At 41.3% G+C, this 72,089-nt stretch overlaps 1 long non-coding RNA gene across 3 annotated transcripts; it reads left to right on the forward strand.

Annotated features, from left to right (window-relative positions):
- Positions 1-7,773: 7,773 nt before the first annotated feature.
- Positions 7,774-35,475, forward strand: LOC104591060 (uncharacterized). 3 transcript variants are annotated; one of them, XR_016078857.1, is made up of 8 exons: positions 7,774-8,232; positions 8,427-8,658; positions 9,250-9,364; positions 10,928-11,147; positions 26,385-26,475; positions 26,951-27,066; positions 28,950-29,039; positions 29,516-35,475. It is a non-coding gene; the product is annotated as an uncharacterized LOC104591060 (long non-coding RNA). The 3 variants fall into 3 exon arrangements; XR_016078860.1 differs by lacking the exon at positions 26,385-26,475; XR_016078859.1 differs by lacking the exon at positions 9,250-9,364.
- Positions 35,476-72,089: the final 36,614 nt, after the last annotated feature.

Genomic DNA, 72,089 nt, shown 5'->3' on the forward strand with positions numbered 1-72,089 from the left:
CTGATGGCTGAGACAGGCCATCCCAACACTTGGTGGCACACCAGTATCAGCCTTGGCAGGATAAATCTCCCCAGACTTATCCAACGGCTGTGAACATTTAAAACTAACATGAGTCTCTACAAATGTCCAGTTTTAGGGTTTTACACAGAATTAAACCAAACAACATGAATCAAACATGCACTTTATTTATTTCCACTAAATAACAAAAGTACATCAAAATGATTGAAGCTAAGGGCATACAAAACTGTCTAACACTTTCCTAGGACCTTTTCTTAAAGGTAAAATAAAACATAATCACTTTACTAGTTTCTTGTGTATGTTAGAGAATATGGACATGGGCTTGACCATGCCAACCTGAATAGAGTAATAGTAATGAATCTGGGTTGACCATGCTGAATCTAGCCTGGATCTTTCTTGGACTTTGTTATAATAATTTTGGGATCTGCATTGGATTCTCTTGGATCCGAATGAGACATTGATACATTCAATAGTGCTGAGGCATGGTGTTTTGTGATTCAGGGATTCCTACCCGCATTTAATTTATGATTTTGGGCTGACTGGATGTTAGAAAATGTATACTCCTAGCTCCAATCAAATTGATGTACAAATACATTTATTGTAAATGAATAAAAGTACATTATTGTTTCATGTTGACTTTGTTATGTTTCTGTGAAATTACCCCTTAAACTGGACACTTATGAGACTCGTGTTAGTTTAGAATGTTCTCAGCCACTGGATAGACTTGGAGAGTTTATCCTGCCAAGGCTGACACTAATGTGCTGCCAAAGAAGTTGGAGCAGCTTGTCTCAGTTGCTAGGGTTAGACCCGAAGCACATGTAGTGTGTGTTCGATTGAAACATTGAACCCAGACCATTTTTCAGTGATGCCCTGGACCTTGAAGATTGATAGGCAAAACTGGAAAGTTACACTTAACCCCTATACTTGATTATGGTACTACACTGGGTGTCGGATCAAGCTATCTTTGATATGCCAATCAGTGAGATCCTTTGGGGGTCAAAACCTGGGTATGTTGGGGCAGTCTAAGAATTCACTTTGGGGGTCAAATACGTATAATTTTAACATAAAAAATCCTTTTGAAATATGAAGGTCACGGGGTTCTTGATCTCAACGTGCAAGGTAAAAGAAGAGTGAGATAGGAGCTCTACGAAATCAACCTACTTGTGAGGTTCACCAACAACAATCCTCGATCTCTACAAGTTGTGAACCCCAAGTTTGCATTCTTCATACTTTGCGATATCAACGACTACGTGAACTTGACCTTTTCAACTTGTGAGATCCATCAAACATGCAAGCTAGACCTTGCACATTTCTTCTATGAGATGGCAACATAATCTCAAGCATTCTCAACACATAAAAGAGGGAAAAATCCAACATTTTTTCGTTCCATATAGATATCATAAATGCATGAAACCTAACCCAATATTCTAATCCGGCCAAAGGCTATAATGTTTTAATACTAATCTAGTCTAATGACTATTATTGTCTTAGTGGATTAACCTATTCAGCAGGGGTGTAAATGGACTGGATCATGATCCAATCTGATCTGATGTCCGATCATATATTTTCAAATTTAGATGGCCCTATTTCAAATCTTCAGATTGGATCAAATAATAGGATCCAATCAGAAATCGAATCGAATTTGAATCACCCCCTATCCGATCTTATCTAATATATATATATATATATATATGTCATTTATTTATTTATATAATATATAATACATATTTTTTATGTTATTTATTTATTTATAAATTACATATAGGTATCCTGTACTTTGTGTGTCACTAGGTACCTGAACTTTCAATTGCAACACTTGGGCACCTTTTAACTCTTTAGAAATAGAGACCTAAGTCCATCTGTTAATATTGCGGTCAATTAAACATTTCATAATGCCAAAACTACCCTTCTCATGTTCAGACCGTTTTTCTCTTCTATATTCTCGTGAAATTCATACTCCTTCTTCGGCACCAGGTGAAGCTCTGCCTCTGTATCAGCCACGACCTTTGGCTGCTGCCTCAGTGTTAGCTACAATGGCTCCAGTAGAATCGCCATCCTTCGCATCAGGATACCGAACAATGACCACCTTGGTGGTTACTTGTCCATCAACAGCAAACATAGACGGTTCCTTGCGTCCACCTTCATCAAATTCCACCAGAACTCTGATTTTGAAACCATCTCTTTGTTTTAGAAGAACAAGGAAATCACATTGTAAATCAAAAACCGGTGTAAGGGTAATCTTAGACCCTTTTACTAAATAAAATGCGAAGTTAAGTTAATCTTATACAAGATTTTCAGCAAATTATCCAAAAAGTCACTCTCGTTGGAAAAAGAACAAGATACAGAGGGAGAAATTAATAGCGAAATGAATTGATTAGGAGGTTTACCAAGGATGAGCATGGCATCAAGAACAGCACCAAGGATAGGAAGGAAAAGGCCAGCAATGATACCGGGGCCATGGATCACGAGCAAAAGCTCACTTCCATCCAAAAGGTACAAAGCCGTCTGTGGAAGTCGATTTAAAGACAGAGAGCGGTCTCCAATGTCTCTGTTTTCATCTCCAGCAAAGAAGAGTTAATTTTAAAGTTGGCAAGGCCCAAAGCTGAACTTTTGAAGCACTGTTGTTATTGGGTCAAGCTATCAGAGACTGGTCGGAAACACCCAAGACTGGATGTTTATACCGTTGTTTCGCTGCGAGATTGCGGAAGCGCAGCAGAGAACTGTGTCATGAATGATGAATGGGGTACAGCACATCGTTTGGCAGTAAACGATGAGCAAAAAATGGTTGTAGTTTTGGCATTATGTAATGTTTAACTGATGGAATGTTAACGATGGACTTATGTGTCTATTTCTAAGAATTCAAGGTACTCAAGTATTGCAATTGAAAGTTCGGGGTACTTATTTATCACTATTCCTAGAAGTGTAAAACGGGATGTGCCATCCTCCCTTGGGATAACTTGGGGGGTCGGCCTGACATGACCCACAACCCAAGCCCGTGTGGGCCTATGCCGTGGGCCGAGCTGGTCTGTTTGCTGAGCATTGGGCCAAGTCAGGTTATACACTGAGCCAAAGTTATTTATTTTAAAAATTGAAAAAAATATTTATTTTATTAATATATTATATACTATATATTATTATATAATTATAATTTTATATAATATATACTATATTATATATAGTATATATAAAGTATATAAATATTATATATTTATATATAAAATATATAGATGGGCCATGCCGGGCCGAGCTGTGCTAGCTCGTGAGCCACGGGTGGCACGACATGATAATGCAGGCTATGGCGGCCCAGCCCGTTGACCTTAAACCCCAAGCCCAGCACGGCCTGAACCATCGTGTTAGGCTTGACACGACCTACGTACCATCGTGTTGGGCCGGGCCACGGACGATACAACCCAATTTACACCTCTAACTATCCCTAGAGTACAGTGTGCACATATGCAATCTACTCATATTATTTATATTGTATTTTTGTAAGTTTGTTATATTATTTATTTTTTATAAAAAAACATGCATATATATATGACGAAAATAGTTGAAAAGATACTTGTAGAATTTGTTTTTCTTTATTTAAATTGTTATATTTTATTTTTCTTTTAATAATTTATTAATTTTTAAAAAGAATCAAATCGGATCAGGTCAGATTTGAATATCTAATTTCTTTAGCGGATTTGAATTTAGATTCATATTTATTAGATCCATTCGGATTTGATCTGCAATTAACAGTGTCGGATCAAATTTGAATATACCCTAATTCGAATCCGATCCAATCCGTTTGCACCCCTACTATTCAGCCCAGATAGTTGGACCAATGAACCGTCACTTAGACAAACTACTGGGTCAACCTCCTATTTGACTTTTAAAATATTGATTTTTTTTGGTAGTTTAGACAATGAATTGAACATAATTGGAATTTGGCGATAGAGGTGATAGGGTCCCATCAAAATGATGGCTCGGATGGGATTAGGGGTGCTCATCAAAAACTGAAAACTGAAATCAGAATTGAACCAATGAAACTGAATCAAGAAATCCAATTAACCGAACTGACAAGTATATCTAATATTATTATAACCTAGAATAAAATATATTATATATATTTCTAATATTTATATTATATAATTATCTTATATATATATATATATAAGGTTTGATCATCCGGTTTTTGAGTCGACAATTTAACCGTTCGGTTCTAATGGATGGCCTGTTTTGACAATCGACAATTCGACCGTTTGGTTCGTACAATGGCCCGTTTTGACAACAAAAAATTTACAAGCGAAGAATTATAGAACTATTCTAATCATTGGTATTTGGTCGACGGTTCAAACGGACAGTCCGCTCTAACAACAAAAATTACAGGCAAAAAATTGAGTGTGTGAGGTCCATTAAGTAGTATCATACGTGATATGTCATTCAAGCGTGTGACTTGTACGACCTGAAAACGAAGTTGTTTTGGCCATCGGTTTTCAGGTCGACGATTCGACTGTCTGGTTGGAATGGACGGCCCGTTTTGACAACAAAAAATTACAAGCAAAAAATGATGGAACCATTTTGACCATCGGTTTCAGGTCGACGGTTCGACCGTCCGATTCGCATGGATGACTAGTTCATAACAAAAATCATGGTCGTTTTGACAACCGATGGTTCGACTGTCTGGTTTGAATGGATGACCTATTCTGACAACAAAAAATTACAAGCAAAAAATTATGGAACTTTTGACCATCGGTTTTCGGGTCAATGGTTCAATTGTCCGATTCGAACAGACGGCTCACTCTGACAACAAAAATTGCAGGCAAAAAATTGAGTGTGTGAGGTCCATTAAGTAGTATCATACATGATATGTCATTCAAGCGTGTGACTCATACAACCCGAAAATGAAATTGTTTTGGCCACCGGTTTGACTATCCGGTTCGAATGGATGGTCCGTTCTGACAACAAAAAATTATGGAACCATTCTAACCATCGGTTTTCGAGTCTACGGTTTGACCGTCCGATTCGAACGAACAACCAATTCCGACAACAAAAATTATAAGCAAAAAATTGAGTGTGTGAGGTCCATTAAGCAGTACCATACGTATTATGTCAATCAAACGTATGACTCATATGGCCCAAAAATGGAACCATTCTGGCCACCGGTTTTCGGATCAACGGTTCAACCATCCGGTTCGAATGAACGGCTCGTTTTGACAATAAAACTTTAAAAAATAAAAAAACGGCTAAAAACCATTGAACGGGTCAACGGGTTGACAGTTCAACCGCTCGGGTCAATGGGTCATTGATCAAATCAATAGTTTTTGGCTAGGGACTGGGATTGGGGTAAAACAGAACCGATTGCCTGGATGGTTCCCAATTAAAAAAAATAAAAAAAAATGGATGGCCCATTCTGACAATAAAAATTACAGGCAAAAAAATGGGTGTGTGAGGTCAATTAAGCAATATCATACGTGTTATGTCATTTGAGCGTGTAATTCATACGACCCGAAAATGGAACCGTTTTGGCCATCGACTTTCGGGTTGACAATTCGATTGTCCAGTTCGAACGGATGGCCCATTCTGACAGCAAAATTAAAAAATAAAAAAACAACCAAAAACCATTGAATGGGTCAATGGGTCAATGGTTCGACTACCTGGCCAATGGGTCATTGACTGATTCAACGGTTTTTGGCCAGGGACCCGGATTGGGATAAAACAGAACCAGTTGCTTGGACAGTTCCCAATTAAAAAAATTAAAAAACGGCCTAAAATCATTGAATGTGTCAACAGGTCGATGGTTCAACCTCTCGAGTCAATGGGTGGTTGACTGATTCAACGGTTTTTGGCCAGGGACTAGGATTGGGGTAAAATGGAATCGGTTGCCTGGACGGTTCCTGTGCCAAAATGCCCGACAGTTCGAGTGTGTGTGGTATGTTCCTTTTTTTTTCATTTTACTGCTTTTTTTTGTGTTTGGTCTTCTTCTTTAAGATCCTCCAAAGCAGTCTAGGGTTTACCACCATTTTATTTCTTTCCTTTAGTTTTTTCTTTAGGTTTTCTTTTGTAATGTTTTTTTTAGTTTTCGTACAAGACAATCTGCTTTATCTCTTTCTTTGATTGCATGTATGTTTAGCTCTGATTCAAAGCAGAACTTTGGACTTGATTTTCTAATTTTTTTCCCTTGGTTTTTTCAGTATTGTGGATTTACCGCCATTTTTTTTTTTTTTGTGTGTTTAAGGTCACTTTGGATTTGTGGAAAGGTTTTGGAATCCCTTGCAATGTCCACCCTTCCCATGACTATGACTACAAAGTTATTTTGTCTAATTATTGACATATAGAAAAAATGACCCGGAAACAGAATTGTTCTGGCCACTGGTTTCCAAGTCGATGGTTCGATTGTCTGGTTCAAATGGATGGCTCATTTTGACAACAAAAATTAAAAATAAAAATGGCCAAAAACCATTGAACGGGTCAATGGATTGATGGTTCGACCATATGCGTCAATTTGTCGTTGACTGATTCAACGATTTTTGGCCAAGGACTGGGTTTGGGGTAAAATGGAACTGGTTGGCTGGACGGTTCTCGGGCTGAACGGTCATACCGCCCAGGTCAACTGGGAGTTTTCGATGTGAAACAAAGGACAACTATGAAGTAGAACTCAAAACTATCATTGTATGATCGTATTCTTTTGTATGAGATGTTTTGTTGAAGCAATATTTAAAAAACGAGCACATGATAATCTCTTTTAAGTCTTTATATGAGTTTTAAGACTTAAGTGCCTATAATTGTAAGTTTCTTATTAAAAAACCATTGTCTTAATGGAATTATCTTTTTTAATGTATTCCAACCCTTGCAAAGTAGGGCCCCTCCGCTAGTATATTTAATTATAATATATTATAAATTCAAAAAACCAACAGGTAAAAAATACAAACCAATCAACCAGTTAACCCAATTAGAAAACCATTAATAAATTCATTAGTTTTTAACCTTTAAAAGTTACAACCTAATATCATACGGAAAAAACACCATAGCTTTATTACATGGTTTTCAAAATCAGACCGGACTGGAAAAACCAGGAACTGGTCACCTGACCGGTTCAGTTTTTCCCCAAAACCGTTGATTTTGGTCAGCAAACCGCTGAACCGGCCAGTTAACTATTCGAACCGTTTGAATGGTTTAGACTATTTTTCAATTTTTTTAATTTTTTTATTGTTTTGTCAAAATGGGCCAACTAGTTCGGTCATCGGGTAATTGGTTCCGTTTCACCCTAAAATCGTTTTTTAGCCAAAAACCATTGATTTATTCAGTGACCTACTCACCTGGGCAGTCAAACCATTGACATGAACGATGATTTTTTGGTCATTTTTTTTTAAATAAGAACTGGTCATCCATTCAAACTGGATGGTTGGACTGTTCGACCTGGGAACCAATCCCCTAGAACGATTCCCTATCTCGTCGAATTTTAAAAACCTTGATTGAATGCTATCAATTTTTTTAATTTTTATCTTATTAATATTTTGTATTATAAAGGATGTTCTTAGCCTTTTTTTTTTCTTTACATGAAGGGGGGGCAATTGGGTGGGTTTGGGTTGAGCTTTATCCCAACTCGTTCAACCCATCAACCCATTAATGTGACCCATTTAAAAAAAAAATATAAGTGGGCCGGTTGAACCCAAAGCCACCTTGACCCAATCCAATCGACCCAGCCAATTAATTTGTTAAATCATTAAAAACAAAATTGTAACCGAAACTAGGAACTGGCATGAGGAAAAATGTAACAGAACGAAGCAAAAAGGAAAAGAAAACAATTTGACCGTTAAGAGAGATCTATTCCATATCGTATTGGATTCGATCTTGATCTCATTTACCACGGACTGAAACGATGAAGAGCCGAGGTGAAATCGAAGGAAGATTGGGTCTGGTCTGGATTGTGACAAAATACGAAGGGAACAAGAAAACTGAGGAAGTACAGTCAAGGCAGCAGCAAATATTTGTTGCAACGAGCAACGGTTTTGGTCTTGAAGGCTTGAAGGAAAGGACATTTTGGTGTCTTAGAGCAGAAGAGAGGAAAAGATGGCGAAAGCTGCATCAGAAGTTGAAGAACTGCCGAAGGCTATCGTGCGCAGAGTTGTGAAGGATAAACTCACTGGTCCGTCCAATCAAGACGAAATCAATGCCACAAAGATGCTTTCCTCGCTTTCCGAGAGCGCCAGGATCTTCGTTCATTGCGACGTAAGACTTGCTTCCAAATCTTTTTCCGCCCTCCCTCTTTCTCTGTGTTTTTTTGGAGCTGGGATTCCAATTAAAATCAACGCTCGTCAAATAATATTACGTCGGGGAAATTGCCTTGTCTTGAATCTTTTTTAGGGTTTCCTGAATTAGCGGCATTTCTTTTCTGTCAACTTTCAATTGTATCTTTATTTCAGATGATTAGGAGCAGATTTCGTTATTGTGGATGGATTATGACCGTTATTTGGGAAATCATTTTGGTGTCTTAGAGGAGAAGAGAGGAAAAGAGCTGTCGAAGGCTATCGTGCGCAGAGTTGCGAAGGATAAACTCGCTCGTTCGTCCGATCAAGACGAAATCAATGTCCACAAAGATGCTCTCCTTGATTTGTCCGAGAGCTCCAGGATCTTCGTTCACTACCTCTCTGCTATGTAAGACTTACTTTCAAATCTTTTTCCGCCCTCCCTCTTTCTCTGTTTTTTTTTTATTTTATTTTATTTTATTTATTTTTGGGGCTGGAATTCCAATTAAAATCAACGCTTGTCAAATAATATTTGGTCGGGGAAATTGTCAAATAATCTTTTTCAGGGTTTCCTGAATTAGCTTTTACTTCGGGCTGCATTTCTTTTGTGTTAATTTTTAATAGTATCTTTATTTCAGATGATTAGGAGCAGATTTCGTTATTGTGGATGGATTATGACTGTTATTTGGGAAATCAGTAGCATAGTGTCACGGGGCTAACCGGCGAGGCCCCGTGACATTGTTGATTTCAGAACTTGAAGATCTTATAAGTGTGACCCATAAATGCTCTTGGACATATCCATAATATGTCTGGCAATGCTATTTGCGTACGAAAATGTGGAGACTTGAAGCCATTCTTTCTTCTTATACATTTTCCTTTCATTTATTTTTCCTTTTGCAGCTTTTCATATTGTTAAATTAGTTAGTTCTTGATATTTAACTGATTTCCCCTCTTTAGTTTGCAACAATGCTAACTTCCCTTGAATAATGTTCCCTTGCAGCGTAAATTAGATATGTAAAGAATCAAAGTGACAAACAATCAATGCTGATGATGTTTTCTAAACCCTTGAAGAAATTGAATTTCCTGAGTTCTTTCCCTGCAAGCCTCTTTAGATGGTTTGTCAATTTCTTTATCCTGACCATTCTTTTGGTTTATGCCATGTCCTTCTTGATTTTTATCATTTTTAAACTGTATATTATATGACTTGTATTTTCTAAACAAATAAATTCCTTTATTTTTACTTTCCAATGTAGTACACTAAAACCATGCTTAAGCAAATTTACTAACTGCTTTTTTTAAAAAATTTAAAAAGTGAAACAACGTGCAAATTAGTTATGTAGCAATTATTTCTTTTTAGTATACCACTTGTTTCTTAACTTCATTGCAAGCAACATGACAAGACTTGAACTCCTTGAAGAAATAGCTTTCTCAAGAATAGACCAAGAGATCCAGTTTTAACTTTTAAATACTGCAATTTAAAGTCACAGTGCTATCATATTCAAGTTCTGTTACAAGGTGACAAAATGTAGGAAGAGATTGGGTGAGTAAAATATTGTAGTGAATTTTAAGTCTATGCACTTTCATACACATCATGCTATACTGTATGGTCAAACAAATATAGTAAAAGTTGTTAGTTCTTACTAGTGTCATCAATGCAGTGAGGCGACAACATGTATTTTTAGCCAAGGTTCTAAATATTGATATAGCCAGATATGCTAGATGGGGCATATCCATCTTTACCCTGAGATGCTTTATATTTTATTTTGTTTTTTTATTTTTCAAACCTGTTCAGGGGGTTCGGTATAAGGCCTGTCTACCCCCTGAAATAGGTCAAACCCAAAACACTTGGTATTTTACATATCAATGGGTCACAAATACAATATGTATCAACCAATGTGGGCTGATATGCTGGGAAAAATTTGATCCTTGCTTTTGGCCTCTCTAGGCGATATAGTGATTTGTTACTTTGTTGGTGTCCAAAGACTTACAATTACAAATATTTGTATTCAATTTTAAAATCTTGATGCAACTTCATATTTAAGTTTATATAGAGGTTTGGTAGGTTGAAGATGTAGAGGGATGATTAGATGGATTGTATATACCTATAGAATGGAGCTTTTTGGGCAAGTGCTTGATTAGAGGAGTTGGTTTTTTAGGGGTGATTCATGATAGTAGAGGAAGGTGTGTGCTGCTTGTACCAGGACCAGGTCTCAGCATAGAGCTAACATTTTTGAGGCACTCAATGAAGGTCTTGACTGGAATCTAAGGTGTACAAACCTACAAAAAAAGAGGGACGTACAGCCAGAATAGTAGGGGAAGTATCTCAGTTTTCACCCTTAGAGTGACATTTTGTTTCATAAAAGCGTTTTCAAGGCCTGGTTCCTAAACTATTAGAGAAGCAGATTAACAAACTGTTAGGCCAATTCTTTATCACAAATGTGCTGGAATATGATTCTAGGGGATTTTGCTGTACATCTACTAAACACCTTTCCGCCAAGAATATTATTTGTTATTGAAGTTTCTGCGACTCAAAACTAATTGAGTGGTTACGCATGCTCTATTTAGTAGGCTTTTGCTTGTTATGGTAATGTATCAGAACCTATGTTGAAGTGTTTATTGTTTTTTACAATTTTAATGAATTACATATGCATTTGAAGCTTACTTTATTTTATTAACAGATAAGAAGGAAATCATCTCCAGTTCTGGGAGATGCAAAATCTTCAGTTGATGTGATTTTCTTCACCGTGATCTCATTGGGCTTTATTTCTGTTGCGTCATGCATTGAAGATGCTGCTCGAGCTATTATCTTTGCTTTAATGGACAAAAGTGATTCAGAACTGGGCGAGCCACTTACTCTGTTTCTATTTAGGCCTTGGCTTCCTATACCTTTGAAAACAGGTAAATGAATTTAATCCTTGGTTTCCTTTTTTAATTTTATGTTGTCCTTGGTTTCCTTTGATATAGGAAAGTTTAGAGGCACCAACTGTGGTATCCATGTACAATGAAGAAATCAGGAAATATTTTGAAGTGACCCTTCTTTCTTGGGCCTATGCTAGAACTAGGGAAAGTACTTAATATCTTGTTGACCGGGGTGAGACTCATCAAGGTCTTGTTGTTCTTCTTCTTGCATTGGTTGAAAGTTTTGAAGAATTGGCTCTTGGGACAGAGATAGGTGAAAGAATGGTAGGATCCATCTAATGGACGCCAATAAGGTTGCGGAATGGGTGGGCGAATTTCAAAATTTTTCCTACCTTCTTTCAACTGGGAATTATATTCCCTAAATTTAGAATACTATATTCAATGATCCTACTTGAACCATAATCGAACCAGATCTGAACCAAAAGGCAAAATGGAGGAATATACCTGATTCGGAGAAGCAGTATCTCCCAAAGAAGAAACCAAGATCCGCTCCTGCTGAAGATGACATAGCTGTGGATGGAACGGAACCAGCAGGGTGCGTCCTACACATTGGATCTTTCGCAAGAATCCTCTGGAAACTCTGAACACTGAATCTTTCTCAGTCTTTTTCGCAAAACTAATGTCAAGAACTGATTTCTTGACTCCCTATTGCTGCAAAGATCAAATCTTGCAAGAGGGAATGGCGGCGGCTAGAGGAGAACTCCTAGGACGAAGATGGCTGAACTGCTTCTCTTCTCTCTAGAGTCTGTATGAGATCTAATCTCTATTTGCAGGATAATTTCTTGCACCACAAACCCTTGATTCAAAATCTGATGATGTTTCTCTTGGGTTTCTCCTCCTTTTTCTCTTGATTAAGAAACCTCCTAACTAGGAGTTATTCCAATCTAATTCAGTATTTGGATAGGGGATTATCGTAACCCTATCTGCAGATTAAGTTAGCTTACTCCTGATCTTATCAGGAGGTTACAAGATTCAAATCTAATTTGAATTTGGTCTCCTGGAGTGGATAAGGTTAAAAGCCCAATCCTTTTACTAACATTAATCTCAGATTCGCCCTATAGATGGGTGATCATATCAGCCCAGCTCGAAATGGGATTTTGGCCCATTAAGTGTTCAGTGTTTAATTAGTTTCCAATCTGTTGCCCAGTTGGACTTCTTTGTATGGTGTGGGACCCAAACAATGATCTACACACCAGCCACATGGGTTCGGCCCAGCCTTTATTATAAGGCCTACCGAATTCATTGAAAAACTCAGTGAACCCCTAGGTCCATCACATGGACCCTATGGGCCCAACACTTACATTAAGTGGTCCCTGGGCCAAGCCATCTTATAATACCCAGGGACTGTGGTACAAGGCCCAGCCGAATTCACTGAAAAACTCAGTGAACCCCTGGGTCCATCACATGGACCCTATGGGCCCAACACTTATATTAAGTGGTCCCTGGGCCAAGCCATCTTATAATACCCAGGGACTGTGGGCAGGTGCAAGATGAACCCATCAGGTATTATCCTAAATGGTCTTACACTTAACCTCTCAGCCCTTAATGATCAAGCACTGCCCGACAAAAGATGACCTCTCCCTCGGCTGCAAGGAACAGTGCCGCACTCTTCACTCACATGGATCCCGGGAATTAAAACCATTTGCAAACATTTCGAAACCGTACATATACATACATATATATATATATATTAATTTTGCAAAACAAAATTCCAACGAGTTTGGTTTCCATCAGAGAGTGCATTCCCGATCATTACCCTTGTCCGACAAAGGGGCTGATCCTATCACTATGATCACCTACTCGGATCAATTCTCAGACTGTCCCAACATACCTAGGTTTTGATCCCCATCTAAGGATCTCACTGATTGGCATATCAAAGATAGCCCGATCTGACACCTAGTGAAGTGTCATAATCGAGTCTAGGGGTCAGGTGTAACTTTTCAGTTTTATCCATCTATCTCCAAGGTCCAGGGCAATATTGAAAATCTGGTCCGGTTCAAGGATTCGAGTAATCCCATACTGCATGTGCCTTGAGTCTTACCCTGGTGGCCGAGACAGGCCATCCCAACACTTGGTGGCACACCAGTATCAGCCTTGGTAGGATAAATCTCCTTAGACTTATCCAATGGCTATGAACATTTAAAACTAACACGAGTCTCTATAAGTGTCCAGTTTTAGGGTCTTACACAGAATTGTACCAAACAACGTTAAATCAAACATGCACTTTATTTATTTCCACTAAATAACAAAAGTACTGAAGGGATGAGAGATTCATCCTATGGACGCCCAAAGATTGCGGAATAAGGGGCGAATTTCAAAAATTTTATCTCTCCCTTCAACTGGGAATCGTATTCCCTTTTTAGAAAATCATATTTTCAAGGATCAATCTTGAACCATAAACTAAACCAGATCTGAACCAAAAAAAATGGGAGAGGAATATACCTGATACAGAGATGTAATATCTCCCAATGGAGGTGTTCACGCCCAAGGAAGAATCCAAAGACTGCTCCCACTAAAGATGGCGCAGTGCAGGGTGGAGCAGAATCAACAACGTTCTTCAAAAGAACTTGATCCTTCGTAAGGATCAACTAGACGACTTGAGTACAGCTCCAACCAATCTTTTCACAAAAGATTGAAATCAAGATCCAATCTTGATTGCTCCCAAGAACTGGAGAGAATTCGCAGTATGCAGGAAATCTCTCAATCTCTCTTTCTTCAAAGAGAAGAATGCTATGGATGTAGTTGTGTAGTAGGCTGCCGCCCCCTTCCCCTTTTATAATCTCAAAAGGGATCAGTTCCTAATCAGATTAGGAGCTGCTAATTCAAATCATATTTGGGTTAGAAGTCCCTTAGTGATAAGGGATAACCCTTATCTTATCTGTAGATAAGATCAGCTGTCTCATAATCTAATTAGGAGGTTTCCAGATCTAAATCCCATTTAGATCTTGGACTCTCTGAGTGGATAGGGTCTAAGCCCAATCCTTTCAGCTGACCCTCTTTAGAATTCGCCCCCTTTAAATGACTAATCAAATCAGCCCAGTTCGAAATGGGCTTAAGGCCCATTAAGGTCATGTACTCAAAAGGCTTCCAAATTGCTGCCCAGTTGGGCTTCCTTGTATGGCGTGGGACCCAAGCATTGATCTACACATCAGCCACATGGGTTCAGCCAAGCCTTTGTTACAAGGCCTGGCCGAATGCACTGCTGAAGACAGTATACCCCCTGAAACCCATCAAATAAGTTCTATGGGCTCAACACTTACACTAAGTGGTCCTTGGGCCAAACCACCTTGTAACACCCAGGGATTGTGGGCAGATGCAAGATTAGCCCATCAGGCATTATCCTCAATGGTCTTACACTTAACCTCTCAGCCCATAATGATCATACACTGTCCGACAAGAGATGACCTTTCCCTCGGCTGCAAGGAACAGTGTTGCACTCTCCACTTATATGGATCCCGGGAATTAAAACCTTCTTGCAAACAATTTAGAAACCATACATATATACTTTTATATCTTATATAAAATATATTTTGCAAAACAAATCTCAACGGTTGAAATCGGCTGCCGGCAGTCTTGGTTTCCATCAGTGAGAGTGCATCCCCGATCATTACCTTTATCCGACAAAGGGGCTGATCCTGTCACTATGATCACCCACTCAGATGAATTCTCGGACTGTCCCAACATACCCAGGTTTTGAGCCCCGCTAAGGATCTCACTGATTGGTACATCAAAGACAGCCCAATCCGACACCTAGTGCAGTATCATAATCGAGTCTAGGGGTCGGGTGTAACTTTCCAGTTTTGCCCATCAATCTCCAAGGTCCAGGGCAATACTGGAAATCTGGTCCAGTTCATAGGTTCAATGAATCCTACACTGTATGTGCCTAAGGTCTCACCCTGGCAGTTGAGACAAGCCACCCCAACCGACTTGGTGGCACTACAGTGTCAGCCTTGTCAGGATAGGTCTCCCCAGACCGATCCATTGGCTGTGAACATTGTAAACTAACACGAGTCTCATTAAGTGTCCACTTTAAGGGTATTACACAGAAACATACCAAGGGAACATGAATCAAATATGTGTCTTTATTCATTTACAATAAACTCATAAAGTACATCATTCTGATTGAAGCTACGGGCATATAAAACTGTCTAACAGCTCCCATTTGCACTTAGGTCCAATCAGGTATTAGCCGGAGTCCCATGCTTTCCACGTGTTTCTCAAACACTTTCTGTGATAGTGGCTTTCTCAATGGGTCTACTACATTTTCCGCTGACGCTACCTTCTGAATCAGGACGTCCCCTCTACCTTCGAGTGGGCTCGTGGCTCCTTAGCCTGAGCAATGGCTCCATTGTTGTCACACAACAATGGGATGGGTGATGTGCTGGACGGAACAACTCCCAACTCGTGAACGAACTTCTTCATCCACACAGCTTCTTTGGCAACCTCACTTGCGGCAATGTATTCGGCATCGGTCGTGGAGTCTGCAGTGGACCCCTGTTTGCTGCTTTTCTAGCAAACAACACACAATCCAATCGTGAAAACATATCCAGATGTAGACTTTCTATCATCTGGGTCTGACTGGAAATCGGCATCTGTAAACCCCTGGATCTGTAGTGAGCTACCGTCGAACACCAGACAAAACTCTTTTGTCCTTCGAAGGCACTTAAGTATGTTTTTCACAGCAGTCTAATGCTCCTGCCCTGGGTTGGCCTGAAATCTACTTACTACACTCACTGCCTGAGCTATGTCAGGACGAGTGCACAGCATGGCATACATGATGCTCCCTACGGCTAAGGCATAAGGAACGTCTTTCATGCCATCAATCTCCTCAGAAGTCTTGGGAGACATCTTCTTGGAGAGAGTGACTCCGTGCCTGAAAGGAACATTTCCTTTCTTGGAGTTTTCCATGCTGTATCTTTTGACTATTTTGTCAATGTAAGCAGATTGGGATAATCCTATTATCTGCTTCGATCTATCTCTATAGAGTCGAAGACCCAGTATATAGGAGGCTTCTCCAAGATCTTTCATGGAGAATTGCTACGAAAGCCATACTTTCACCGTAGTTAACATTCCCACATCATTCCCAATGAGTAGAATGTCATCTACATACAGAACCAAGAAGGTAACCTTATCCCCATTGTACTTCCTGTAGACACAGGGTTCATCCGGATTTGACAGCAGAGTTAAAACGGATGTTCAAACTTCTAGAAGCTTGCTTAAGCCCATAAATGGATCTGTTAAGTTTACATACCATGTTTTCCTGACCTGCAGCAATGAAGCCTTGCGGCTGCTGCATATACTATCTTCAGTAAGATCTCCATTCAGGAATGCAGTTTTGACATCCATCTGCCAAATCTCATAATCATGGTATGCTGCTACAGCTAGCAGGATCCTAATGGATTTAAGCATGGCCACAGGCGAAAAGGTTTCCTCATAATCGATGCCCTCTTTCTGAGTGTACCATTTTGCCACGAGACGAACCTTGAAGGTCTCAACTTTACCATCGGGGCCCTTCTTCCTCTTGTAAATCCATTTGCAACCGATTGCCTTTACCCCGGAGGGCGGATCTACTAGAGTCCGGACTCCATTGGTCTCCATTGAGTCCATCTCTGCCCTCATGGCCTCCACCCACTTCTGAGAATCTATGTCCAACATAGCTTCCGCGTAAATCACGGGATCCTCCTCACTAGTCAAGGTTTCCACCAGGTAACTATCCTGGTCATAACCATAACGGACTGGTGGCCTGGATGCCCGAGTGGATCTCCTAAGTTGGTTACTACCTGGAACTTGTGGGACATCTCCCACTGCTCCTGAGCTCTCCTCATCAAGAACAATTTCCTGACGATGGGTGTCTAGGATATAGTCGGTTTTCAAGAATTGTGCGTTTCGACTGCAGAACACTTTCTGCTCACTTGGGTCATAGAAAAGGTAACCTACAGAGCCTTTTGGGTAGCCTACAAATAGGCAACGGCTGGTCTTGGATTCCAACTTGTCTGCACTCGTTCTTTTAACGTGTGCTGGACAACCCCAAATCTTCAAGTGTCTGACACTTGGTTTCTTTCCGGTCCAAAGTTCATATGGAGTATTCGGAACCGATTTGGTTGGAACCCGATTCAGCACGTATATCGGAGTCTCTAATGCGTAACCCCAAAAGAATGTGGGTAACTCTGAGTGTATGAGAAGTGACTGGACCATATCTAATAAGGTCCTATTCCTCCTCTCTGAAACACCGTTAAGTTGTGGTGTAGCAGGAGGAGCCAATTGTGATACTATCCCATTTTGCCTTAAGTAGTCCCTGAATTCGTCAGAGAGATATTCGCCACCTCGATCTGATCGAAGGACTTTAATTGCTCTCCCTAACTGTTTCTCGACCTCTTGTCTAAACTCTTTGAACTTTTCAAAGGATTCAGACTTGTGTCTCATTAGATACACGTAACCATATCGTGAACAATCATCTGTGAAGGTGATGAAATACACGTGTTGATTTCGTGTCCTAACACTCAGGGGACCACATACATCAGTATGTATTAGGTCAAGTGTGCCTGTACATCTCTCAGGCTTACCGAAAATGGCCGTTTCGTCATCTTTCCTTGTAGGCAAGGTTCACAGGTGGGAAGATCTTCTATAGCTAGAAAATCCAAAGGACCATCCTTTACCAACCTTGTGATTCGGTCAACACCGATGTGGCCAAGTCGGTAATGCCACAGACACGTGGGATTAACTGTATCACGGGCTCTCTTCTTGGGGTTTTCAACTGACGTAGTTTCGGTTATGTTAGTTTCTAGAGAAGGATGTAGAACATAGAGACCGTTCTCCAGTTCCCCGTATGCGATGAATCTGTTGTTTCTTTTAATAGTAATCGTATTACTTAAGAAGACGGAATAACCATCTGCACACAGTTTTGAGATAGAAATCAAATTTCTTCTTAAATTTTGTACATAAAGACAATCTTTTAGTACAATTTTTCCTTCTCTAAAATATAATTCGACGGTTTCTATGGCCGCGGCTGCGACAGTTGCAGTAGTCCCCAAGTAGAGTGTGACTTCTCCTTCACTCAGCCTTCTGCTTACCTTGAACCCCTGCAGTGAGTTACACGCATGAGTTGAAGCCCCAGAGTCAATACACTAGGACGCAGAAGCTACCAATAAATTGGTTTCTATAACACAAGTTTCGAAGTTACCTTTCTTGGATTCCAAGTAGGCAGGACAATTCCTTTTCCAGTGGCCGATCTTTTTGCAGAAGTGACAGGCATCCGATGCTGTCTTTCTTCTGCTTCTTACTTTTAGTGGCTTTCTTCTGAGGCTTCTTTGCCTTCCTCTTTCTCTTACCTGTCTTGCCAGTTTCAACAAGCATGGCTACAGGCTCATCCTTTTTAATCAGTTCTTCAGCTCTTTGCAACATATTGCTGAGCTCTTGTAAGCTGACATTCACCTTGTTCATGTTATAGTTCATGATGAACGGATTAAAGGAAGGAGGCAAAGAGTTAAGCATAGCATCTATCTGGGTTGCAAGGTCCAGCCCGGATCCAAGAGCCTTCAATTCATTGATGTATCCCATCATCCGAAGACAATGGTCGTGAACTTGTTGTCCCTTGGACATTTGTGTGGTCATGAACTGTTTCAAGACCTTTTGTCGAGTAGAACGATTCTGCTCTTCATACATCGTCTTGAGACTGTCCAATATGTCCTTGGCAAGTTCGATCTGATCGAACTGCCTCTGTATCGGATTGTCCAGCGAGGCAATGATGTAACACCGGGCAAGGGAGTTTTTCTCCTCCCATTCTTGATAGTCTCTCATTCGGGCCTTAGAAGCCCTATCTCCCAGACGCTCCGGGGCAGGATTCTTTGCCACTTTATCAAGTTTTTCAGAAGCAAGGACCAGCATAAGGTTTCTATACCAGTCAACATAGTTTGGGCCCTTCAACTTGTTGTCATCAAGTAGCTTTGCAAAAGATCCGTTTGCCATTTTCAGATGAAAGAGCAAACATCAGTCCACGACCTAATTTGATTCATGTTTATTTCATAGATATGGATTTTAATCTACGATCCATTTCCATTTATTCGTCTCTGAGATTTCCCTCATTTCTCAGTGACGGAGACTACGGGTTGTCTCTGGAAATGTGGGAAATCACATAGGGCGCATGAGGCCAACTGTTTCAGCAGCATAACCCCACCACCTTTCTGTGAAGGATCATATCCACTCATCATATGAGTTTTCCCTTTGGCCTCTGTCAGACAAGGTTCAGAGCCATTTTCAGGTAAACCTTTCTGTCCAGTGAGTGCTTACCCATCATATTCGTGAACGCCAAGGTACCGTGAGAGAGTTCCCATTTTCTGGTGAAGCCCCTCCCACATCGGTCTATGACGCCCCTATCATCTTATGAAACACTTAGACAAGCCCAACAGCAAATGGATAGCCCATTTTCTGGTGCGTTTCCTCATTACTGAGGGACCCATCCTTGTGCTAATGATGGAAGGCCTTTAGAGAGTTCATCATATGAATTTCCCTATCACATGCACTCATATCATCTGGAGGGAACTGATAATTACGCCCTAGTTTTATCTTTAGGTCAAACCAAAGTGGCTCCCACTAACTTTCATAAAGCCAGATTTTGGTGGGCCTAAATCAGCTAGGGTTCCGCACGAGACCTCATGATGAGGTGTGGGGCCCACCATTGAGGGAGGTCATCCAATGTCCAAAAGGGACACCATGGCAATGATGTGCATTCAGCCATGGTGTGCGAAAGAGCCACTATCGATTGAGCATGGGCCAAGTACTTATGGCCCATGTACGTAGCACATCACACATCCATACATCACATGCAGGCATAAATTGATCCAATCAATTAATTATCTGTAAAGCCCATTTGAAGCCCATTTTAAATCCATAATATTAACCATTAACATTATCTAGGTATATGGGCCGAACGGTTCAACCCATATAGCTTTAAGGGTTAAGTGGGCTTTTAGCAGTTTTAACTGTTAAAACTGGGCCTTTATAGGTTGGGCCGAACCATTCAATTAAATATCAATCCTTAGGCCCATTAGTGGGAAAATTAGGGCTGACTTTCAGCCTTGATTAAACCCTAGATTTGGTCCAAACAGTTTGAACCAATCTTGATTCGAATGGGTCTAGGGTTTGATTTTTAATTAAATCTTTAATTCAAGAAAATAATCTGAAATTAATTACTGATAAAAGAAAAACAACAATCAGTAAATCAGGGCTGTTCGCACAATCCATCCTGCAAAACAAAGGTTAGATCACAGAATGCAGTTTCACAAACTGCAAATCGCAGATAGCGATTCTCCCATCTGCGAAATCTTCTTCTCTGCGATTTCTCCCTTTCTGCGCCGCCATCTTCGATCCAAAATAAAATAAAATAGAAATCCTATTTCTATTAATTATTACATCAGATCGAATGCCTATACATTGAGTCTAAAAATAAAAAAAATTATTTACAGACCAAATGTAATAGATAAATTAGGAAACTGCAAATCTTGCAGGTTCCCTGCGCAAACCAAGATTTCGATCTCCTCTTGTACGAACAGCCCATAAATCAAGAAAATCATAAAGAACAATTCTAAATAATAATCAGATTTATATAAAATTAATTTCAGATTATTTGCCCATTAATTTTGGGAACAAAATTTCCCAAAATCCATATCTGCGCAAATCGGGTAGAACACCTTCTGCCCATTTGCGCAGGTTCAGATCTGAAACAAACTGGTTCAAGATTTGAACCATGGCTCTGATACCACTGAAAGGATGAGAGATTCATCCTATGGACGCCCAAAGATTGCGGAATAAGGGGCGAATTTCAAAAATTTTATCTCTCCCTTCAATTGGGAATCGTATTCCCTATTTAGAAAATCATATTTTCAAGGATCAATCTTGAACCATAAACTAAACCAGATCTGAACCAAAAAAAATGGGAGAGGAATATACCTGATACAGAGATGTAATATCTCCCAATGGAGGTGTTCACGCCCAAGGAAGAATCCAAAGACTGTTCCCACTGAAGATGGCGCAGTGTAGTGTGGAGCAGAATCAGCAACGTTCTTCAAAAGAACTTGATCCTTCGTAAGGATCAACTGGACGACTTGAGTACAGCTCCAACCAATCTTTTCACAAAAGATTGAAATTAAGATCCAATCTTGATTGCTCCCAAGAACTGGAGATCGAACTGAAGGAATGGCAAAAGCAGGAAGGTGGTGGCAGGAGAGAATTCGCAGTATGCAGGAAATCTCTCAATCTCTCTTTCTTCAAAGAGAAGAATGCTATGGATGCAGTTGTGTAGTAGGCTGCCGCCCCCTTCCCCTTTTATAATCTCAAAAGGGATCAGTTCCTAATCAGATTGGGAGCTGCTAATCCAAATCATATTTGGGTTAGAAGTCCCTTAGTGATAAGGGATAACCCTTATCTTATCTGCAGATAAGATCAGCTGTCTCCTAATCTAATTAGGAGGTTTCCAGATCTAAATCCCATTTAGATCTTGGACTCTCTGAGTGGATAGGGTCTAAGCCCAATCCTTTCAGCTGACCCTCTTTAGAATTCACCCCCTTTAAATGACTGATCAAATCAGCCCAGTTCGAAATGGGCTTAAGGCCCATTAAGGTCATGTACTCAAAAGGCTTCCAAATTGCTGCCCAATTGGGCTTCCTTGTATGGCGTGGGACCCAAGCATTGATCTATACATCAGCCACATGGGTTCAGCCCAGCCTTTGTTACAAGGCCTGGCCGAATGCACTGCTGAAGACAGTGTACCCCCTGAAACCCATCAAATGAGCTCTATGGGCCCAACACTTACACTAAGTGGTCCCTGGGCCAAGCCACCTTGTAACACCCAGGGACTGTGGGCAGATGCAAGATTAGCCCATCAGGCATTATCCTCAATGGTCTTACACTTAACCTCTCAGCCCATAATGATCATACAGTGTCCGACAAGAGAGGACCTCTCCCTCGGCTGCAAGGAACAGTGTTGCACTCTCCACTTATATGGATCCCGGGAATTAAAACCTTCTTGCAAACAATTTAGAAACCATACATATATACTTTTATATCTTATATAAAATATATTTTGCAAAACAAATCTCAACGGTTGAAATCGGCTGCCGGCAGTCTTGGTTTCCATCAGTGAGAGTGCAACATACTTATATGGATCCCGATCATTACCTTTGTCCGACAAAGGGGCTGATCCTGTCACTATGATCACCCACTCAGATGAATTCTCGGACTGTCCCAACATACCCAGGTTTTGACCCCCGCTAAGGATCTCACTGATTGGTACATCAAAGACAGCCCAATCCGACACCTAGTGCAGTATCATAATCGAGTCTAGGGGTCGGGTGTAACTTTCCAGTTTTGCCCATCAATCTCCAAGGTCCAGGGCAATACTAGAAATCTGGTCCAGTTCATAGGTTCAATGAATCCTACACTGTATGTGCCTAGGGTCTCACCCTGGCAGCTGAGACAAGCCACCCCAACCGACTTGGTGGCACTACAGTGTCAGCCTTGTCAGGATAGGTCTCCCCAGACCGACCCACTGGCTGTGAACATTCTAAACTAACACGAGTCTCATTAAGTGTCCAGTTTAAGGGTATTACACAGAAACATACCAAGGGAACATGAATCAAATATGTATCTTTATTCATTTACAATAAACTCATAAAGTACATCATTCTGATTGAAGCTAAGGACATATAAAACTGTCTAACAAGTACATCAAATTGGATTGAAGCTAAGGGCATACAAAACTGTCTAACAATTGGATCATTAGAACATTTATTACATTATGAAGAGCAGAACATCTGGAGGGCAGTTCCTTTAGTTCTTGGTCTCCTTTGCATTTGCAATTTGAAGGTAAGCTATATGTGATATATACAAGTATGTTGAATCCTCATAGCATTCAACAGAGTTTGTAAGAGGGCTTTGGACGGAGATTTATTAGGTTGGTTTGGTTAGCATTGCATAGTTTCCAAGAAAACTTTATAAAACAGAGCATAGTTGGGGTCAAATTTTAGTCACACCTCCTACTGATTACTAAACAGATTTTGAAGTACATACACCTTCCAATTGATTTAGGGACCGTTTGGTTTGCAGCCGTAAATGGAATTAGAATCGAAATCCTCCGGAATTGGAATCAGAATGGTCAATTCCTATAGTTTGTTTGGTTCATACAGGAATGGGAATGGAAATTTAAATCAACAGGAAAGGGATTTCATTCCCAAGGGAGGGAGGGGAGGGAACGACCATTACTTCAAATGGGGGGGGGGGGAATTCCATTCCAGTGCGCGCATGAAATGGTAATTGACAATGTTATGAGACTACTTTCCTTTTGAACGTCCCCATGTAAAATTTTCCATGAGATGTTTTGGTTATTTATTTCTATTGCAGAACATAATGGTTCGTTGTTTCCAATGATTGTTTTGGGTACTAGTTTCTTCTTTTATTTATTGATTGTGGCTCCTTGGTGGAAATTTGATCTATATGCTTTCTTCGTTTTATTTTAGTACAATTTCTACTTAGAAATGAGTCTGTATGCATCAGATAAATAATCTCAATGAAAGGGTTTACTAATGGTATGCATTTGAATGAGTACAAAATGGAAGCAATACCTAGGGAGAGTGGAGTTTTCTTCTAATGTGTGGTTTGCTGTTGTAGAGAAGTTATTGCCAACAAAGGAACAATTTTAAATAGTCAAAGTCTGCATTCTTTTTCTTTTGTTCTCTTTTCCTCCGTCCTTCCCTCTCTCTGTCCTTCATCCCAAACACATCTAAGCTAATCCAACCTTGTTTATATGTTTGTTTAATGGGGAAACATATTCTAAATGTTCCATTTCTTTTTTCTTTTGTCAATGCTTTCGTGAATGCCGATTCCAGCCATGTAATAGTCTAATCTTGTGGCGGTGTTTATTTTTAAGAATTCTGTTTGCACATGCTTAGTGGATTTCCTCTTCCATCATTTTGTCGGCTATGTCAATGATTGTTCCTTCCGAAGCTTCAAATGGTTGTTGCTTCGGAAGTTTGCTACTCAAGATAGGGCTTCCAATGGGTTGGATTTTCGTAGAACCAGCCTCGAATCAATTATTATTACTATGGACAAATTCATAGACCCGGAACTGAAAACTAGAAGTATTTATTTAAAGAATAAATTAAAATTTGAATTTCGATAATATAACCTTAATAAAATTTACAGAAAATGATTATTATTGATATATTAATATATTAAACATCTTTGCCTTAATGGACAGAAGTGATTCAGAACTAGGCGAGCCGCTTACACCGTTTCTGTATAGGCCTTGACTTCCTTTACCTTTGGAAGCAGGTAAGTGAAATTAATCCTTGGTTTCCTTTTCTAATTTTATGTTGTCCTTGGTTTCCTTTGTTTTATAGGAAAGTTTGAAGCAGCAACTGTGGTATCCATGATGTTCAATGAGGGAATCAAGAAATATTTTGATATGACCCTTCTTTCTTGTGCCTATGCTAGAACTAGGGAACGCACTCAAGGTCTTGTATCTTTTTTTGGTCACACCTATAGATTACTTTTAGCATTCAAAGCTGTTGACAATATGTTTTGATACAGGTTTAGAATCTTCTAGGTTATTGGGCCAACATCTTGACATGGGTGAGACTCACCAAGGTCTTGTTGTTCTTGTTATTGCATTGGTTGAAATTTTTGAAGAATTGGGTCTTGGGACGGAGATTGGATCATTAGAACATTTATTACATTATGAAGAGCAGAACACCTGGAGGGTAGTTTCTTTAGTTCTTGGTCTCTTTTGCATTTGCAATCTGAAGGTAAGCCATATGTGATATACAAGTTTGTTGAGTCCTCTTAGCATTCAACTGAACTGGTAAAAGGGCTTTGGACGGAGTTTTATTAGGTTGGTTTGGTTAGCATTGCATAGTTTCCTAGAAACCTTTATAAAACAAATCATAGTTTTATTCTAATGTGTGGTTTGCTGTTGTAGAGAAGTTGTTGCCAACAAGGGAACATGTTTAAACAACCAAAGTCTGCATTCTTTTTCTTTTGTTTTCTTTCCGTTCTTCCTTCCCTCTCTCTGTCCCTCATCCCAAACACATTTAAGCTAATCCATCCTTGTTTATATGTTTTCTAATGGGGAAACATATGGCAAATGTTCTGTTTCATTTTTTCTTTTGTCAATGCTTTCGTGAATGCCGATTCCAGCCACGTAACTATCTAATCACGTGGCGGTGTTTATTTTTATGAATTATGTTTCCACATGCTTAGTGGATTTCCTCTTCCATCATTTTGTCGGCTAAGTCTATGATTGTTCTTTCCGAAGCTTTAAATGGTTGTTGCTTTGGAAGTTTGTTCCTCAAGATAGGGCTTCCAATGGGTTGGGTTTTGGTAGAACCAGCGTCGAATCGATTACTATGGACAAATTCATAGACCCGGAACTGAAAACTTGAAGTATTTATTTAAAGAATAAATTAAAATTTGAATTTCGATAATATAACCTAAATAAAATTTACAGAAAATGATTATTATTGATATATTAATCAATTAAACATTTTAACTAATATTATCTATCAGAATTGACATTTATAACATAAAATATGGTAAAAGATATTGGAGAATTAAGAAAATCTTGTACATACTTTATAAAACAACTGGTTCCGGATATGAATTGGTTCAGGACAGGAAATACCATGCACCGACCCAATTATTATTTGAGACAAAATCATGGAACCAGAACCGTTATAATTCTAGAATTATAAACGGTTCTGATCTGTTTGTGTTCACCGAGCAAATGCGATCCATTGGCTGCTCTAATTCTAGAATAAGGATCATGGGAAGACAGGAGCTGCAATAAGTCTGGTATTTCTTTTCCTTCTCCACGGGGATTTGCTTTTCTTGGTTGTGACCTTTTCAACGCATTGCCAATGTTGAAACCTTTGCTGTTGTAGGGTATGATTGTATAGTGGGATGTTGATTTTGGACCCAAACAAATCGATAAGTACATTCACAAAATGACAACCATGCCAATGTGTGTGCATTATTAGTAGTTGGCATTGTCAAATGCAGTATAAAGAATGACCGTAGGGCTTGTAAGCCAACATTTTTTTTATATGCCAAAATTTTTTATATGCTAACATTTCCTTATTGTTGTTTCTATTGTCAATTTTTTTTTTGTTTTTTTTGTGTTGTTTTCTTAAATTAATCCTAGACATCTTCAAGCATTGACACTTGTAGGAGGTTATGTCGACACAAATTATTCAAGTATTTGAGTTGGTGTGTAATAGTGGGCCTTGGCGTTGCATATGCAGGAACACATGATTAGAAGGTGAAGTATCTCAGTTTTCACCCGCAGAGTGACATTTTGTTTCATAAAAGCATTTTCAAAGCCTGGTTTCTAAAGTCTTAGAGTAGAAGATTACCAAACTGTTAGACCAATTCTTTATCAAAAATGGGTTGGAATATGGTTCGAGGGGATTTTCTATACATCTGTTAAACACCTTTTGTCGGGAATATTATTTGTTGTTGAAGTTTTTGCGACTCAAAACTAATTGAATGGTTAAGCATGCTCTATTTAGCAGGCTTTTGCCTGTTATGGTAATGTATTAGAACATATGTTGTATATTGTTTATTGTTTTTTAGAATTTTGATGAATTAAATATGCAGTTCAATTTGAAGCTAACTTTATTTTATTAACAGATAAGAAGGAAATCATCTCCAATTTTGGAAGATGCAAAATCTTGAATTGATGTGATTTTCTTCACCACGATCTCATTGGGCTTTATTTCTGTTGCGTCTTGCAGTGAAGATATTACTCGAGCTATTATCTTTGCCTTAATGGACAGAAGTGATTCAGAATTGGGCGAGCCGCTTACACCATTTCTGTATAGGCCTTGGCTTCCTTTACCTTTGGAAGCAGGTAAGTGAAATTAATCCTTGGTTTCCTTTTCTAATTTTATGTTGTCGTTGGTTTCCTTTGTTTAAAGGAAAGTTTGAGGCAACAACTGTGGTATCCATGATGTTCAATGAGGGAATCAAGAAATATTTTGATATAACCCTTCTTTCTTGTGCCTATGCTTGAACTAGGGAACGTACTCAAGGTCTTGTATCTTTTTTTAGTCACACCTATAGATTACTTTTAGTATTCAAAGCAGTTGACAATATGTTTTGATACATGTTTAGAATCTTCTAGGTTCTGGGCCAACATCTTGACATGAGACTCACCATGGTTTGTTGTTCTTGTTATTGCATTGGATTAATTTTTTGATGAATAGCGTCTTGGGACGGAGATTGGATCATTAGAACATTAATTATATTATGAAGAGAAGAACACCTAGAGGGCAGTTCCTTTAGTTTTTGGTCTCCTTTGCATTTGCAATCTGAAGGTAAGCCATATGTGATATACAAGTTTGTTGAATCCTCTTAGCATTCAACTGAACTGGTAAGAGGGCTTTGGACGGAGTTTTATTAGGTTGGTTTGGTTAGCATTGCATAGTTTCCTAGAAACCTTTATAAAACAGAGCATAGTTTTATTCTAATTTGTCGTTTGCTGTTGTGGAGAAGTTGTTTCCAACAAGGGAACAATTTTAAACAGCCAAAGTCTGCATTCTTTTCCTTTTGTTCTCTTTCCCTCCTTCCTTCCCTCTCTCCGTCCCTCGTCCCAAATACATCTAATTTAATCCATCGTTATTTATATGTTTGTCTAATGGGGAAACATATGGCAAATGTTCTGTTTCATTTTTTCTTTTGTCAATGCTTTCGTGAATGCCGATTCCAACCACGTAACTGTCTAATCATGTGGCGGTGTTTAATTTTATGAATTTTGTTTCCACATGCTTAGTGGATTTCCTCTTCCATCATTTTGTCGGCTAAGTCGATGATTGTTCATTCCGAAGCTTCAAATGGTTGTTGCTTTGGAAGTTTGCCTCTCAAGATAGGGCTTCCAATGGGTTGGGTTTTGGTAGAACTAGCCTCGAATCGATTATTATTACTTTGGACAAATTCATAGACCCGGAATTGAAAACAAGAATTATTTATTTAAAGAATAAATTAAAATTTGAATTTCGATAATATAACCTTAATAAAATTTACAAAAAATGATTATTATTGATATATTAATCAATTAAACATTTTAACTAATATTATCTATCAGAATTGACATTTATAACATAAAATATGGTAAAAGATATTGGAGAATTAAGAAAATCTTGTACATACTTTATAAAACAACTGGTTCCGGATATGAATTGGTTCAGGACAGGAAATACCATGCACCGACCCAATTATTATTTGAGACAAAATCATGGAACCAGAACCGTTATAATTCTAGAATTATAAACGGTTCTGATCTGTTTGTGTTCACCGAGCAAATGCGATCCATTGGCTGCTCTAATTCTAGAATAAGGATCATGGGAAGACAGGAGCTGCAATAAGTCTGGTATTTCTTTTCCTTCTCCACGGGGATTTGCTTTTCTTGGTTGTGACCTTTTCAACGCATTGCCAATGTTGAAACCTTTGCTGTTGTAGGGTATGATTGTATAGTGGGATGTTGATTTTGGACCCAAACAAATCGATAAATACTTCCCCAAAATGACAACCATGCCAATGTGTGTGCATTATTAGTAGTTGGCATTGTCAACTGCAGTATAAAGAATGATCGTAGGGCTTGTAAGCCAACATTGTTTTTATATGCCAAAATTTTTTATATTTTAACATTTCCTTATTGTTGTTTCTATTGTCAATTTTCTTTTGTGTTGTTTTCTTAAACTAATCCTAGACATCTTCAAGCATTGACACTTGTAGGAGGTTATGTCGACGCAAATGATTCAAGTATTTGAGTTGTGTGTAATAGTGGGCCTTGGCGTTGCATATGCAGGAACACATGATTAGAAGGTGAAGTATCTCAGTTTTCACCCGTAGAGTGACATTTTGTTTCATAAAAGCATTTTCAAAGCCTGGTTTCTAAAGTCTTAGAGTAGAAGATTACCAAACTGTTAGGCCAATTCTTTATCACAAATGGGTTGGAATATGGTTCGAGGGGATTTTTCTGTACATCTGTTAACCACCTTTTGTCGGGAATATTATTTGTTGTTGAAGTTTTTGCGACTCAAAACTAATTAAATGGTTAAGCATGCTCTATTTAGTAGGCTTTTGCCCGTTATTGTAATGTATCAGAACATATGTTGTATATTGTTTATTGTTTTTTAGAATTTTGATGAATTAAATATGCAGTTCAATTTGAAGCTAACTTTATTTTATTAACAGATAAGAAGGAAATCATCTCCAATTTTGGAAGATGCAAAATCTTGAATTGATGTGATTTTCTTCACCACGATCTCATTGGGCTTTATTTCTGTTGCGTCTTGCAGTGAAGATATTACTCGAGCTATTATCTTTGCCTTAATGGATAGAAGTGATTCAGAACTAGGCGAGCCGCTTACATCGTTTCTGTATAGGCCTTGGCTTCCTTTACCTTTGGAAGCAGGTAAGTGAAATTAATCCTTGGTTTCCTTTTCTAATTTTATTTTGTCGTTGGTTTCCTTTGTTTTAATGGAAAGTTTGAGGCAACAACTGTGGTATCTATGATGTTCAATAAGGGAATCAAGAAATATTTTGATATGACCCTCCTTTCTTGTGCCTATGCTAGAAGTAGGGAACGTACTCAAGGTCTTGTATCTTTTTTTGGTCACACCTATAGATTACTTTTAGTATTCAAAGCAGTTGACAATATGTTTTGATACAGGTTTAGAATCTTCTAGGTTATTGGGCCAACATCTTGACATGAGACTCACCATGGTCTTGTTGTTCTTGTTATTGCATTGGATGAATTTATTGATGAATTGGGTTTTGGGACGGAGATTGGATCATTAGAAAATTAATTACATAATGAAGAGAAAAAATTCCTCAAACTCTGTATGGAGAAAAAATTTTAGATCTTGAATTCCTGAGGCATCATTACCAGTCACTATAATATCATCTATATACACAATGAGGTATACTGCTAGAGGTCCACTTCTCTTCACAAAAAGAGTATGATCGGATTGTGTCTGCACATAACAAAAATTAACAAGTGTTGTTCTAAATCTCTCAAACCATGCTCTAGGGGACTGTTTTAGTCAATAAAGAGATTTCTTCAGCCTGCATACCTTTCCTTTCCTATCAGTTCCATATATCTCAGGAAGAGACATGTAAACCTCCTCATGTAATTCTCCATTCAGAAATGCATTATTCACATCCAATTGATAGAGGGGCCAGTCAAAGTGAGCAACTAAAGATAGAAGAACCCTCACAGATGTCATCTTGGCAACAGGTGCAAAAGCCCATTTTGAGCTGGGCTGATATGATCACCCATCTAAGGGGCAGATTTGAGATTAATGTTAGCAAAAGGATTGGGCCTTTAACCTTATCCAGTCTGGGAGACCATATTCAAATCAGATTTGAATCTGGTAAATCTCCTGATAAGATTAGAAGTAAGCTAATTTAATCTGTAGATAGGATTAAGATAAGTCCCTATCCAAATATTGATTTGGATTGGGATAACTCCTAATTAGGAGGTTTCTTAATCAAGAAGAAAAGAGGAAAAACCCTAAGAGAAAAATATCAGATTTCGAATAGGGGTTTTTGCAAGGATACATCATGCAAATTGAGATCAGATCTCATACAGACTTCAGAGAGAAGGGCAGCAATTCAACCCTCTTCGTCCTAGGAGTTCTCCTCCAACCGCCGCTAATCTTCCTTACAAGATTCGATCTTTGAAGAAAAAGAGATCAATAAATTATTTTTGACATCAGTCTTGTAGAAAAAACTGTAAAAGATTTGGTGCTCAGAGTTTCCAGAGGGTTCTTGAGAAGGATCCAGTGTGTAGGACGCACTCTGCTGGTTCCGTTCCACCTACAGCTGTGTCATCTTCAGCAGGAGCGGATCTTGGTGTCTTCCTTGGGCGTAAACACCAACTTTGGGAGACATTGTTTCTCCGGATCAGGTATAATCCTCATTTTTCTTTTTGGTTCAGATCTGGTTCGATTATGGTTCAAATAGGATCATTGAGTATTGTATTTTAAAAGGGAATATGATTTTCAGTTGGAAGAAGGTAGGAAAATTTTTGAAATTCGCCCACCCATTCTGCAAATTTTTGGTGTCCATTAGATGGATCTTACCATTCTTTCAGTGGTATCAAAGCCACAGGTTCGAATCTTGAACCAAAAGAAAATCAGATCTGAACCTGCGCAGATGGACAGAAGCTGTTCTGCCAAGATTTGCGTAGATTGTTTTCTTTATTTCAAGAAACTGTTTCCTGTTATGGGCGATTGATCTGAAATTAATTTTTTGTTAAATCCAAAATTTATTTAGAACTGTTCTTTATTTATTTTTGATTTAATGGACTGTTCGAACCTGGAGATCGCAGTGCAGATTTGGCGCAGATGGTCTGCGCACCCTTTTTCCTTTTTATTCATTTATTTTATTCAATTCGGTCTGTAAATAATTTTTTTTTTATTTTTCTAGACTGAATGTATAGGATTTGATCAAGAATGTAATAAATTAATAGAAATAGGATTTCTGTTTTTTTATTTTCTTGATTGAAGAAGAAGAAAGAAGAAGGCGCCGCTGATGGAGAATCGCTTTCTGCGATTTGCAGTTTGTGAAACTGCAACCCTAGTGATTAACCTCTGTTTTACAGGTGGTGCGAACAATCCATAGTTGATTTGTGATTGTTGAAAATAAAAAATTATTAATTTCAGATCTTTCATGAATTAATTCTTGAATTGAAAATCAGTTTCGGACCACATGAACAAGCTGAATGTCAGCTTGCAAGAACTCAACAATATGTTGCAAAGAGCTGAAGAACTGATTAGAAAGGATGAACTTGTAGCCATGCTTGTTGAAGGTGGCAAGACAGGCAAGAGAAAGAGGAAGGCAAAGAAGCCTCAGAAGAAAGCCACTAAGAGCAAGAAGCAGAAGAAAGACAAAGCATCGGATGCCTGTCACTTCTGCAAGAAGATCGGCCATTGGAAAAGGAATTGTCCTGCCTACTTGGAATCCAAGAAAGGTAACTTCGAAACTTGTGTTATAGAAACCAATTTGTTGGTAGCTTCTGCGTCCTGGTGTATTGACTCGGGCTTCAACTCTTGCGTATAACTCACTACAGGGGTTCAAGGTAAGCAGAAGGTTGCAGTGTAACTCACTGCAGGGGATCAACCCCTTTGTCGGACAAAGGGTAATGATCGGGTATGCACCCTCTTTGATGGAAACCAAACTGCCGGCAGTTGATTTCAATCGTTGGAATTTTGTTTTGCAAAATTAATATATATATATATATTTATGTATATGTACGGTTTCAAAATGTTTGCAAATGGTTTTAATTCCCGGGATTCATGTGAGTGGAGAATGCGACACTGTTCCTTACAGCTGAGGGAGAGGTTCTCTCTTGTTGGGCAGTGCTTGATCAATATGGGTTGAGAGGTTAAGTGTAAAACTATTTAGGATAATACCTGATGGGCTAATCTTGCACCTGCCCACAATCCCTGGGTTTTTATAAGATGGCTTGGCCCATGGACCACTTAATGTAAGTGTTGCGCCCATAGGGTCCATGTGACGGGCTCAGGGGTTTACTGAGTTTTTCAGTGAATTCGGCTGGGCCTTGTAATAAAGGCTAGGCCGAACCAATGTGGCTGGTGTGTAGATCAATGTTTGGGTCCCATGCCATACAAAGAATCCCAACTGGGCAGCAGATTGGAAACTAGTTAAGTACTGAACACTTAATGTGTTAGAAAGTTTTTGTATGCCGTTAGCTTCAATCTGATTTGATGTACTTTTGTTATTTAGTGGAAATAAATAAAGTGCATGTTTGATTCATGTTGTTTGGTTTAATTCTGTGTAAGACCCTAAAACTGGACACTTATAGAGACTCGTGTAAGTTTTAAATATTCACAGCCGTTGGTTAAGTTTGGGGAGATTTATCCTGCCAAGGTTGATACTGGTGTGCCACCAAATGTTGGAATGGCCCGTCTCAGCCACCAGGGTAAGACCCAAGGCACATGTTGTATGGGATTACTTGAATCCTAGAACCGGACCAGATTTCCAGTATTGTCCTGGACCTTAGAGATAGATGGGCAAAATTGGAATATTACACCTAACCCCTAGACTCGATTATGACATTTCACTAGGTGTCGGATCGGGCTGTCTTTGATATGCCAATCAGTGAGATCTTTAGATGGGGATCAAAACCTCGGTATGTTGGGACAGTCTGAGAATTCATCTGAGTGGGTGATCATAGTGACAGGATCAACCCCTTTGTCGGACAAAGGGTAATGATTGGGAATGCACTCTCTTTGATGGAAACCAAACTGCCGGCAGTTGATTTCAATCGTTGGAATTTTGTTTTGCAAAATTAATATATTTATATATATATATGTACGGTTTTGAATTGTTTGCAAATGGTTTTAATTCCCGGGATCCATGTGAGTGGAGAGTGCGGCACTGTTCCTTGCAGCCGAGGGAGAGGTCCTCTCTTGTCGGGCAGTGCTTGATCATTAAGGGCTGAGAGGTTAAGTGTAAGACCATTTAGGATAGTACCTGATAGGCTAATCTTGCACCTGCCCACAGTCCCTGGGTTTTTATAAGATAGCTTGGCCTAGGGACCACTTAATGTAAGTGTTGGGCCCATAGGGTCCATATGATGGGCTCGGGGGTTTACTGAGTCTTTCAGTGAATTCGGCTCGGCCTTGTATTAAAGGCTAGGCCGAACCCATGTGGCTAGTGTGTAGATGAATGCTTGGGTCCCACGCCATACAAAGAAGCCCAACTGGGCAGCAGATTGGAAACTAGTTAAACACTGAACATGTAATGGGCCAAAAGTCCATTTCGAGCTGGGCTAATATGATCACCTATCTATGGGGTGAATCTGAGATTAATGTTAGTAAAAGGATTGGGCCTTTAACCTTATCCACTCCAGGAGACCAAATTCAAATTAGATTTGAATCTGGTAACCTCTTGATAAGATCAGGAGTAAACTAACTTAATCTGCAGATAGGATTAAGATAATCCCCTATCCAAATACAGATATGCATTGGGATAACTCCTAATTAGGAGGTTTCTTAATCAAGAAGAAAGGAGGAGAAAAACAAGAGGAAATACATCAGAATTCGAACTAGGGTTTTGGTGAAAGAAAACTCCCTGTGAATTGAAATTAGATCTCATTCATACTCCAGAGAGAAGAAAAGCAGTTCAGCCATCTTCGTCCCTGGAGTTCTCCTCCTGCCGCCGCCATTCACTATTGCAAGATTCGATCTTTGCAACAATAGGAAGTCAAGAAATTAGTTCTTGACATCAGTCTTGCAAGAAAAACTAAAGAAGATTCGGTGTTCAGAGTTTCCAGAGGATTCTTGCGAATGATCCAATGTGTAGGACGCACCCTGCTGGTTCCGTTTCATCCACAGCTGTGTCATCTTCAGTAGGAGCGGATTTTGGTTTCTTCTTTGGGTGTGAACACCAACTTTGGGAGATACTGTTTCTCCGGATCAGGTATAATCCTCCCTTTTACCTTGTGGTTCAGATCTGGTTCGATTATGGTTCGAATAAGATGCTTGAATATGGTATTCTAAATTTAGGGAATACGATTCCCAATTGGAGGAAGGTAGGTAATTTTTGAAATTCGGCCACCCATTCCGTAACATTTTTGGCGTCCTTCAGATGCATCCTACCATTCCTTCATAATGGGCCAAAAGCTCATTTCGAGTTGGGCTGATATGATCACCTATCTATGAGGCGGATCTGAGATTAATGTTAGCAAAAGGATTGGGCCCTCTAACCTTATCCACTCTGGGAGACCAAATTCAAATCAGATTTGAATCTGGTAACCTCCTGATAAGATCAGGAGTAAGCTAACTTAATCTGCAGATAGGATTAAGATAATCCCCTATCCAAATACTGATTTGGATTGGGATAACTCCTAATTAGGAGGTTTCTTAATCAAAAAGAAAAGAGGGGAAACCCTAAGAGAAGAAACATATCAGATTTCGAACCAAGGGTTTGAGTGAAAGCAACAAGGCTTCCTGCGAATAGAGATTAGATCTCATTCATACTCCAGAGAGAAGAGAAGCAATTCTTCTGTCTTCGTCCTTGGAGTTCTCCTCCGGCCGCCGCCGCCATTGCTTCTTAAAAGATTCGATCTTTGTAGAAGAAAGAAGTCAAGAAACCAGTTCTTGACATCAGTCTTGCAGAAAAGACTGAAAAAGATTCGGTGTTCAGAATTTTTAGAGGATTCTTGTGAAGGATCCAGTGTGTTGGACGCACTCTGCTGGTTCCGTTCCATCCACAGCTGTGTCATCTTCAGCAGGAGCGGATCTTGGTTTCTTCTTTGGGTGTGAACACCTACTTTGGGAGATATTGTTTCTCCGGATCAAGTATATTCCTCCCTTTTGCTTTTTGGTTCAGATCTGGTTGTTAGACAGTTTTGTATGCCCTTAGCTTCAATCAGAATGATGTACTTTATGAGTTTATTGTAAATGAATAAAGATGCATATTTGATTCATGTTCCCTTGGTATGTTTCTGTGTAATACCCTTAAACTGGACACTTAATCAGACTCGTGTTAGTTTAGAATGTTCACAGCCGGTGGGTCGGTCTGGGGAGACCTATCCTGACAAGGCTGACACTGTGGTGCCACCAAGTCGGTTGGGGTGGCCTGTCTCAGCTGCCAGGGTGAGACCCTAGGCACATACAGTGTAGGATTAATTGAATCTTTGAATTGGACCAGATTTCCAGTATTGCCCTGGACCTTGGAGATTGATGGGCAAAACTGGAAAGTTACACCCGACCTCTAGACTCGATTATGATACTGCACTAGGTGTCGGATTGGGCTATCTTTGATGTACCAATCAGTGAGATCCTTAGCGGGGGTCAAAATCTGGGTATGTTGGGACAGTCCGAGAATTCATCTGAGTGGGTGATCATAGTGACAGGATCAGCCCCTTTGTCGGACAAAGGTAATGATCGGGCAGTGTATGATCATTATGGGCTGAGAGGTTAAGTGTAAGACCATTGAGGATAATGCCTGATGGGCTAATCTTGCATCTGCCCACAGTCCCTAGGTGTTACAAGGTGGCTTGGCTCAGGGACCACTTAGGGTAAGTGTTGGGCCCATAGAGTCCATTTGATGGGTTTTAGGGGGTGCACTGTCATTAACAGTGTATTCGGCCAGGCCTTGTAAGAGAGGCTGGGCCAAACCCATGTGGCTAATGTGTAGATCAATGCTTGGGTCCCACACCATACAAGGAAGCCCAACTGGGCAGCAGTTAAGCGGGTTAAGTGAGCACATAAGCTTAATGGGAGAATCGCTATCTGCGATTTACAGTTTGTGAAACTGCATTCTGTGATCTAACCTCTGTTTTGCAGGATGGATTGTGCGAACAACCATGATTTACTGATTGTTGTTTTTCTTTTATCAGTAATTAATTTCAGATTATTTTCTTGAATTAAAGATTTAATTAAAGATCAAACCCTAGACCCATTCGAACCAAGATTGGTTTAAACTGTTTGGACCGAATCTAGGGTTTAATCAAGGCTGAAAGTCAGCCCTAATTTTCCCACTAATGGGCCTAAGGATTGATATTTAATTAAATGGTTAATTCGGCTCAACCTGTAAAAGCCCAGTTTTAATAGTTAAAACTGCTAAAAGCCCACTTAACACATAAAGCTATATGGGTTGAACCGTTCGGCCCATATACCTGAATAATATTAATGGTTAATATTATGGATTTAAAATGGGCTGCAAATGGGCTTTACAGATAATTAATTGATTGGGTCAATTTATCCCTACATAAGATGTGTGGATGTGTGATGTGCTATGTACATGGGCCATAAGTGCTTGGCCCATGCTCAATCGACAGTGGCTCTTGCGCACACCATGGCTGAATTCACATCATTGCCATGGTGTCCCTTTTGGTCATTGGATGACCTCCCTCAGTGGTGGGCCCCACACCTCATCATGAGGTCTCGTGCGGAACCCTAGCCGATTTAGGCCCACCAAAATCTGGCTTTATGAAAGTTAGTGGGAGCCACTTTGGTTTGACCTAAAGATAGAACTAGGGCGTAATTATCTGTTCCCTCCAGATAATATGAGTGCATGTGATAGAGAGATTCATATGATGAACTCTCTAAAGGCCTTCCATTATTAGCACGAGGATGGGTTCTTCAATAATGAGAAAACGCACCAAAAAATGGGCTATCCATTTGCTATTGGGCTTGTCTAAGTGTTTCATAAGATGATAGGGGCGTCATAGACCGATGTGGGAGGGGTTTCACCAGAAAATGGGAATTCTCTCACGGTACCTTGGCGTTCACGAATATGATGGGTAAGCACTCACTGGACAGAAAGGTTTACCTGAAAACGGCTTTGAACATTATTTGACAGAGGCCAAAGGGAAAACTCATATGATGAGTGGATATGATCATTCATAGAAAGGTGGTGGGGTTATGCAGCAGAAACAATTGGCTTCATGCACCCTATGTGATTTCCCACATTTCCAGAGACAATCCGTAGTCTCCGTCACTGAGAAAGGAGGGAAATCTCAGAGATGAATAAATGGAAATGGATCGTAGATTAAAATCCATATCTATGAAATGAACATGAATCCATATCTATGAAATTAACAGATCCATTTATGGAATTAAGCAAGGTTCTAGAAGTTGGAACATCCGTTTTAACTCTGTTGTCAAATCGTTTGACTTCGAGCAGAATCCGGATGAACCCTGTGTCTACAGGAAGTACAGTGGGGATAAGGTTACCTTCTTGGTTCTGTATGTAGATGACATTCTACTCATTGGGAATGATGTAGGAATGTTAACTACAGTGAAATTATGGCTTTCACAGCAATTCTCCATGAAAGATCTTGGAGAAGCTTCCTATATACTGGGTCTTCGACTCTATAGAGATAGATCGAAGCGGATAATAGGATTATCCCAATCTGCTTATTTTGATAAAATAGTCAAGAGATACATGGAAAACTCCAAGAAAGGAAATGTTCTTTTCAGGCATGGAGTCACTCTCTCCAAGAAGATGTCTCCCAAGACTTCTGAGGAGATTGATGGCATGAAAGATGTTTCTTATTCCTCAGCCGTAGGGAGCATCATGTATGCCATGCTGTGCCCTCGTCCTGACATAGCTCAGGCAGTGAGTGTAGTAAGCAGATTTCAGGCCAACCTAGGGCAGGAGCATTGGACTGCTGTGAAAAACATACTTAAGTACCTTCGAAGGACAAATGAGTTTTGTCTAGTATTCGACGGTAGCTCACTACAGATTCAAGGGTATACAGATGCCGATTTCCAATCAGACCCAGATGATAGAAAGTATACATCTGGATATGTTTTCACGATAGGATCGTGTGCTGTTTGCTGGAAAAGCAGCAAACAGGGGTCCACTGCAGACTCCACGACCGAGGTTAAGTACATTGCCGCAAGTGAGGCTGCCAAAGAAGCCGTGTGGATGAAGAAGTTCGTTCACGAGTTGGGAGTAGTTCCGTCCAGCACATCACCCATCCCATTGTTGTGTGACAACAATGGAGCCATTGCTCAGGCTAAGGAGCCATGAGCCCACTTGAAATCGAAACACTTCGAGAGGAAGTACCACGTACTGCGGGATATTATTGGTAGAGGGGACGTCCTAATTCAGAAGGTAGCGTCAGCGGAAAATGTAGCAGACCCATTGACAAAGCCACTATCACAGAAAGTGTTTGAGAAACACGTGGAAAGTATGGGACTCCGACTAGTACCTGATTGAACCTAAGTGCAAGTGGGAGCTGTTAGACAGTTTTGTATGCCCTTAGCTTCAATCAGAATGATGTACTTTATGAGTTTATTGTAAATGAATAAAGGTGCATATTTGATTCATATTCCCTTAGTATGTTTCTGTGTAATACCCTTAAACTGGACACTTAATGAGACTCGTGTTAGTTTAGAATGTTCACAGCCGGTGGGTCGGTCTGGGGAGACCTATCCTGACAAGGCTGACACTATGGTGCCACCAAGTCGGTTGGGGTGGCCTGTCTCAGCTGCGAGGGTGAGACCCTAGGCACATATAGTGTATGATTAATTGAATCTTTGAACTGGACCAGATTTCTAGTATTGCCCTGGACCTTGGAGATTGATGGGCAAAACTGGAATGTTACACCCGACCCCTAGACTCGATTATGATACTACACTAGGTGTCAGATTGGGCTATCTTTGATGTACCAATCAGTGAGATACTTAGCGGGGGTCAAAACCTAGGTATGTTGGGACAGTCCGAGAATTCATCTGAGTGGGTGATCATAGTGACGGGATCAGCCCCTTTGTCGGACAAAGGTAATGATCAGGGATGCACTCTCACTAATGGAAACCAAGACTGTCGGCAACCGATTTCAACCGTTGAGATTTGTTTTGCAAAATATATTTTATATAAGATATAAGAGTATATATATGGTTTCTAAAATGTTTGCAAGAAGGTTTTAATTCCTGGGATCCATATAAGTGGAGAGTGCAATACTGTTCCTTGCAGCCGAGGGAGAGGTCCTCTCTTGTCGGGCAGTGTATGATCATTATGGGCTGAGAGGTTAAGTGTAAGACCATTGAGGATACTACCTGATGGGCTAATCTTGCATCTGCCCACAGTCCTTGGGTGTTACAAGGTGGCTTGGCCCAGGGACCACTTAGGGTAAGTGTTGGGCCCATAGAGCCCATTTGATGGGTTTTAGTGGGTGCACTGTCTTTAACAGTGTATTCGGCCAGGCCTTGTAACAGAGGCTGGGCCGAACCCATGTGGCTGATGTGTAGATCAATGCTTGGATCCCACGCCATACTAGGAAGCCCAACTGGGCAGCAGTTAAGTGGGTTAAGTGAGCACATAAGCTTAATGGGCCTAATGCCCATTTCGAACTGGGCTGTTTATTTTGTAAATAAAGGGGCAAAATCTGAAGTGGACCAGCTAATAGGATTGGGCTTAGACCCTATCCACTTAGAGAGTCCAAGATCTAAATAAGATTTAGATCTGGAAACCTCCTAATTAGATTAGGAGATTGCTGATCTGATCTCCAGATAAGATAAGGATTATCCCTTATCACTTAAAGGGACTTCTAACCCAAATGTGATTTGGATTAGCAACTCCTAATCTGATTAGGAGCTGATCCCTTTAAGATTATAAAAGAAGAAGGGGGCGGCAGCCTAAAAGACACACAAATCATCAGGTTTTCTTTAGTGCTGAAAAAGAAGAGAGAATTCTGCTCCCTGCAAATACTCTCTTACTGCCTCCCAGTTCTTGCTGCCCTGTTTGCCAGTTCGATCTCCAGTTGTGGGGAGAAGTCAAGATTGGATCTTGACATCAGTTCTTTGAGAAAGGATTGAAAGGAAGCTGTGCTCACGTACCATCTTGCTGATTCTTGTGAAGGACAGAGTTCTTGGAGAAGAACACTGCTGATTCTGCTCCACCTGCACTGCGCCATTTTCAGTGGGAGCAGTCTTTGGATCCTTCCTTGGGTGTGAACAGCCCCTTTCGAAAGTGTGAGACAATTGGACTGAGAACAGCCCCTTTCGAAACCCAGATTCGGTCCAAACAGTTTTGGTCCAATCTAGTCCGAAATGGTCCAAAACTGATTTTCAATTCAAGAATTAATTATTGAATGATCTGAAATTAATAGTTTTGATTTCTAGCAAAACACAAAACAATTATGGACTGTTCGCACCACCTGCAAAACAGAGGTTAATCACAAGGGTTGCAGTTTCATAAACTGCAAATCGCAGAAAACGATTTCTCCATCTGCAAATCTCTAGCACCGCCATCTTCTTCCATCTTCTTTAATCAAGAAAAATAACAGAAATCCTATTTCTATTAATTACATTCTTGATCAAATCCTATACATTCAGTCTAAAAATAAAATAAAAAAAATTATTTACAGACCGAATTGAATGAAATAAATAAATAGAAAAGAAAAAGGGTGCGCAGACCATCTGCGCTAAAACTGCACTGCGATCTCCAGGTTTGAACAGTCCATTAAATCAAAATAAATAAAGAACAATTCCAAATAAATTTTGGATTTAATAGAAATTAATTTCAGATCAATCACCCTTAACAAGAAACAGTTTCTTGAAAAAAGAAAACAATCTGCGCAAATCTTGAAAGAACACCTTCTATCCATCTGCGCAGGGTCAGATCTGATTTTCTTTTGGTTCAAGATTCGAACCTGTGGCTCTGATACCACTGAAAGAATGGTAGGATCCATCTAATGGACGCCATAAAGGTTGCGGAATGGGTGGGGCGAATTTCAAAAATTTCCTACCTTCTCCCAACTGGGAATCATATTCCCTGAATTTAGAATACAATATTCAAGGATCTACTTGAACCCTAATCAAACCAGATCTGTACCAAAAGATAAATGGGAGGATTATACCTGATCCGGAGAAGCAGTATCTCCCAAAGTTGGTGTTCACGCCCAAAGAATGCTCCAAGATCTGTCCCTGCTGAAGATGACACAGCTGTGGATGGAACAGAACCAGCAGGGTGCGTCCTACACACTGGATCCTTCACAAGAATCCCCTGGATGTACTAAACACTGAATTCTTTCAGTCTTTCTTGCAAGACTGATGTCAAGAACTGGTTTCTTGACTTTCTTTTCTGCAAAGATCGAATCTTGCAACAATGCAGATGGCGGCGGCAGGAGGAGATTTCCAGAAACGAAAAAGCTGAACTGTTTTCTTTTCTGGAGAGAATGAGATCTAATCTCAATTCGCAGGAACTTTTCTTGCTCACCAGAACCTCTTGGATCGAAATCTTATTTCTCTCTTTTTGGTTCATTCGAAATCTCCTCTCTTTTCTTCTTGATTAAGAAATCTCCTAATTAGGAGTTATCCCAATCCAAATCAGTATTTGGATAGGGGATAATCTTAATCCCTTTCCCAGATAGAGTTAGCTTACTCCTGATCTTATCAGGAGGTTACCAGATTCAAATCTGATTTGAATTTGGTCTCTAAGAGTGGATAAGGCTAAGAGCCCAATCCTTTTTGCTAACTTCAATCTCAAATTCGCCCCATTGATGGGTGATCATATCAGCCCACTTCGAAATGGGCTTTTGGCCCATTAAGCATTCAGTGTTTAATTAGTTTCCAATCTGCTGCCCAGTTGGGCTTCTTTGTATGGCGTGGGACCCAAGCATTGATCTACACACCAGCCACATGGGTTCGGCCCAGCCTTTAATAGAAGGCCCAGCCAAATTCACTGAAAATCTCAATGAACCCCTTGAGTCCATCGTATGAACCCTATGGGCCCAACACTTACATTAAGTGGTCCCTGGGCCAAGCCATCTTATAAAAACCCAGGGACTGTGGGCAGGTGCAAGATTAGCCCATCAGGTATTATCCTAAATGGTCTTACACTTAACCTCTCAGCCCTTAATGATCAAGCACTGCCCGACAAGAGAGGACCTCTCCCTCGGCTGCAAGGAACAGTGCCGCACTCTCCTCTCACATGGATCCCGGGAATTAAAACCATTTGCAAACATTTTGAAACCGTACATATATATGTAAATATATTAATTTTGCAAAAACAAAATTCCAACGATTGAAATCAACTGCCGGCAGTTTGGTTTCCATCAGAGAGAGTGCATTCCCGATCATTACCCTTTGTCCGACAAAGTGGCTGATTCTGTCACTATGACCACCCACTCAGATGAATTCTCAAACTGCCCCAACATACCCAGGTTTTGATCCCCACTAAGGATCTCACTGATTGGCATATCAAAGGCAGCCTGATCCAGCACCTAGTGAAGTGTCATAATCGAGTCTAGGGGTCAGGTGTAACTTTCCAGTTTTGCCCATCTATCTCCAAGGTCCAGGGCTAGACTGGAAATCTGGTCCGGTTCAAGGATTCAAGTAATCCCATGCTGTATGTGCCTCGGGTCTTACCCTGATGGCTGAGACAGGCCATCCCAACACTTGGTGGCACACCAGTATCAGCCTTGGCAGGATAAATCTCCCCAGACTTATCCAACGGCTGTGAACTTTTAAAACTAACATGAGTCTCTATAAATGTCCAGTTTTAGGGTTTTACACAGAATTAAACCAAACAACATGAATCAAACATGCACTTTATTTATTTCCACTAAACAACAAAAGTACATCAAAATGATTGAAGCTAAGGGCATACAAAACTGTCTAACAGTATTTGCCACCCAAGATTGACAAGGGTTGTAGCACAAGCCTTAAAGAGGGCTGAGAAAGTGAAAAATACAAGGCCTGTACCTCCCCTTCTCATGCACTTGTAGAGCAAATATTGACTCAGTAAAGGGACTGTAGAGTAAAACCATCTAAAGAAATGGATTCAGGTTGTTGGACCTGATCAAAAAGGATATGGCAGGTAAGATGGATAAATAAAATTTTGTAAAGCATCTAGATGGGCTTGGCCAAGTGAGAATTGAGTATTCATATGGAATATTTTTTATAAAACTTTGTTAATTTATAATGCATTTCCTTATTTTCCTTTAGCAAGAAAAAGGAATGCCTCTTAACCCAATTAACAAAATATTAATGAAATAACAAAATAGAAAAGAGAGAGAGAGAGAGAGAGTCATATATCCACCGTTGAAGGTGGATTATATCACATTTTCACCGTTGGATAAAAAAATCGATCTTTAATTACAAGCACATGTAATTTGGACCGTTGGATTGACTAATGGATCCTATACACCAAAGTAAAAGTCTCACACTGAAACATCCATATGGTTGTTTCTTGAAACGCCCCACAAAACAGCACGAAATGAAAAAATGTTTATTGTGTTGAGTTGTAAAAGGATGTTTTTTGAAATGCCTTAACCAAACAACAAAATAAAAAACATTTATAGTGGGTGTTTATCAGATAAACGTTTTTCCAATAAATGCCCACCAAATAAACATAAACGGAACCAAACCCATACAAAGAGAGAGAGGGACGAGGGTTCGATCGAAACCTGAGTTTCAAACACTTCGAACGAAAAAAAAAGAATGGGCTTGTAAAATGGGGCATGATTATTTTTCGTGACCCAAATTTCATTCTTTCCAGAATGAGTCTCGCAGCAAGAAATAGTTATCCAAACACCCACATCTCATTCATTCTTGCCCATTCTTTTCCAAAATTAGTAAGAATTAAAAGATGGAGGTCAGTGGTAGCAAGCCAAACATGGCCTAAGAGTCGGATAAATTTCTATTGAAAAGACCTAGATATACCGTCTTCTTCACTCGGAAGAAGATGGAGGATACATAACCAAAAAAACAAAGAGGAAAGAAAACAATCAAACAACGAATCAAGTGCCAATTTTGATGAATTACTATTTTAGGGTAAAAGATTTGAACATTCCCTGAATTATATAAAAGGACTTAAATATACATTGTGGCTTTTTAAGCTTCATTCTCTTTTAAATTTTCAAAATATTGTTAGATAGTTTTGTATGCCCTTACCTTCAATCAGAATGTTGTACTTTATGAATTTATTGTAAATAAATAAAAGTGCATATTTGATTCATGTTCCCTTGGTATGTTTCAGTGTAATACCCTTAAACTGGACACTTAATGAGACTCGTGTTAGTTTAGAATGTTCACAGCCAGTGGGTCGGTCTGGGGAGACCTATCCTGGCAAGGCTGACACTGTAGTGCCACCAAGTCGGCTGGGGTGGCTTGTCTCAGCTGCCAGGGTGAGACCCTAGGCACATACCGTGTAGGATTAATTGAATCTTTGAACTGGACCAGATTTCCAGTATTGCCCTGGACCTTGGAGATTGATGGGCAAAACTGGAAAGTTACACCCGACCCCTAGACTCGATTATGATACTACACTAGGTGTCGGATTGGGCTGTCTTTGATGTACCGATTAGTGAGATCCTTAGCGGGGGTCAAAACCTGGGTATGTTGGGACAGTCCGAGAATTCATCTGAGTGGGTGATCATAGTGACAGGATCAGCCCCTTTGTTGGACAAAGGTAATGATCGGGGATGCACTCTCACTGATGGAAACCAAGACTGCCGGCAGCCGATTTCAACCGTTGAGATTTGTTTTTGCAAAATATATTTTATATCAGATATATAAGTATATATATTATGGTTTCTAAAATATTTGCAAAAGGTTTTAATTCCCGGGATCCATATAAGTGGAGAGTGCAACACTGTTCCTTGCAGCCGAGGGAGAGGTCCTCTCTTGTCGGGCAGTGTATGATCATTATGGGCTGAGAGGTTAAGTGTAAGACCATTGAGGATAATACCTGATGGGCTAATCTTGCATCTGCCCACAGTCCCTGGGTGTTACAAGGTGGCGTGGCCCAGGGACCACTTAGTGTAAGTGTTGGGCCCATAGAGCCCATTTGATGGGTTTCAGGGGGTGCACTGTCATTAACAGTGTATTCGGCCAGGCCTTGTAACAAAGGCTGGGCCGAACTCATGTGGCTGATGTGTAGATCAATGCTTGGGTCCCACGCCATACAAGGAAGCCCAACTGGGTAGCAATTTGGAAGCCTTTTGAGTACATAACCTTAAATAGACCTTAAGCCCATTTCGAACTGGGCTGATTTGATCAGTCATTTAAAGGGGGCGAATTCTTAAGAGGGTCAGCTGAAAGGATTGGGCTTAGACCCTATCCACTCAGAGAGTCCAAGATCTAAATGAGATTTAGATCTGGAAACCTCCTAATTAGATTAGGAGACAGCTGATCTGATCTGCAGATAAGATAAGGGTTATCCCTTAGGGACTTCTAACCCAAATATGATTTGGATTAGTAGCTCCTAATCTGATTAGGAGCTGATCCCTTTAAGATTATAAAAGGGGAAGGGGGCGGCAGCCTAAAAACACAACAAGATCAACAGCATTCTTCTCTTTGAAGAAAGAGAGATTGAGAGATTTCTATATACTGCGAATTCTCTCCTGCCGCCACCTTCCTGCTATTGCCATTCCTACAGTTCGATCTCCAGTTCTAGGGAGCAATCAAGATTGGATCTTGATTTCAATCTTTTGTGAAAAGATTGGTTGGAGCTGTACTCAAGTCGTCCAGTTGATCCTTACGAAGGGTCAACTTCTTTTTGAAGGGATGAGAGATCCATCTTATGGACGCCCAAAGATTGCGTAATAAGGGGCGAATTTCAAAAATTTTTCTCTCCCTTCAACTGGGAATCGTATTCCCTATTTAGAAAATCATATTTTCAAGGATCAATCTTGAACCATAAACTAAACCAGATCTGAACCAAAAATAATGGGAGAGGAATGTACCTGATACAGAGATGTAATATCTCCCAATGGAGGTGTTCACGCCCAAGGAAGAATCCAAAGACTGCTCCCACTGAAGATGGCGCAGTGTAGGGTGGAGCAGAATCAGCAACGTTCTTCCAAAAGAACTTGACCCTTCTCAAGGATCAACTGGACGACTTGAGTACAGCTCCAACCAATCTTTTCCCTAAAAGATTGAAATCAAGATCCAATCTTGATTGCTCCCAAGAACTGGAGATCGAACTGAAGGAATGGCAAAAGCAGGAAGGTGGCGGCAGGAGAGAATTCGCAGTATGCAGGAAATCTCTCAATCTCTCTTTCTTCAAAGAGAAGAATGCTATGGATGTTGTTGTGTAGTAGGCTGCCGCCCCCTTCCCCTTTTATAATCTCAAAAGGGATCAGCTCCTAATCAGATTAGGAGCTGCTAATCCAAATCATATTTGGGTTAGAAGTCCCTTAGTGATAAGGGATAACCCTTATCTTATCTGCAGATAAGATCAGCTGTCTCCTAATCTAATTAGGAGGTTTTCAGATCTAAATCCCATTTAGATCTTGGACTCTCTAAGTGGATAGGGTCTAAGCCCAATCCTTTCAGCTGACCCTCTTTAGAATTCGCCTCCTTTAAATGATTGATCAAATCAGCCCAGTTCAAAATGGGCTTAAGGCCCATTTAAGGTTATGTACTCAAAAGGCTTCCAAATTGTTGCCCAGTTGGGCTTCCTTGTATGGCGTTGGACCCAAGCATTGATCTACACATCAGCTACATGGGTTCAGCCCAGCCTTTGTTACAAGGCCTGGCCGAATGCACTACTGAAGACAGTGTCCCCCCTGAAACCCATCAAATGAGCTCTATGGGCCCAACACTTACACTAAGTGGTCCCTGGGCCAAGCCACCCTGTAACACCCAGGGACTGTGAACAGATGCAAGATTAGCCCATCAGGCATTATCCTCAATGGTCTTACACTTAACCTCTCAGCCCATAATGATCATACACTGCCCGCCAAGAGAGGACCTCTCCCTCGGCTGCAAGGAACAGTGTTGCACTCTCCACTTATATGGATCCCGGGAATTAAAACCTTCTTGCAAACAATTTAGAAACCATACATATATACTTTTATATCTTATATAAAATATGTTTTGCAAAACAAATCTCAACGGTTGAAATCGGCTGCCGGCAGTCTTGGTTTCCATCAGTGAGAGTGCATCCCCGATCATTACCTTTGTCCGACAAAGGGGCTGATCCTGTCACTATGATCACCCACTCAGATGAATTCTCGGACTGTCCCAACATACCCCGGTTTTGACCCCCGCTAAGGATCTCACTGATTGGTACATCAAAGACAGCCCAATCCGACACCTAGTGTAGTATCATAATCGAGTCTAGGGGTCGGGTGTAACTTTCCAGTTTTGCCCATCAATCTCCAAGGTCCAGGGCAATACTGGAAATCTGGTCCAGTTCAAAGATTCAATTAATCCTACACGGTATGTGTTAGACAGTTTTGTATGCCCTTAGCTTCAATCATTTTGATGTACTTTTGTTATTTAGTGGAAATAAATAAAGTGCATGTTTGATTCATGTTGTTTGGTTTAATTCTGTGTAAAACCCTAAAACTGGACATTTGTAGAGACTCATGTTAGTTTTAAATGTTCACAGCCGTTGGATAAGTCTGGGGAGATTTATCCTGTCAAGGCTGATACTGGTGTGCCACCAAGTGTTGGGATGGCCTGTCTCAGCCATCAGGGTAAGACCCGAGGCACATACAGCATGGGATTACTTGAATCCTTGAACCGGACCAGATTTCCAGTCTTGCCCTGGACCTTGGAGATAGATGGGCAAAACTGGAAAGTTACACCTGACCCCTAGACTCGATTATGACACTTCACTAGGTGCTGGATCAGGCTGCCTTTGATATGCCAATCAGTGAGATCCTTAGTGGGGATCAAAACCTGGGTATGTTGGGGCAGTTTGAGAAATCATCTGAGTGGGTGGTCATAGTGACAGAATCAGCCACTTTGTCGGACAAAGGGTAATGATCGGGAATGCACTCTCTCTGATGGAAACCAAACTGCCGGCAGTTGATTTCAATCGTTGGAATTTTGTTTTTGCAAAATTAATATATTTACATATATATGTACGGTTTCAAAATGTTTGCAAATGGTTTTAATTCCCGGGATCCATGTGAGAGGAGAGTGCAGCACTGTTCCTTGCAGCCGAGGGAGAGGTCCTCTCTTGTCGGGCAGTGCTTGATCATTAAGGGCTGAGAGGTTAAGTGTAAGACCATTTAGGATAATACCTGATGGGCTAATCTTGCACCTGCCCACAGTCCCTGGGTTTTTATAAGATGGCTTGGCCCAGGGACCACTTAATGTAAGTGTTGGGCCCATAGGGTTCATACGATGGACTCAAGGGGTTCATTGAGATTTTCAGTGAATTTGGCTGGGCCTTGTATTAAAGGCTGGGCCGAACCCATGTGGCTGGTGTGTAGATCAATGCTTGGGTCCCACGCCATACAAAGAAGCCCAACTGGGCAGCAGATTGGAAACTAATTAAACACTGAATACTTAATGGGCCAAAAGCCCATTTCGAAGTGGGCTGATATGATCACCCATCAATGGGGCGAATTTGAGATTGAAGTTAGCAAAAAGGATTGGGCTCTTAGCCTTATCCACTCTTAGAGACCAAATTCAAATCAGATTTGAATCTGGTAACCTCCTGATAAGATCAGGAGTAAGCTAACTCTATCTGGGAAAGGGATTAAGATTATCCCCTATCCAAATACTGATTTGGATTGGGATAACTCCTAATTAGGAGATTTCTTAATCAAGAAGAAAAGAGAGGAGAATTTCGAATGAACCAAGAGAGGGAAATCAGATTTCGATCCAAGAGGTTCTGGTAAGCAAGAAAGGTTCCTGCGAATTGAGATTAGATCTCATTCTCTCCAGAAAAGAAAACAGTTCAGCCTTTTCGTTTCTGGAAATCTCCTCCTGCCGCCGCCATCTGCATTGTTGCAAGATTTGATCTTTGCAGAAAAGAAAGTCAAGAAACCAGTTCTTGACATCAGTCTTGCAAGAAAGACTGAAAGAATTCAGTGTTTAGTACATCCAGGGGATTCTTGTGAAGGATCTAGTGTGTAGGACGCACCCTGCTGGTTCGGTTCCATCCACAGCTGTGTTATCTTCAGCAGGGACAGATCTTGGAGCATTCTTTGGGCGTGAACACCAACTTTGGGAGATACTGCTTCTCCGGATCAGGTATAATCCTCCCATTTATCTTTTGGTACAGATCTGGTTTGATTAAGGTTCAAGTAGATCCTTGAATATTGTATTCTAAATTCAGGGAATATGATTCCCAGTTGGGAGAAGGTAGGAAATTTTGGAAATTCGCCCCACCCATTCCGCAACCTTTATGGCGTCCATTAGATGGATCCTACCATTCTTTCAGTGGTATCAGAGCCACAGGTTCGAATCTTGAACCAAAAGAAAATCAGATCTGACCCTGCGCAGATGGATAGAAGGTGTTCTTTCAAGATTTGCGCAGATTGTTTTCTTTTTTTTCAAGAAACTGTTTCTTGTTAAGGGCGATTGATCTGAAATTAATTTCTATTAAATCCAAAATTTATTTGGAATTGTTCTTTATTTATTTTGATTTAATGGACTGTTCAAACCTGGAGATCGCAGTGCAGTTTTAGCGCAAATGGTCTGCGCACCCTTTTTCTTTTCTATTTATTTATTTCATTCAATTCGGTCTGTAAATAATTTTTTTTATTTTTAGACTGAATGTATAGGATTTGATCAAGAATGTAATTAATAGAAATAGGATTTCTGTTATTTTTCTTGATTAAAGAAGATGGAAGAAGATGGCGGCGCAGGAGATTTGCAGATGGAGAAATCGTTTTCTGCGATTTGCAGTTTATGAAACTGCAACCCTTGTGATTAACCTCTGTTTTGCAGGTGGTGCGAACAGTCCATAATTGTTTTGTGTTTGCTAGAAATCAAAACTATTAATTTCAGATCATTCAATAATTAATTCTTGAATTGAAAATCAGTTTTGGACCATTTCGGACTAGATTGGACCAAAACTGTTTGGACCGAATCTGGGTTTCGAAAGGGGCTGTTCTCAGTCCAATTGTCTCACACTTTCGTTCCAAATCTGATGTTCAATTACAGGGATTAATTCGGCCCACCTGTAAAGCCCAGTTTTAAAGGGTTAAAACTGCAAAAGCCCATTATTGTGAGATAAGCTGTATGGGCCGAACTGCTATCTGCGATTCAGCCCATACACCTAGTGGACATTAATCGTTAATGACTTGGTTTTTAAATGGGCCGTTGAATGGGCTTTACAGCAATTAATTGATTGGATCAATTCCTCCTTTACATGTGATGTTTGGATGTTTGATGTGCTGCGACCATGGGCCATAAGTACTTGGCCCGTGATGACTCGTTAGTGGCTCTTGCGCACACCATGGCTGAATGCACATCATTGCCATGGTGTCCCTGAAGGTCATTGGATGACCCCCTCTTTGCCTGATGGGCCCCACAACCCTGAAAAAGGGATGCGTACGGAACCCCTAGCCGATTAAGGCCCACCAGAAATCTGACTTTATGAAAGTCAGTGGGAGCCACTTTGGTTTGACCTAAATTAGAACTAGGCCGTGATTTTGTTCCCTCCAGCAAATATGAATGCAAGTGATAGGGAGATCCAAATGATGGACTCTCTAAAGGCCTTCCGTCATTAGCACAATGATGGGTCCATCAGTAATGAGGAAACGCACCATAAAATTGGGCTACCCATTTGCTGTTGGATCTGTTAGAGTGTTTCATAAGATGATAGGGGCGTCATAGACCGATGTGGGAGGGGCTTCACCAGAAAATGGGAACTCTCTCACGGTACCTTGGCGTAACCTGAATATGATGGGTGTGCACTCACTGACAGAAGGGTTTACCTGAAAACGGCTCTGAACCTTGTCTGACAGAGGCCAAAGGGAAACTCATTTGATGAGTGGATATGATCCGTCACAGAAAGGTGGTGGGGTTATGCAGCTGAAACAGTTGGCTTCACGCACCCCATGTGATTTCCCACATTTCCAGAGACATTTCGTCGTCTCCGTCACTGAGATAGGAGGGAAATCTCAGAGATGAACAAATGGGAATGGAACATAGATTAAAAGCCATATCTATGTAGGTAAACATGAATCAAACTAAGGTTGTGGACTAATGATTTTGCTGTTTTATCAGAAAATGGCAAACGGTCAATTTGCAAAGCTTCTAGACGATAACAAGCTTAAGGTCCCAAACTATGCCGACTGGTACAGAAATCTTATGCTGGTCCTAACTTCTGAAAAGTTAGACAAGGTAGTGAAAAATCCTGCCCCGGAACGTCCGGGTGATAGGGCTTCTGAGGCCCGTAGGAGGGACTACCAAGATTGGGAGGATAAGAACTCCCTAGCCCGCTGCTTTGTCATTGCCTCATTAGACAACTCAATACAGAGGCAGTTCGATCAGATCGAACTTGCCAAGGACATATTGGACAGTCTAAGGACAATGTATGAGGAGCAGAACCGTTCTACTCGACAGAAGGTCCTGAAATTGTTCATGACCGCGCAGATGACCAAAGGGCAGAAAGTTCATGACCATTGTCTTCGGATGATGGGATACATCAACGAACTTGAAGCTCTTGGATCCGGGCTAGATCTTGGCACGCAAGTGGATGCCATCCTAAATTCTTTGCCCTCTTCCTTCAATGCGTTCACTATGAACTACAATATGAATAAGCTGAATGTCAGCGTCCAGGAACTCAGCAATATGTTGCAGAGGGCCGAGGATTTACTCAAGAAGGATGAGCCTGTGGTTATGCTTGCTGAAGCTAACAAATCGGGCAAGAGAAAGAGAAAGGCAAAGAAGCCCCAGAAGAAGACTACCAAACCCAAGAAGCAGAAGAAGAACAAGGCATCTGATGTCTGTCACTTCTGCAAGCAGACCGGCCACTGGAAGAGGAACTGTCCTACCTACCTGGAATCTAAGAAAGGTAATATCGAAACTTGTGTCATAGAAACTAATATGTTAGTTACTTCTGTGTCCTGGTGTGTTGACTCCGGGGCTTCAACTCATGCGTGTAACTCACTGCAGGGGTTCAAAGTTAGCAGAAGGCTGAGTGAAGGTGAAGTGACACTGTTCTTGGGAACAACTGCAAGTGTTGCAGCTGCGGCAATAGGAACCGTAGAATTAGTTTTTAAAGAAGGAGTCCTTGTACTTAAAGATTGTCTTTATGTACAGAACTTGAGAAGGAATTTAATTTCTGTTTCAAAATTGTGTGCTGATGGATATACTGTTTACTTTAGTAATATGATTACTGTTAAACGGAATAATAAATTCATCGCATGCGGGGAGCTAGAGAACGGTCTCTATGTTCTGCATCCTTCTTTGGAAACTAACTTGACCGAAACTACGTCGGTCGAAAATCCCAAGAAAAGGACTCGTGATACAGTAAATCTCACGTGCCTCTGGCATTACCGACTTGGCCACATCGGTGTCGACCGAATCACAAGACTGGTAAAGGATGGTCCTTTGGATTTTCTAACCGTAGAAAATCTTCCCACTTGTGAACCTTGCCTCCAAGGTAAGATGACTAAGCGGCCATTTGACGGTAAGCCTGAAAGATGTGCAGGCACACTTGACCTAATACATACTGATGTATGTGGTCCCCTGAGTGTTAGGACACGGAATCAACACGTGTACTTCATCACCTTTACAGATGATTTTTCACGATATGGTTACGTGTACCTAATGAGACATAAGTCTGAATCATTTGAAAAGTTCAAAGAGTTCAGACAGGAAGTCGAGAAACAGTTAGGGAGAGAAATTAAGGCCCTTCGATCAGATCGAGGTGGCGAGTATCTCTCTGATGAATTCAGGGACTACTTAAAGGCCAATGGGATAGTGTCACAACTAGCTCCTTCTGCTACACCTCAACTCAACGGTGTTTCAGAGAGGAGAAATAGGACCTTATTAGACATGGTCCGGTCACTTCTCGTACGCTCAGAATTACCCACATCCTTTTGGGGATACGCATTAGAGACTGCTATCTACGTGCTGAATAGGGTTCCAACCAAATCAGTTCCGAAAACTCCATATGAGCTTTGGACCGGAAGGAAGCCAAGTGTGAGACACTTGAAGATTTGGGGTTGTCCTGCACACGTTAAAAGAACAAGTGCGGACAAGTTGGAATCTAAACCAGCCGTTGCCTGTTTATAGGCTACCCAAAGGATTCGGTGGGTTATCTATTCTATGACCCAAGTGAGCAGAAAGTGTTCTGCAGTCGAAACGCCCGATTCTTAGAATCCGATTAAATCCTGGACACCCATCGTCAGGAAATAGTTCTTGATGAGGAGAGCTCAGGAGCAGTGGGAGATGACCCACAAGTTCCAAGTAATGACCAACCTAGAAGGTCCACCCAGGTATCCAGACCACCAGTCCGATATGGTTATGACCAGGATAGTTACCTGGTGGAAGCCTTGACTAGTGAAGAGGATCCCGTGTCTTACGCGGAAGCTATGTTAGACATAGACTCCCAGAAGTGGGTGGAGGCCATGAGAGCCGAGATGGACTCAATGGAGACCAATGGAGTCTGGACTCTAGTGGATCCGCCCTCCGGGGTAAAAGCAATTGGTTGCAAATGGATCTACAAGAGGAAGAAGGGCCCTGATGGCAGGATTGAGACCTTTAAAGCTCGTTTGGTGGCGAAAGGGTATACTCAGAAAGAAGGCATCGACTATGAGGAAACCTTTTCACCGGTGGCCATGCTTAAATCCATTAGGATCCTGCTAGCTGTAGCAGCGTACCATGATTACGAGATTTGGCAAATGGATGTCAAAACAGCGTTCCTGAATGGAGATCTTAGTGAAGATATCTACATGCAGCAGCCGCAAGGCTTCATTGCTGCTGGTCAGGAACACATGGTATGTAAACTTAATAGATCCATATATGGACTTAAGCAGGCTTCTAGGAGTTGGAACATCCGTTTTGATTCTGCAGTCAAAACGTTTGACTTTGAGCAGAATCCGGATGAGCCCTGTGTTTACAGGAAATCCAGTGGGGATAAGATCACCTTTTTTGTCTTGTACGTGGACGATATCCTACTCATTGGGAATGATGTAGGAATGTTGACTTCGGTCAAGGTATGGCTATCACAGCAGTTCTCCATGAAAGATCTTGGAGAAGCTTCATACATACTGGGTCTTCGACTCTATAGAGATAGATCGAAGCGGATAATTGGATTGTCCCAGGCTGCTTACATTGACAAAATTGTCAAAAGATACAGCATGGAAAACTCCAAGAAAGGAAACGTTCCTTTCAGGCACGGAGTCACTCTCTCCAAGAAGATGTCTCCCAAGACTTCTGAGGAGATTGAGAGCATGAGAGACGTTCCCTATGCCTCAGCTGTGGGGAGCATCATGTATGCCATGTTGTGCACTCGCCCGGACATAGCTCAGGCGGTGAGTGTGGTAAGCAGATTCCAGGCAAACCCAGGACAGGAGCATTGGACTGCTGTGAAGAACATACTCAAATACCTTCGAAGGACGAAAGAGTTTTGTCTGGTATTCGATGGTAGTTCACTGCAAGTTCTAGGGTATACCGATGCCGATTTCCAGTCGGATCCAGATGATAGAAAGTCTACATCTGGGTATGTTTTCACGATAGGATCGTGTGCTGTTTGCTGGAAAAGCAGCAAACAGGGGTCCACTGCAGACTCCACAACCGAGGCCGAGTACATTGCCGCAAGTGAAGCTGCCAAGGAAGCCGTGTGGATGAAGAAATTCATACACGAATTGGGAGCGATTCCATCCAGCACATCACCCATCCCGTTGTTGTGTGACAACAATGGACCGATCGCCCAGGCTAAAGAGCCTCGGGCCCACTCGAAGTCAAAGCACATCGAGAGGAAGTACCATGTACTGCGGGAGATCGTTGGTAGAGGGGACGTCCTAATTAAAAAGGTAGCATCAGCGGATAATGTGGCAGACCCATTGACCAAGCCACTGACACAGAAGGTGTTTGAGAAACACGTGGAAAGTATGGGACTCCAGCTTGTACTAGATTGGACCTAAGTGCAAGTGGGAGCTGTTAGACAGTTTTATATGCCCTTAGCTTCAATCATTTTGATGTACTTTTGTTATTTAGTGGAAATAAATAAAGTGCATGTTTGATTCATGTTGTTTGGTTTAATTCTGTGTAAAACCCTAAAACTGGACATTTGTAGAGACTCATGTTAGTTTTAAATGTTCACAGCCGTTGGATAAGTCTGGGGAGATTTATCCTGTCAAGGCTGATACTGGTGTGCCACCAAGTGTTGGGATGGCCTGTCTCAGCCATCAGGGTAAGACCCGAGGCACATACAGCATGGGATTACTTGAATCCTTGAACCGGACCAGATTTCCAGTCTTGCCCTGGACCTTGGAGATAGATGGGCAAAACTGGAAAGTTACACCTGACCCCTAGACTCGATTATGACACTTCACTAGGTGCTGGATCAGGCTGCCTTTGATATGCCAATCAGTGAGATCCTTAGTGGGGATCAAAACCTGGGTATGTTGGGGCAGTTTGAGAAATCATCTGAGTGGGTGGTCATAGTGACAGAATCAGCCACTTTGTCGGACAAAGGGTAATGATCGGGAATGCACTCTCTCTGATGGAAACCAAACTGCCGGCAGTTGATTTCAATCGTTGGAATTTTGTTTTTGCAAAATTAATATATTTACATATATATGTACGGTTTCAAAATGTTTGCAAATGGTTTTAATTCCCGGGATCCATGTGAGAGGAGAGTGCGGCACTGTTCCTTGCAGCCGAGGGAGAGGTCCTCTCTTGTCGGGCAGTGCTTGATCATTAAGGGCTGAGAGGTTAAGTGTAAGACCATTTAGGATAATACCTGATGGGCTAATCTTGCACCTGCCCACAGTCCCTGGGTTTTTATAAGATGGCTTGGCCCAGGGACCACTTAATGTAAGTGTTGGGCCCATAGGGTTCATACGATGGACTCAAGGGGTTCATTGAGATTTTCAGTGAATTTGGCTGGGCCTTGTATTAAAGGCTGGGCCGAACCCATGTGGCTGGTGTATAGATCAATGCTTGGGTCCCACGCCATACAAAGAAGCCCAACTGGGCAGCAGATTGGAAACTAATTAAACACTGAATACTTAATGGGCCAAAAGCCCATTTCGAAGTGGGCTGATATGATCACCCATCAATGGGGCGAATTTGAGATTGAAGTTAGCAAAAAGGATTGGGCTCTTAGCCTTATCCACTCTTAGAGACCAAATTCAAATCAGATTTGAATCTGGTAACCTCCTGATAAGATCAGGAGTAAACTAACTCTATCTGGGAAAGGGATTAAGATTATCCCCTATCCAAATACTGATTTGGATTGGGATAACTCCTAATTAGGAGATTTCTTAATCAAGAAGAAAAGAGAGGAGAATTTCGAATGAACCAAGAGAGGGAAATCAGATTTCGATCCAAGAGGTTCTGGTAAGCAAGAAAGGTTCCTGCGAATTGAGATTAGATCTCATTCTCTCCAGAAAAGAAAACAGTTCAGCCTTTTCGTTTCTGGAAATCTCCTCCTGCCGCCGCCATCTGCATTGTTGCAAGATTTGATCTTTGCAGAAAAGAAAGTCAAGAAACCAGTTCTTGACATCAGTCTTGCAAGAAAGACTGAAAGAATTCAGTGTTTAGTACATCTAGGGGATTCTTGTGAAGGATCCAGTGTGTAGGACGCACCCTGCTGGTTCTGTTCCATCCACAGCTGTGTCATTTTCAGCAGGGACAGATCTTGGAGCATTCTTTGGGCGTGAACACCAACTTTGGGAGATACTGCTTCTCCGGATCAGGTATAATCCTCCCATTTATCTTTTGGTACAGATCTGGTTTGATTAAGGTTCAAGTAGATCCTTGAATATTGTATTCTAAATTCAGGGAATATGATTCCCAGTTGGGAGAAGGTAGGAAATTTTGGAAATTCGCCCCACCCATTCCGCAACCTTTATGGCGTCCATTAGATGGATCCTACCATTCTTTCAGTATGTGCCTAGGGTTTCACCCTGGCAGCTGAGACAAGCCACCCCAACCGACTTGGTGGCACTACAGTGTCAGCCTTGTCAGGATAGGTCTCCCCAGACCGACCCACTAGCTGTGAACATTCTAAACTAACACGAGTCTCATTAAGTGTCCAGTTTAAGGGTATTACACAGAAACATACCAAGGGAACATGAATCAAATATGTATCTTTATTCATTTACAATAAACTCATAAAGTACATCATTCTGATTGAAGCTAAGGGCATACAAAACTGTCTAACAGGTCCCACTTGCACTTCGGTCCAATCAGGTACTAGCCGGAGTCCCATGCTTTCCACGTGTTTCTCAAACACTTTCTGTGATAGTGGCTTAGTCAATGGGTCTACCACATTCTCCGCTGATGCTACCTCTTTACACTATCCTCCCGTATGTCCATCGTTGTCATACAACAGTGGAATGGGTGATGTGCTGAATTCCAAATTCAGGAATGAACACCTTCATTCATAAGGCAGCCTCACTTACGGCAATCCTTTCGGCTTGGGTTGTGGACTATTAATTTGCTACTTAGGACCCCTGTTTGCTGACATTCAGAAAACAGCACACGATCCTATCGTGAAAACATATCCAGATGTAGACTTTCTATCATCTGGGTCTGACTGGAAATCGACATCTGTAAACCCCTGGATCTGTAGTGAGCTACTGTCGAACACCAGACAAAACTCTTTTGTCCTTCGAAGGTACTTAAGTATGTTTTTCACAGCAGTCCAATGCTCCTGCCCTGGGTTGGCCTGAAATCTGCTTACTACACACTGCCTGAGCTATGTCAGGACGAGTGCACAGCATGGCATACATGATGCTCCCTACGGCTGAGGCATAAGGAACGTCTTTCATGCCATCAATCTCCTCAGAAGTCTTGGGAGACATCTTCTTGGAGAAAGTGACTCCGTGCCTGAAAGGAACATTTCCTTTCTTGGAGTTTTCCATGCTGTATCTTTAGACTATTTTGTCAATGTAACCAGATTGGGATAATCCTATTATCCGCTTCGATCTATCTCTATAAAGTCGAAAACCCAGTATATAGGAGGCTTTTCCAAGATCTTTCATGGAGAATTGCTGCGAAAGCCATACTTTCACCGTAGTTAACATTCCCACATCATTCCCAATGAGTAGAATGTCATCTACATACAGAACCAAGAAGGTAACCTTATCCCCACTGTACTTCCTGTAGACACAGGGTTCATCCGGATTCTGCTCGAAGTCAAACGATTTGACAGCAGAGTTAAAACGGATCTTCCAACTTCTACAAGCTTGCTTAAGCCCATAAATGGATCTGTTAAGTTTACATGCCATGTTTTCCTGACCTGCAGCAATGAAGCCTTGCGGCTGCTGCATATAGATATCTTCAGTAAGATCTTCATTCAGGAATGCAGTTTTGACATCCATCTGCCAAATCTCATAATCATGGTATGCTGCTACAGCTAGCAGGATCCTAATGGATTTAAGCATGGCCACAGGCAAAAAGGTTTCCTCATAATCGATGCCCTCTTTTCTGAGTGTACCCTTTCGCCACCAGACGAGCCTTGAAGGTCTCAACTTTACCATCGGGGCCCTTCTTCCTCTTGTAAATCCATTTGCAACCGATTGCCTTTACCCCGGAGGGCGGATCTACTAGAGTCTAGACTCCATTGGTCTCCATTGAGTCCATCTCTGCCCTCATGGCCTCCACCCACTTCTGGGAATCTATGTCCAACATAGCTTTCGCGTAAGTCACGGGATCCTCCTCACTAGTCAAGGTTTCCAGCAGGTAACTATCCTGGTCATAACCATAACGGACTGATGGCCTGGATGCCCGAGTGGATCTTCTAAGTTGGTCACTACCTGGAACTTGTGGGACATCTCCCACTGCTCCTGAGCTCTCCTCATAAAGAACAACTTCCTGACAATGGGTGTCCAGGATATAGTCGGTTTCCAAGAATTGTGCATTTCGACTGCAGAACACTTTCTGCTCACTTGGGTCATAGAAAAGGTAACCTACAGAGCCTTTTGGGTAGCTTACAAATAGGCAACGGCTGGTCTTGGATTCCAACTTGTCTGCACTCGTTCTTTTAACGTGTACTGGACAACCCCAAATCTTCAAGTGTCTGACACTTGGTTTCTTTCCGGTCCAAAGTTCATATAGAGTATTCGGAACCGATTTGGTTGGAACCCGATTCAGCACGTATATCGCTGTCTCTAATGCGTAACCCCAAAAGGATGTGGGTAACTCTGAGTGTATGAGAAGTGACCGGACCATATCTAATAAGGTCCTATTCCTCCTCTCTGAAACACCGTTAAGTTGTGGTGTAGCAGGAGGAGCTAATTGTGATACTATCCCATTGTCCTTTAAGTAGTCCCTGAATTCGTCAGAGAGATATTCGCCACCTCGATCGGATCGAAGGGCTTTAATTTCTCTCCCTAACTGTTTCTCGACCTCTTGTCTAAACTCTTTGAACTTTTCAAAGGATTCAAACTTGTGTCTCATTAGGTACACGTAACCATATTGTGAAAAATCATCTGTGAAGGTGATGAAATACACGTGTTGATTTCGTGTCCTAACGCTCAGGGGACCACATACATCAGTATGTATTAGGTCAAGTGTGCCTGTACATCTTTCAGGCTTACCGTCAAATGGCCGTTTCATCATCTTGCCTTGTAGGCAAGGCTCACAGGTGGGAAGATTTTCTACAGCTAGAAAATCCAAAGGACCATCCTTTACCAACCTTGTGATTCGTTCAACACCGATGTGGCCAAGTCGGTAATGCCACAGACACGTGGGATTAACTGTATCACGGGCTCTCTTCTTGGGGTTTTCAACCGACGTAGTTTCGGTTTTGTTAGTTTCTAGAGAAGGATGTAGAACATAGAGACCGTTCTCCAGTTCCCCGTATGCGATGAATCTGTTGTTTTCTTTTAATAGTAATCGTATTATTAAAGAAGACAGAATAACCATCTGCACACAGTTTTGAGACAGAAATCAAATTTCTTCTTAAATTTTGTCCATAAAGGCAATCTTTGAGTACAATTATTCCTTCTCTGAAACATAATTCCACGGTTCCTATGGCCGTGGCTGCAACAGTTGCAGTAGTCCCCAAGTAAAGTGTTACTTCTCCTTCACTCAGTCTTCTGCTTACCTTGAACCCCTGCAGTGAGTTACACGCATGAGTTGAAGCCCCGGAGTCAATACACCAGGACGCAGAAGCTACCAACAAATTGGTTTCTATAACACAAGTTTCGAAATTACCTTTCTTGGATTCCAGGTAGGCAGGACAATTCCTTTTCCAGTGGCCGGTCTTCTTGCAAAAATGACAGGCATCTGATGCCTTGTCCTTCCTCTGTTTCTTGGGTTTGGCAGCCTTTTTCTGGGGCTTTCTCTTTGCCTTCCTTTTCTTGCCCGATTTGCTAGTTTCAACAAGCATGGCACGGGGCTCATCCTTTTTAATCAATTCTTTGGCCCTCTGCAACATATTGCTGAGTTCCTGCAAGCTGACGTTCAGCTTGTTCATGTTGTAGTTCATGATGAATGGATTAAAGGATGTAGGCAGAGAGTTGAGAATAGCATCGATCTGAGTTACCAGATCCAGCCCGGATCCAAGAGCCTCTAGTTCATTGATATACCCCATCATCCGGAGACAATGGTCGTGAACTTGTTGGCCCTTGGTCATCTGCGCGGTCATGAACTGTTTCAGGACCTTCTGCCGAGTAGAACGATTCTGCTCTTCGTACATTGTCCTAAGACTGTCCAATACGTCTTTAGCAAGTTCGATCTGATCGAACTGCCTTTGAATTGGATTGTCCAAGGAGGCAACGATATAGCAGCGGGCATGGGAGTTTTTCTCCTCCCATTCTTGGTATTCTCTTCTTCGGGCCTCAGAAGCCCTATCTCCCGGACGGTCCGGGGCAGGATTATTGGCTACCTTGTCCAATCTCTCAGAGGTCAAGACCAACATAAGGTTCCTGTACCAGTCAGCATAGTTTGGGCCTTTCAACTTGTTATCATCAAGTAGCTTTGCAAATGATCCGTTTGCCATTTTCTGATAAAAGAGCAAACATCAGTCCACGACCTAATTTGATTCATGTTCATTTCATAGATATGGATTTTAATCTACGATCCATTTCCATTTATTCGTCTCTGAGATTTCCCTCCTTTCTTAGTGACGGAGACTACGGGTTGTCTCTGGAAATGTGGGAAATCACATAGGGTGCATGAGGCCAACTGTTTCAGCTGCATAACCCCACCACCTTTCTGTGAAGGATCATATCCACTCATCATATGAGTTTTCCCTTTGGCCTCTGTCAGACAAGGTTCAGAGCCGTTTTCAGGTAAACCTTTCTATCCAGTGAGTGCTTACCCATCATGTTCGTGAACGCCAAGGTACCGTGAGAGAGTTCCCATTTTCTGGTGAAGCCCCTCCCACATCGGTCTATGACGCCCCTATCATCTTATGAAACACTTAGACAAGCCCAACAGCAAATGGATAGCCCATTTTCTGGTGCGTTTCCTCATTACTGAAGGACCCATCCTTGTGCTAATGATGGAAGGCCTTTAGAGAGTTCATCATATGAATCTCCCTATCACATGCACTCATATTATCTGGAGGGAACAGATAATTACGCCCTAGTTTTATCTTTAGGTCAAACCAAAGTGGCTCCCACTGACTTTCATAAAGCCAGATTTTGGTGGGCCTAAATCGGCTAGGGTTCCGCACGAGACCTCATGATGAGGTGTGGGGCCCACCACTGAGGGAGGTCATCCAATGACCAAAAGGGACACCATGGCAATGATGTGCATTCAGCCATGGAGTGCGAAAGAGCCACTGTCGATTGAGCATGGGCCAAGTACTTATGGCCCATGTACGTAGCACATCACACATCCATACATCACAAGCAGGGATAAATTGATCCAATCAATTAATTATCTGTAAAGCCCATTTGCAGCCCATTTTAAATCCATAATATTAACCATTAATATTATTCAGGTATATGGGCCGAACGGTTCAACCCATATAGCTTTATGTGTTAAGTGGGCTTTTAGTAGTTTTAACTGTTTAAAACTGGGCCTTTACAGGTTGGGCCGAATTAACCATTCAATTAAATATCAATCCTTAGGCCCATTAGTGGGAAAATTAGGGCTGACTTTCAGCCTTGATTAAACCCTAGATTTGGTCCAAACAGTTTGAACCAATCTTGGTTCGAATGGGTCTAGGGTTTGATTTTTAATTTAATCTTTAATTCAAGAAAATAATCTGAAATTAATTACTGGTAAAGAAAAACAACAATCAGTAAATCAGGGCTGTTCGCACAATCCATCCTGCAAAACAGAGGTTAGATCACAGAATGCAGTTTCACAAACTGCAAATCGCAGATAGCGATTCTCCCATCTGCGAAATCTTCTTCTCTGCGAAATCTCCCTTTCTGCGCCGCCATCTTCGATCCATAAATAGAAATCCTATTTCTATTAATAATTACAACAGATCGAATACCTATACATTGAGTCTAGAAAAAAAAAATTATTTACAGACCAAATGTGATAAATAAATCAAGAAACTGCAAATCTTGCAGGTTCCTTGCGCAAACCAAGATTTCGATCTCCTCTTGTACGAACAGCCCATAAATCAAGAAAATCATAAAGAACAATTCTAAATAATAATCAGATTTATATAAAATTAATTTCAGATTATTCGCCCATTAATTTTGGGAACAAAATTTCCCAAAACCCATATCTGCGCAAATCAGGTAGAACACCTTCTGCCCATTTGCGCAGGTTCAGATCTGAAACAAATTGGTTCAAGATTTGAACCATGGCTCTGATACCACTGAAGGGATGAGAGATCCATCCTATGGACGCCCAAAGATTGCGGAATAAGGGGCGAATTTCAAAAATTTTTCTCTCCCTTCAACTGGGAATCGTATTCCCTATTTAGAAAATCATATTTTCAAGGATCAATCTTGAACCATAAACTAAACCAGATCTGAACCAAAAATAATGGGAGAGGAATGTACCTGATACAGAGATGTAATATCTCCCAATGGAGGTGTTCACGCCCAAGGAAGAATCCAAAGACTGCTCCCACTGAAGATGGCGCAGTGTAGGGTGGAGCAGAATCAGCAACGTTCTTCCAAAAGAACTTGACCCTTCTCAAGGATCAACTGGACGACTTGAGTACAGCTCCAACCAATCTTTTCCCTAAAAGATTGAAATCAAGATCCAATCTTGATTGCTCCCAAGAACTGGAGATCGAACTGAAGGAATGGCAAAAGCAGGAAGGTGGCGGCAGGAGAGAATTCGCAGTATGCAGGAAATCTCTCAATCTCTCTTTCTTCAAAGAGAAGAATGCTATGGATGTTGTTGTGTAGTAGGCTGCCGCCCCCTTCCCCTTTTATAATCTCAAAAGGGATCAGCTCCTAATCAGATTAGGAGCTGCTAATCCAAATCATATTTGGGTTAGAAGTCCCTTAGTGTTAAGGGATAACCCTTATCTTATATGCAGATAAGATCAGCTGTCTCCTAATCTAATTAGGAGTTTTTCAGATCTAAATCCCATTTAGATCTTGGACTCTCTGAGTGGATAGGGTCTAAGCCCAATCCTTTCAGCTGACCCTCTTTAGAATTCGCCCCCTTTAAATGATTGATCAAATCAGCCCAGTTCGAAATGGGCTTAAGGCCCATTTAAGGTTATGTACTCAAAAGGCTTCCAAATTGTTGCCCAGTTGGGCTTCCTTGTATGGCGTTGGACCCAAGCATTGATCTACACATCAGCTACATGGGTTCAGCCCAGCCTTTGTTACAAGGCCTGGCCGAATGCACTGCTGAAGACAGTGTCCCCCCTGAAACCCATCAAATGAGCTCTATGGGCCCAACACTTACACTTAGTGGTCCCTGGGCCAAGCCACCCTGTAACACCCAGGGACTGTGAACAGATGCAAGATTAGCCCATCAGGCATTATCCTCAATGGTCTTACACTTAACCTCTCAGCCCATAATGATCATACACTGCCCGCCAAGAGAGGACCTCTCCCTCGGCTGCAAGGAACAGTGTTGCACTCTCCACTTATATGGATCCCGGGAATTAAAACCTTCTTGCAAACAATTTAGACACCATACATATATACTTTTATATCTTATATAAAATAAGTTTTGCAAAACAAATCTCAACGGTTGAAATCGGCTGCCGGCAGTCTTGGTTTCCATCAGTGAGAGTGCATCCCCGATCATTACCTTTGTCCGACAAAGGGGCTGATCCTGTCACTATGATCACCCACTCAGATGAATTCTCGGACTGTCCCAACATACCCAGGTTTTGACCCCCGCTAAGGATCTCACTGATTGGTACATCAAAGACAGCCCAATCCGACACCTAGTGTAGTATCATAATCGAGTCTAGGGGTCGGGTGTAACTTTCCAGTTTTGCGCATCAATCTCCAAGGTCCAGGGCAATACTGGAAATCTGGTCCAGTTCAAAGATTCAATTAATCCTACACGGTATGTGCCTAGGGTCTCACCCTGGCAGCTGAGACAAGCCACCCCAACTGACTTGGTGGCACTACAGTGTCAGCCTTGTCAGGATAGGTCTCCCTAGACCGACCCACTGGTTGTGAACATTCTAAACTAACACGAGTCTCATTAAGTGTCCAGCTTAAGGGTATTACACAGAAACATACCAAGGGAACATGAATCAAATATGTATCTTTATTCATTTACAATAAACTCATAAAGTACATCATTCTGATTGAAGCTATGGGCATACAAAACTGTCTAACACTTTTGAAGAACGTTGCTGATTCTGCTCCACCCTGCACTGCGCCATCTTCAGTGGGAGCAATCTTTGGATCCTTCCTTGGGCGTGAACACCTCCATTGGGAGATATTACTTCTCTGTATCAGGTATAATCCTCTCCCATTTTTTTTGGTTCAGATCTGGTTCAGTTTATGGTTCAAGATTGATCCTTGAAAATACGATTTTCTAAATAGGGAATGCGATTCCCAGTTGAAGGGAGAGAAAAATTTTTGAAATTCGCCCCTTATTCCGCAATCTTTGGGCGTCCATAGGATGGATCTCTCCTCCCCTTCATAAATTGATCCAATCAATTAATTATCTGTAAAGCCCATTTGAAGCCCATTTTAAATCCATAACATTAACCATTAACATTATCTAGGTATACGGGCCGAACGGTTCAACCCATATAGCTTTAAGGGTTAAGTGGGCTTTTAGCAGTTTTAACTGTTTAAAACTGGGCCTTTACAGGTTGGGCCGAATTAACCATTCAATTAAATATCAATCCTTAGGCCCATTAGTTGGAAAATTAGGGCTGATTTTCAGCCTTGATTAAATCCTAGATTCGGTCCAAACAGTTTGAACCAATCTTGGTTTGAATGGGTCTAGGGTTTGATTTTTAATTAAATCTTTAATTCAAGAAAATAATATGAAATTAATTTCTGATAAAAGAAAAGCAACAATTAGTAAATCAGGGCTGTTCGCACAATCCATCCTGCAAAACAGAGGTTAGATCACAGAATGCAGTTTCACAAATTGCAAATCGCAGATAGCGATTCTCCCATCTGCGAAATCTTCTTCTCTGCGAAATCTCCCTTTCTGCGCTGCCATCTTCGATCCAAAATTAAAATAAATAGAAATCCTATTTCTTTTAATAATTACATCAGATCGAATACCTATACATTGAGACTAGAAAATAAAAAAAAAAGTTATTTACAAACCAAATGTAATAAATAAATCAAGAAACTGCAAATCTTGCAGGTTCCCTGCGCAAACCAAGATTTCGATCTCCTCTTGTACGAACAGCCCATAAATCAAGAAAATCATAAAGAACAATTCTAAATAATAATTAGATTTATATAAAATTAATTTCAGATTATTCACCTATTAATTTTGGGAACAAAATTTCCCAAAACCCATATCTATGCAAATCGGGTAGAACACCTTCTGCCCATTTGCGAAGGTTCAGATCTGAAACAAACTGGTTCAAGATTTGAACCATGGCTCTGATACCACTGAAGGGATGAGAGATCCATCCTATGGACGCCCAAAGATTGCGGAATAAGGGGCGAATTTCAAAAATTTTATCTCTCCCTTCAGCTGGGAATCGTATTCCCCATTTAGAAAATCATATTTTCAAGGATCAATCTTGAACCATAAACTGAACCAGATCTGAACCAAAAGGAGTGGGAGAGGATTATACCTGATACGGAGAAATACTATCTCCCAATGGAGGTGTTCACGCCCAAGGAAGGATCCAAAATCTGCTCCCACTGAAAATGGCGCACTGCAGGGTGGAGCAGAATCAGCAACGTTCTTCAAAAGAACTTGATCCTTCGTAAGGATCAACTGGACGACTTGAGTACAGCTCCAACCAATCTTTTCACAAAAGATTGAAATCAAGATCCAATCTTGATTGCTCCCAAGAACTGGAGATCGAACTGAAGGAATGGCAATGGCAGGAAGGTGGCGGCAGGAGAGAATTCGCAGTATGCAGGAAATCTCTCAATCTCTCTTTCTTTAAGAGAAAAATGCTGTTGATGATGTAAAAGGCTGCCGCCCCCTTCCCCTTTTATAATCTCAAAGGGATCAGCTCCTAATCAGATTAGGAGTTGCTAATCCAAATGATATTTGGGTTAGAAGTCCCTTAGTGATAAGGGATAATCCTTATCTTATCTGCAAATCAGATCAGCTAAATCTTATTTAGATCTTGGACTCTCTGAGTGGATAGGGTCTAAGCCCAATCCTTTTAGCTGACCCACTTCAAAATTCGCCCCCTTTAAATGACTGATCAAATCAGCCCAGTTCGAATTGGGCTTAAGGCCCATTAAGGTTATGTACTCAAAAACCTTCCAAATTGCTGCCCAGTTGGGCTTCCTTGTATGGCGTGGGACCCAAGCATTGATCTACACATCAGCCACATGGGTTCAGCCCAGCCTTTGTTACAAGGCCTAGCCAAATGCACTGCTGAAGACAGTGTACCCCCTGAAACCCATCAAATGAGCTCTATGGGCCCAACACTTACACTAAGTGGTCCCTGGGCCAAGCCACCTTGTAACACCTAGGGACTGTGGGCATATGCAAGATTAGCCCATCAGGCATTATCCTCAATGGTCTTACACTTAACCTCTCAGCCCATAATGATCATACACTGCCCGACAAGAGAGGACCTCTCCCTCGGCTGCAAGGAACAGTGTTGCACTCTCCACTTATATGGATCCCGGGAATTAAAACCTTCTTGCAAACAATTTAGAAACCATACATATATACTTTTATATCTTATATAAAATATATTTTGCAAAACAAATATCAATGGTTGAAATCGGCTGCCGGCAGTCTTGGTTTCCATCAGTGAGAGTGCATCCCCGATCATTACCTTTGTTCGACAAAGGGGCTGATCCTGTCACTATGATCACCCACTCAGATGAATTCTCGGACTGTCCCAACATACCCAGGTTTTGACCCCCGCTAAGGATCTCACTGATTGGTACATCAAAGATAGCCCAATCTGACACCTAGTGCAGTATAATAATCGAGTGTAGGGGTCGGGTGTAACTTTCCAGTTTTGCCCATCAATCTGCAAGGTCCAGGGCAATACTGGAAATCTGGTCCAGTTCAAAGATTCAATTAATCCTACATTGTATGTGCCTAGGGTCTCACCCTGGCAGTTGAGACAAGCCACCCCAACCGACTTGGTGGCACCACAGTGTCAGCCTTGTTAGGATAGGTCTCCCCAGACCGACCCACTGGCTGTGAACATTCTAAACTAACACGAGTCTCATTAAGTGTCCAGTTTAAGGGTATTACACAGAAACATACCAAGGGAACATGAATCAAATATGTATCTTTATTCATTTACAATAAACTCATAAAGTACATCATTCTGATTGAAGCTAAGGGCATACAAAACTGTTTAACATCTTCTTGATTAAGAAACCTCCTAATGAGGAGTTATTTCAATCCAAATCAGTATTTGGATAGGGGATTATCTTAATCCTATCTGCAGATAAAGTTAGCTTACACCTGATCTTATCAGGAGGTTACCAGATTCAAATCTAATTTGAATTTGGTCTCCAAGAGTGGATAAGGCTAAAGGCCCAATCCTTTTACTAACATTAATCTCAAATTCGCCCCATGGATGGGTGATCATATCAGCCCACCTCGAAATGGGCTTTCGGCCCATTAAGTGTTCAGTGTCTAAATACTTTCCAATCTGCTGCCCAGTTGGGCTTCTTTGTATGGCGTGGGTCCCAAGCATTGATCTACACACCAGCCACATGGGTTCGACCCAGCCTTTAATACAAGGCCCCGCCGAATTCACTGAAAAACTCAATGAACCCCTTGAATCCATCACATGGACCCAACACTTACATTAAGTGGTCCCTGGGCCAAGCCATCTTATAAAAACCCAGGGACTGTGGGCAGGTGCAAGATTTGCCCATCAGGTATTATCCTAAATGGTCTTACACTTAACCTCTCAGCCCTTAATGATCAAGCACTGGCCGACAAGAGAGGACATCTCCCTCGGCTGCAAGGAACAGTGCCGCATTGTCTTGTCATAGGGATCCCGGGAATTAAAACCATTTGCAAACAATTTGAAACCGTATATATATATATATATATATAAATATATTAATTTTGCAAAACAAAAATCCAACGATTGAAATCAACTGCTGGTAGTTTGGTTTCCATCAGAGAGAGTGCATTCCCGATCATTACCCTTTGTCCGACAAAGTGACTGATTTTGTCACTATGATCACCTACTCAGATGAATTCTCAAACTGCCCCAACATACCCAGGTTTTGATCCCCATCTAAGGATCTCACTGATTGGCATATCAAAGATAGCCTGATCCGACACCTAGTGAAGTGTCATAATCGAGTCTAGGGGTTAGGTGTAACTTAGGTCCAATCTGGTACAAGCCGGAGTCCCATACTTTCCACGTGTTTCTCAAACACCTTCTGTGTCAGTGGCTTAGTCAATGGGTCTACCACATTATCCACTGATGCTACCTTCTGAATTAGGACGTCCCCTCTACCAACGATCTCCCGCAGTACTTGGTACTTTCTCTCGATGTGCTTTGACTTTGAGTGAGCCCGAGGCTCTTTAGCCTGGGTGATCGCTCCATTGTTGTCACACAACAACGGGATGGGTGATGTGCTGGATGGAATCGCTCCCAATTCGTGTATGAACTTCTTCATCCACACGGCTTCCTTGGCAGCTTCACTTGCGGCAGTGTACTCGGCCTCGGTTGTGGAGTCTGCAGTGGACCCTTGTTTGCTACTTTTCCAGCAAATAGCACACGATCATATCGTGAAAACATACCCAGATGTAGACTTTCTATCATCTGGATCCGACTGGAAATCGGCATCGGTATACCCTAGAACTTGCAGTGAACTACCATCGAATACCAGCCAAAACTCTTTTGTCCTTCGAAGGTATTTGAGTATGTTCTTCACAGCAGTCCAATGCTCCTGCCCTGGGTTTGCCTGGAATCTGCTTACCACACTCACCGCCTGAGCAATGTCCGGGCGAGTGCACAGCATGGCATACATGATGCTCCTTACGGGTGAGGCATAGGGAACGTCTCTCATGCTCTCAATCTCCTCAGAAGTCTTGGGAGACATCTTCTTGGAGAGAGTGACTCCGTGCCTGAAAGGAACGTTTCCTTTCTTGGAGTTCTCCATGCTGTATCTTTTGACAATTTTGTCAATATAAGCAGCCTGGGATAATCCAATTATCCGCTTCGATCTATCTCTATAGAGTCGAAGACCCAGTATGTATGAAGTTTCTCCAAAATCTTTCATGGAGAACTGCTGTGATAGCCATACCTTGACCGAAGTCAACATTCCTACATCATTCCCAATGAGTAGGATATCGTCCACGTACAACACCAAAAAGGTGATCTTATACCCACTGGATTTCCTGTAAACACAGGGCTCATCCGGATTCTGCTCAAAGTCAAACGTTTTGACTGCAGAATCAAAACGGATGTTCCAACTCCTAGAAGCCTACTTAAGTCCATATATGAATCTATTGAGTTTACATACCATGTTCCTAACCAACAGCAATGAAGCCTTGCGGTTGCTGCATGTAGATATCTTCACTAAGATCTCCATTCAGGGACGTGGTTTTGACATCCATTTGCCAAATCTCGTAGTCATAGTATGCTGCTACAGCTAGTAGGATCCTAATGGATTTAAGCCTGGCCACGGGCGAAAAGGTTTCCTCATAGTCGATGCCTTCTTTCTGAGTATACCCTTTCGCCACCAAACGAGCTTTGTAGGTCTCAATCCTGCCATCGGGGCCCTTCTTCCTCTTGTAGATCCATTTGCAACCAATTGCTTTTACCCCAGAGGGCGGATCCACTAGAGTCCAGACTCCATTGGTCTCCATTGAGACCATTTCATCTCTCATGGCCTCCACCCACTTCTGGGAGTCTATGTCTAACATAGCTTCCGCGTAAGTCACGGGATCCTCTTCACTAGTCAAGGCTTCCACTAGGTAACTATCCTGGTCATAACCATATCGGACTGGTGGTCTGGATACCCGGGTGGACCTTCTAGGTTGGTCATTACTTGGAACTTGTGGGACATCTCCCACTGCTCTTGAGCTCTCCTCATCAAGAACTATTTCCTGACGATGGGTGTCCAGGATGTTATCGGATTCTAAGAATTGGGCGTTTCGACTACAGAACACTTTTTACTCACTTGGGTCATAGAATAGATAACCCACCGAATCCTTTGGGTAGCCTATAAACAGGCAACGACTGGTTTTAGATTCCAACTTGTCCGCACTTGTTCTTTTAACGTGTGCAGGACAACCCCAAATCTCCAAGTGTCTTACACTTGGCTTCCTTCCAGTCCAAAGTTCATATGGAGTTTTCGGAACTGATTTGGTTGGAACCCGATTCAGCACGTAGATAGCAGTCTCTAATGCATATCCCCAAAAGGATGTGGGTAATTGTGAGCGTACGAGAAGCGACCAGTCCATGTCCAACAAGGTCCTATTCCTCCTCTCTGAAACACCGTTGAGTTGAGGTGTAGCAGGAGGAGCTAGTTGTGACACTATCACATTGTCCCTTAAGTAGTCCCTGAATTCGTCAGAGAGATACTCGCCACCTCGATCTGATCAAAGGGCCTTAATTTCTCTCCCTAACTGTTTCTCGACTTCCTGTCTGAACTCTTTGAACTTTTCAAAGGATTCAGACTTATGTCTCATTAGGTACACGTAACCATATCGTGAAAAATCATCTATAAAGGTGATGAAATATATGTGTTGGTTGCATGTCCTAACACTCAGGGGACCACATACATCAGTATGTATTAGGTCAAGAGTGCCTTCAGACCTTTCAGGCTTACCGTCAAATGGCCGCTTAGACATCTTACCTTGAAGGCAAGGTTCACAAGTGGGAAGATTTTCTACGGTTAGAAAATCCAAAGGACCATCCTTTACCAGCCTTGTGATTCGGTCAACACCGATATGGCCAAGTCGGTAATGCCAGAGGCACGTGGGACTTACTGTATCACGATTCCTTTTCTTGGGATTTTCGACCGACGTAGTTTCGGTTAAGTTACTTTCCAGAGAAGGATGTAGAACA

The sequence above is a fragment of the Nelumbo nucifera genome, chromosome 1 (genome assembly GCF_055504915.1).
Source record: "Nelumbo nucifera cultivar China Antique chromosome 1, China Antique-T2T, whole genome shotgun sequence".
In the NCBI taxonomy this organism is placed as follows: Eukaryota; Viridiplantae; Streptophyta; class Magnoliopsida; order Proteales; family Nelumbonaceae; genus Nelumbo; species Nelumbo nucifera.